Source organism: Lontra canadensis, unplaced genomic scaffold, assembly GCF_010015895.1.
Source record: "Lontra canadensis isolate GAN:19392208 unplaced genomic scaffold, GSC_riverotter_1.0 scaffold50, whole genome shotgun sequence".
NCBI classification, from domain to species: Eukaryota; Metazoa; Chordata; class Mammalia; order Carnivora; family Mustelidae; genus Lontra; species Lontra canadensis.
In genome coordinates, this window is record NW_022631044.1 from 11,018,174 (window position 1) to 11,082,639 (window position 64,466).

The 64,466-nt window shown below is 37.8% G+C and overlaps 1 protein-coding gene across 2 annotated transcripts; it reads right to left on the bottom strand.

The window, feature by feature from the left end:
* Window positions 1-340: 340 nt before the first annotated feature.
* PAPOLG (poly(A) polymerase gamma) lies at window positions 341-29,675 on the bottom strand. 2 transcript variants are annotated; one of them, XM_032873865.1, is made up of 23 exons: window positions 29,432-29,675; window positions 26,444-26,605; window positions 24,534-24,600; window positions 20,825-20,906; window positions 20,481-20,590; window positions 19,388-19,441; window positions 17,506-17,617; window positions 15,269-15,358; window positions 12,906-13,044; window positions 12,000-12,072; window positions 11,121-11,241; window positions 10,737-10,821; window positions 10,298-10,351; window positions 8,238-8,357; window positions 7,690-7,799; window positions 5,649-5,770; window positions 5,235-5,410; window positions 4,776-4,864; window positions 4,481-4,695; window positions 3,891-3,956; window positions 3,656-3,712; window positions 1,688-1,782; window positions 341-1,520 (listed from the first exon to the last, which is right to left on the bottom strand). In XM_032873865.1, exons 1-23 carry the CDS (start codon window positions 29,446-29,448, stop codon window positions 1,289-1,291), a joined length of 2,448 nt encoding a protein of 815 aa, XP_032729756.1. In that variant the 5' UTR covers window positions 29,449-29,675; the 3' UTR covers window positions 341-1,288. The 2 variants fall into 2 exon arrangements, with proteins under 2 accessions (XP_032729756.1, XP_032729757.1); XM_032873866.1 differs by lacking the exon at window positions 341-1,520 and having other exon boundaries at window positions 1,601-1,782.
* Window positions 29,676-64,466: the final 34,791 nt, after the last annotated feature.

Genomic DNA, 64,466 nt, shown 5'->3' on the forward strand with positions numbered 1-64,466 from the left:
CCATTTCAGCAACCTAGGGATCAGGAACAGGTAAGGGGGAAGGATACTGCTCTATCAGAATTCCAAGCATTTCAACTGAGTGGTAAGGGGCCTGCAAGAGATTACAGATTATTACTCCTTGGGCTAAGTGAGTCCCACAAGTCCTATAAAATATATAACCGAGTATTTTCCCTGCACTATTCAAATGTACCATTTTGTGTCTTTCCTACCAGAACCTATTAATTGCCGAGTGACAGCTGAAGAAGGTAATAAATACTAGCATTCCTGGCTGTGCAATCTATACATTTAAGAATAATTCAAGCATAATCCATATTTAAAAAATTAGACTAAAGAGAGACAGTAAAGGTTTTAAAGTTTTCTCTTTGAAAAGATGGTATCTTACAGTACATACAAAAATACTCTGAAAATACATACGACTTCATTTACAAAACACTGAATCAACATATTACAAGAATTACATGGTTATGGATTTTAATAAACTGAGCATGCGTTCATGAAACTTAAAAAATATTAAGAAATGCATTGAAAAAAGCAGTGTAAAAAAAGACAACTCATATAGTTAAATAAAAATTACAAAGGTCCTGAGCCAATTAATGGTTGGTAACAATGTCATTCAAAAATGCCTTTAGGTTTCAGTAAAATCCACTGCTTATTTCTGCATGCCTAGTCCATGAAGAAACTGTTTGAAGTTGTGGGGTAAGTAATGGTCAAGAATTACCATGCCAAGTTATTTTTACACCTTAAAAATACAAGTTTGCCATACTTCAAGGTATCTTATTGTTGGTGCTGGAATGAGTCGCTCCTCAGTAAAAAATACCAGTCAACTAACAAGAATGGCATGAGCTAGGATATGTAACAATTTTACCATTCATATACTGACTTTCAGTATCTTGGTTATATTCTGATTCTTTATAAAGATGCATTTCAAAGGCCTCCATGGGAGGCAAAATATAGAGAATTTATCGTGCCCAACTCTTATGTAATCACTGGACTAATCCTCCCTGGTAACTATGCAACACTTGGACAGAAAGGCACAAAAAAAAAATAGAAATTTAAATATTCCATGTGCCATTCTGGAAAAAAAATAATTTAAATCAACAGAATAGACAATAAGTACATCTACACAAATGAGAAAAGCAGAAAAGATACCTCACATTCATTTATCTCAGGTTTCACAAAGTGGCTTCAATGCTAAAGTAAATGTGTTAACATTTGGAAAATTACAAGACAATTTTTTTTGTTTTGTTTTCAACTTTTTCAGTACTATACAATGATTATAACATAAGACTTAAAAAAAAAAAAAAAAGAAAGAAAGAAAGAAAGAAAGAAAGAAAAAGTTCAGGACTTGTTTTCTCCGTGTCCAAAGAGCCAAGAACTGGTTCCCACAACAGAGAAACAAGCATCGAAAGTTAAGGCAGTAAAACCTCCAACGCAAAGCCGTAATATTGTAGATGATAATTTGATAGCAGGTGATCCTCACAGAAGTGCATGTAGCAATCAATGACAGAATGCTACGGCATCTGCAGGTCAAAGTGTGAGATTCAAAAACCACTTCAAGGTCGTTAGTCCGATGACTGAAACTTTCACCTTATTTTATGCATGACAGCCACATCTATTTTAAAGAGTGGCTGCATCTATGCCACTAAATGATTGCATATTCACTTAAGTAAGGAGGCACTGCTTTTACCGATTAAGGGTCAGTCGAATGGAATTTTTGATGACTCGGATGTTATTTGCTGGAACCGGAGATGATGAATCTGGTAGTTCTTTACTGGGTAGTCTCTATTAGAAAAGGACAGAAACAAAGGAAAAGCAAATATATATTATCAAGTTCCAACTAGTAAATCAGTCACAAAACTGAGTTTTCCTCCATATCCCTTAGGCTCTTAAACACTCGCGTATGTGTTGGATATTTTCTTCCAACATTCACAGACACTTCCTTGTTTTGGGGACTTTTTTTTAATAGAGTTGGAGGTGAAGAGCAGAGGTACAGAGAAAAGGTGCAAGTGGGAGGAGTGTATGTATAGGAAAAAGGACTTTGTTAAATTACTTGCCCCTTCTGGATTGAGAAATGCAAAAGAACATGATCCTCCTCAAAGAGCAGGGTCACTAAGCAGAAAACTTTTGGGGTGCTAAGTGAAAAATGGGGTATTATAGAGGAAAACTGGATATCCAGTTAGTTTCTGTAATACATTCATGGAGAAAAACACTGTAAACCCTACTTGTGAGATACTTAAGTTTTCAGGACTTTGTAGCCAGACCAGGTTTTTTCTGGGATGGTGAAATTCAGAGGCGTCTAGATGAGGGGGTCGAGGATACTAAAGATGATTACACAATGAAGGCCAATGCTGAGCAACTGAGACAGAGACCTTTAAATACAGAGTGTGTGATGGCAGCAATATGTGAGTTAATTTCCCTCCTATGTTACATTAACTAAATCTACATCCTACCCACATCCATTCAAAAAACATGAAAAATGTCTGACATACATAAAAGAGAAGAAGACAATGAAAACTTCAATATCACAACCAAGACTCAGACATTAACATTTTGCTACATTTGTTGGGTTTATATCCTTGCCCTTTATACTGGAAATATTTTAAAGCCAGACCCAGGCATGTCATTTCATGCTTTTGTACTTAATACCCACATCAAACTTTCTTCTTCCATTATATATAATTACACATCCATTTTTTTTGTAATCTACTCTTTATGTTAAAAGAAATTTTATGACTTCTACAACTATTAGGAAGTATGATACTTTGTTTGTTTTAAAATGGCCAATACATGGGGTGTCTGGGTGGCTCAGTGGGTTACAGCCTCTGCCTTCTGCTCAGGTCATGATCCCAGGGTTCTGCGTTCGAGCCCCGCGTTGGACTCTCTGCTCAGCAGGGAGCCTGCTTCCCTTCCTCTCTCTGCCTGCTTCTCTGTCTACTTGTAATCTCTGTCAAATAAATAAAATCTTTAAAAAATATATAAAATAAAATGACCAATACATCGTGAGGTACCTGGCAGGGTGAAAGTTGACTGTTGCCAAATACTTTACTCTTTAATGGGGTGAAAACAAGCCATTTTTTTTCACTGTAAACTCTCAGAGAAGGGCTGTTTCTGAATACACACACACACACGGCTGATTTTTGAGCACCTGCTTATTAACTTACCATGCTTAATAATAGCATGTTATTAGTTTCAGTGGTAATTCTTTGAAAAATAAATTTTTAAATTGAGATTTAGGGACTCTTTAGCTCATGTTTTAAAGATACTTACTATGAATACTGATACATTTGGCTCTTCCAAAATATTAATAAGTACCAAGCCTAAGTTTTAATAGTAAGCAGTGATGTACAACAAAAATATACTATCAAGTGTTGGTAAGCAATTACTATGCTGAGCACTAAACTTCTTTAAAAAAATAAACCAAGGCTACACATAATCCGAGTAAGTAATGAAGTCTTAAACTACCTCCTCTTTTCCTCCCTTCTGAGATACATATATTTAATGACCAGACACTGTTTGCTACTTCCACCCCAACTCCCAACTATACTGCTGATCTTTGAGGACAGGGACAAAATCTTATCATGTTGTTTCACTCAGTACAAGGATCATAAGCTTTTTGTACCTGTAGATAGATTACCTATGAATAAGACTTTGTTACCTTTTTGCGTGATGTATCAATTGTTGGAATAGGCATACATTCTCCTCCAATGGCATCCTAAAAACAGAATTATATTCAAATGTAAACTTTCTTTCCTTTGGATGCTTATTTCTACCCACAAAAAAACACAACCCAAACTTCACAGACCTATCTGATCCACTTTCAAATACAGTACTTTTCCTGATATATAGCTCTCTAAAAGTAATATTTTGAGGCACATTATTAATACATTTACCATTGCTTTTCTTTTTCTATCTTCAGGAGCACGTGATTCCTTAAACGTTGATTCAAGCCGAATAAACTAGAATATAAACGTTAAGATGAATTGCTATTATTACCTACAAAAACCATATAATTTATGTAAGCTGAGAAACTAGTGATAAGGCTTTCGTCAAAAATATTGCAAACAAGGGTTGGTGAGGGAAAAGAATTTAAATTAGACTAAATTCAGCTGCTACCATTAACTTCTGGAGTGATATTTTTGGTTAACTCAAAGCAGATGGTAACAAAGTAGTCTTACCACCACCTACTGGAGGCAGAAGACCTCAACATTTTAACACCTAATAAATATCATTAGTTACCAACAGTGGCCTCTGGGTAAGTCAAGGAGAAACTCAGACTAATCAGTCAAGTTTTCAGATCTATTACTAATTTCAATTTAGGACGAACAATCAGTATTATTCCTTTAGGGTTTGGGCAAATATTCTTTCTAAACAGTCCTAAGGAGCACTAAGCTATGGAGAATTGTGAATTTCTCTAGTGCTAGTTTAACTTCAAACAAACAATAAAAGAACTATAGAATTACCAGTAAGGTTGTAGCTTTACCTTTTCTATGTCTTTCAACCTCTTAGAAGACCCATCTATGGATGGGGAATGGGATCTCTTATGTGTAACATTCTTAGCTGACATTCCATTAAGATGTGGTTGTCCCTGGGCAGGGTTGTGGGGTGTCGGGATTCTAGGAATGACATTTCGTCCCACTACAGTAGGAATGGTGCACACAGCTGGGGGTGATACAGCTTTTACTGCAGAATCAACTTCTGAAAAGGAAAGAAAAATTCTAGTCATTAAATGTATATGTAGTAGTAAAATAATTACTAACACAAGTACAGATACCTACTTGCACCAATGACTGGGATAGATAGTCCTTGTGCTGGGGGGACACTCAGTGGCTTTTCCACAATGACAGCAGCAGGCTCAGCATTACTCCTATTAAAAGTTTTGAATTATCATTGAATAATCTTTGTTACTTATTGAAAACACTCAACATTCAGGATTATTTCTTCAAGTACTTGCACTTTAACATTTCATTGGAGGATGAGAAAAGGGGAAGAAAGGCAGAGGACCAAGTAAAAAGTGAGAAAAGAGAAAAACCTGTGCATTTCTGTGTACTGATCTAATCCTACATCTTCATAAGCTTACCCCATGTCCCAAGGATTACAACAAATTGCCAAGTATTTCTAGCCAGAAAATAACTAGCATTTGGTAAAATAAAATATATTAACAAGATATTTAGCTAAAGGTACAGAAAAGTTTACATTATCCCCAAACTGAAGACTGAAAATTCTGAAAGACAGACCTTTCTGTTTCTCCTGAAGGAGGAATGTCAGGCTTGGAAGGTTTGTTTGTAGACACTGGGGAATTAAAAGGTGTTCCATTATCAGTGTCCCTGGAACTATCCAAACAATTGCTATCTAGAGATGATCTTTTGGATTGTGGTCCACTTGAACTTCGACTAACATCAGAAAGACTTTGCTGGAAGAGGGGAAAGCAGAATTTCAAAAAGCAAATGAAAATACTTAGTGGTTTCAATTCAGAAGTACATAAAATGAATTATCTTTTGTGACTAATAAAGGAGGGATTTTAGTTCTTGATTGAATAGTACCTTTCTTTCCTTTTTTCTCAATAGGTTTGGGAGGCTGTTATATATCTGGTCCTAGGATCGTGCGTCTGAGTGGAGCCATACACTGGAAAGTTAAGATTACAAACTCACCTTTTTCTTCTTTTGAAGAATCTCTGCTGGAAGGTAGTGATGAAGCTGCTTTTTTTTAACATGAGTTGCTTCAATTTTCATTCCTTCCTTTAGCATGTTTATATTATTTGCCTGTCTGTACACTGTAACAATGTTAATATGTTAAATGGGCAAGTTCTTCCTGAACCGAGAGGTTTGTTTTCTTTCTCTAAAATGCATTTGGTATCTCACAAACACACATACCCACCCTGCTTATAGAACAACTATTTCTCAAACATTTTCACCATATGCCAATCCTATTTAAGTACCAATTAGGGGCGCCTGGGTGGCTCAGTTGGTTAAGCATCCAATCTTTCAGCTTGAGTCATGATCTGAGGGTCGTAAGATTGAGCTTGTGCTGGGTGTGGAGCCTGCTTAAGATTCTCTCTCCCTCCCTGCTCCCTGCTAGTGCACATGTGCATGTAAGCGCGCTCTCTCTCACTCTAAATAAATAAAGTCTTAGAAAAAAAAAAAGTACCAACTAGTTTTCTCATGTCCAACTTCTAAAATTTTCCAGTAATTCAATCTCATTAACAAAATAAACCCATGAATTTCTTCCAAATCCTGTTTTCTGTTTTTTTCCCAAAAGGCAACCTCTTTCTCATAATTACTCGCCGAAGTCTAAGCTAATCCTTACACTAAATATCCAAGATGCAATTTGAGCTCTTCTCCTCCATGAAGCTTCTTTTACTACCCTAATCAGGATGTCAGACTGTTAGGAACTACCTAGAAATACATCCTTATTATGCAAGCAGGGAAATGAGGCTCAATAGCCTTGAACAACTTACCGAGACTGAAACACACACTGACCTAGAGTGCCACTTCTAGTGCTTTTCAGATCTTGTAAGAAAGTCAGTTTTACTAACACACAAATTATGTATGTATGTATGTATAATGTATAATGTATGTTCAGCCATGAATATCAAATTAGATTATAAGCTTACTGAAGACACACATAAGAGGCTTCTTTTGCACAGTAACTACTGTGACATGTGGTAAATTATCTAATCTCTTGGGGGTCTCAGTTATCTTTAGTTTTCTAAAGAAGAACATTCTATAAATCTATAATAAACAGAGCTTCCCAACCTCCTGCTTTTGGAAAAGTGAGCCCAAATTAGAATGGAAAAATTTATGTTTGCATTCCAGATTGCGTATAAAAGCATCACCAGGAGTGCTTGTTCAACTTGAAGATTCTCTGGCTCCACTCCCAGAGTGGGGGACACAGTAGAGCTGATGTGATGTACAGGAATCTGCATTTTCATGATAAATGTGAAAGCTAGTTTAGAAGAATTTAGAAAACTCAGATGAGCCAAGCCAAAAATATTAATAGTATGAATGTACACTATTCCAGATTAAGACAACTCCAAATTTATAACAGATACATTAAGATATTCCAGAAAGGTGTCATTAGGGAGCTACACGTGAAAGACACTCTTTCAATGATTCTGAAACATAATCGGCAAGCTGTACAACTGTTAGTACATGTAATAAATATAAAAATCATCTTTATGATTGTGCTTCTATCTGTGCAGAATGAAAATAAAAATCACCTATATGGGTTTTTTTTGTTGTTGTTTGTTTTTAAATAGATAATACCATCATTTGGTACAAAACTCAAACAGTTCAGGGCACTGAGTGAAGTCTCCTCGCCCTATCCCCTAGACATACCTGGCCCCTTGACCTAAAGCAACCAGTTCTGCCAGCTTCTCTTTTAAAAACTATATATCCTTCCAGAGATAGTCTATGTATTTATAAACAAACATGCTCACACATATGTATTTTTTTTTTTCTTTTTACTTATTTATAGAAATGGTAGTGCACCATACAGACTGTTTGGCAACATTCCCCCCACTTAATATCTTAGAGATAGTTTCACCATGCCTTTACTTTTTTAAATAGCAGCACAGGTTTTCATAATAGGGATGTACCATATTCATTTAACCAATGAAAAACAGAGCTAGCCAGGTCCATGGCAGATACAGCCGAGGTTGAGAACCACAGCTCCATGATGACAAAGTCTTACCTGTATCAGTAAATGACTGTATATCATAGGTCAAGTCTATGTTGACACTTTCTGCATTTTCTACTCTCCGAAAAATTATTCCAAGGAACCACATTGATATGTAATTGTTGCTATAAAATAAAAATTTTAAATTTGCATTAATTTTTTTTACAGTTTTACAGATGTCATTTGGTAATTCAAACTTGGCACCATAAATACAAATTGTAATGGTTTGGCTAAATTCTTAAAACTGACCACAACAGCACCAATCAGTTATCCTGTGTTGTTATAAAGAGGATTAAATGGCTTTGTAAACTTTGTAAACTACATAAAATTCTACTTAAAAGATGCTCCAAATTTACGATGGAGTTTCTGCTGGGGTCTGTGGGCTACCAACACAGCATCTACTAGTTTTAATGCATGACCACTCATGCTCATATAATGTATCATCCTCCCCCATCAATGCTTGTTAAATGACAATCTCACAACTGATCTTAAACAATGCATATTTTGTTAAATAACATTATCTAAGAAATACAGTACTAAACAATAATTAATAATTAACTTACTCTTTATGATGTTCCTTATTTCCTGGGAATGACTGGGGATTTACATGGGCAAGAGTAATAAATTCATTTCGTTCCAAGTTTCCAACAAGCACACGAATTTTAGATTCCACTAATCCAACCCTGAAATAGAACAGTGAACAAAATTTTTCCTTTTAAAATTGGAAACTACATCTAAGTAACCTAAAAAGCATATTAGCTATGATGCTTTACATGTTCATTAAAAAATTTTAGTCCAATATATTATGGACTGTTTAAAATACCATATAAGTGAATTACAAGTTACTTGGTCAATTTCTGTGTTTCCCTCTTCCCCTTTTAAAAGAACTGCTCTATTCAGTGAATTCCCGATCTAAACTACCCTGCCTGTTAAGACCATAAAATAGTCATGATTGGAGCATGAACAAAAACTGTTGGTTAATCTGGCTCTAAATACTTTTTCACTTTCAAATCTTAGGTCTATATGCTAAAACTAAGATATGTTTAAATAACATGAGGGAAAAAAGCTCTAATAACTAGCACCTAATTCATGATACATGTGCTCATATTTTCATAAAATTGGTACTAGATATTACACTTATAAAAGTTTCAGTAAAATCAGATCAGATACTACTAAAACATAGAAAGTTTCATCAGGTTTTTGCAACTTTGTTTTCTAAGTGGACTACTGTCGGTTATATTAACTTACAATGATTTCATTAATTAGAAAGAATAACTACAAGGACATTTTTACAATATTCAAACACTTGAAAAAGCCTATACATTGTAACTGTGTGTGCTTCAACAGCACATATATGGGATGTTGGGTTACTGCTCAGTGTTATCTAAATGAGAGGTTGGCAAACTTTCTAACAAGGGGCAGATAGTAAATATTTTAGGCTTTGTGGGCCAATTTCTGTTGCAACTATTCAACTCTGCCATATAGCAGGAAAGAGGCCAGACAATATATAAATGAGTGAGCATGGCTCTATTTCAAGAAAACTTTATTTAAAATTTTTAAAGTTCATTTATTTTTTATTTAGTGATCTCTATACCTAACATGGGGCTCAAACTCACAACCCCCAAATCAAGTCACATGCTCATTCAACTGAGCCCACTCAGGCGCCCCCTCAATAAAACTTTATTTTAAAAACATGTGGCAAACTAGATTTGGCCCAGACCGTAGTTTCCCAATTTCCAATATAGACAAATGAAATATTCTTTTCTTTTTTTTTTTAAGATTTTATTTATTTATTGAGAGTGAGAGAGTGAGAGCGCTGTATTCAAGTGGGGGAGAAGCAGAGGGAGAGAGATAAGCAGACTTCACACTGAGCCTGGAGCCCAACCAGGGGCTTGATCCCATGACTCTGAGATCATGACCAGAGCCAAAACCAAGAATCAGAAGCTTAACCAACTAAGCCACCCAGGCACCCCTACAAATGAAATATTCCATTGTGGTGACAGGATTCTTTTCAGTGTCTAATTACCAATAAAATAAGCACTAAACTTTGGAATCAAAAATAAAACAGTATCATGTTTCCCTTCCCAGAGGTCACACCTGAGGAAAGCAAAACCATTTCTGGTGGCCTAAAAGCTTCTGCCTGATAAGAGTTAGGCATGTCAGTACACTGGAGGCAGAGGGAATGAATTTGGATTCACTAGAAATAATGCACTGCTGCTTGACCAAAAATGCTTCCCTTATCTGCTGACAGAAGCTTTCATGCCACTAATCTCCTAAATTAAAAGAATACAAAAAATGTATTTTCCTTCTAGTTTCGATGGGGAAACGTGATGGCAAGAATGGAAAAGTCAGTAAGAGGTAACAGATTCATTCGAAGTGCCTCACAATTTTGCTTAAATCTGACTGAGAAGTGGCAAAAGGCAAAGACTATACACATACCGTTATTTTATGTTACTTCTAAGTCTGAAACATTGATTTGACAGTATTTCTTAAACACTGATGCTGCACAGTCATGTAAACAATATGATTTAATAATTTTAAGGATAAATGTTTTGTAAACGGTAAAACATCATAAAAATGTTATCACTACAAAGTAAGTACACAACTTGAATATCAGTCTTACCACTCTAGATGGTTTTCTTCTGTTGATGCACTGGCAGTCAATACTATATAATGTCTATGAAGAATTTTTAGCCACAATTGGAGGGGAAAAAAAGCCAGAAACATAGTTAGGGTCTGCTCTTCCATCATTACTTGTTCTTTCATCCTCCCACTGAACAAAAGAACTAGTGCAGGCACACAGCTTATGAAAATTAGAACATGCTCTGATTTTCAAAAAATTAATTCTAGACCCTGCAATTAAAAACGATTCACTAAAACAAACACCACTAATACTGGGTTAGATACTACTAGAATACACAAACTCAACATTTATGATTTCTGCTAACCTATTCTCTACCTCACTTGAAATATATGTGACCAAGTCACCCACCACATATTAACTTTGTAAGTTTAACATTCTTCTTTAAACACACACACAAAAAATACAAAATTTCAAATACCTATACTTTTGAAAAAAATTTGGTGGCTCAAGTAGTTTGGACCAGTCTGATTTCCCTTGAAGGATTTCATCTGTGACTGCAAGACCTAAATTAAAAACAAGAGAGAGACTGATTTGGAAACGGGCTTCTGTATCACTCTATCCCAAAACCTCGAACTCTACCAAACTCTAAAGGGAAACATATATATATATATTTCTCAGAACACAAAAATCAATTTCAAACAGATTGGGCTGGCTCCATTTTGGACTTACTATATTTTGGAAAACGATTACTGGAAGAATAAATACATATTTGAAAGAATTTTTAGAAATAACAGGCATAACTGCAATTTAGAATAAAACTGTTGTAAATCAAAAACTTGTGGGAAAGGGCCAACAGGTTTACCTTGTTTAAATTCTTCTACCATTACTGTTCGAGTTGAGGTGGACACATTATACGTAGAATTCTGCTGTGGGTAGGCAGGGGTGATTATGGGCATGAGATGATACCTATCTGATGGATTTACCTGTGAAATTAGAAGCAGAATAATTGATCTATTCTCCTATTTCAGTTGTCCTCACTTCATTTCCCCAAAAGTCTGAAGAATATGAAATATAAATTTAATACTACATTTCCCCAATTCTAATAAGTACATTTTCCCTCCCCAACTACATTTATTTCTGAAGTCAGGTATGTCTGATATTCAAAGGCACCTCTGTAAAAGTGTATTTTTCCTCTGAAAAGCTGTTAAACTGATGGTGTATCTTATAAATAATGGTCTTTCAGAACCAAGAAAATACAGTATCATAGTTGCAAAAAGCATTATTAATCCAATGATTCTTAATCTTTCTGCACCCACTCAATGGGCAACTCACTATAAGTAACTCAGAGGAAAGAGCACTCACTCTAAAAGCAAATGAAAATGCAAGGTGAGAGTTATGCTAGCTTAGAACCATGAGTCTGCTTTAAACTGCAGGGCAAAGTAAATCTTTTATATACTTCAGCACTTTATTAGTTATAACTAATTACTTATAAGAGTTTTTAATGATGGATTATGACATTTTGGTTGATACACCCACTCATCTACTTTTATATGGGTGATTTTTAATGACATAACATTTGGATCAGAATTTGAGATATCACCTGCACCAAAAAACACAGCAGACAGAAAGAACTATAGCTATACAGAAGGAAGATGAGCAGAAATAAGAATTATTTTTAGATTGCAATTTAGAGAATCATCCTTTACCTAGAAAGGTTCAGTTTTAGTAATAAGTCACATACCCGAGGATCCCAAACAGGCAAATTTAAATTGCTTTCTTCTGGTTGCTTCAGCAGCACAGGATTTGGCCATTCCCTAACATAAATAAGGCAAATTAATTCACACAGGTCTCACTTCAGGAACTCTATGAAATGTTAAAATCATTAGAATCTCTCTTAACTTCCATAGAGCAAACACTGTGGATGGGTATTTGGTATTGAAAAAAACAAATGGGCAAGGGAAGCAAGTATACAAAGTGGTTATATTTTAAATGTGTCTTCTGAAAGGGCAAATACTGTTTAGCTCATTAAGCTGTAATTAATTTGAATCTGAATTTTCCAGGGGCACCTCGGTGCCTCAGTCAGTTAAGTGTCTGACTCTTGATTTTGGCTCAGGTCAGGTCATGATCTCAGGGTCATGAAATTGAGCCCATTAGGCTCTGCGCTGGGCATGGACACTGCTTAAGATTCCTTCTCTCCCGCTGCCCACTCCCCACTCTAAAATAAATAGATAAATTAAAAAAAAAAAATCTGAGTTTTCCCCTTCCTTCTATCTGCTCACATGGATTTAACTCTGATAACTTAATAGCAACAAGGACGAACTTTACTGAAAATACTAATAAATCCACATAGTAGCTATGATTATCACTTCCGTTTTACATATAAGACATTAATCTATATGTAGCTAGTCATCAGAGGCAAATAATTGCGACCACTCTCAAGCTAAAAGCCTACATTTACAGACCTCTCCCAACCCCAGGAGAAAGCGCCATGTGGTATCTTATCATTGTCTCAAATTTGATGTCTTTAAACTTTTAACTTAAAAGGAACGGAAGACAAGAGAAAAAGTCTATGCATCTCTCTTAAATTGCTGAACAAATTTATGTAAAGGCAGAAACTAGTAAATAAAGTATGCATATGAATACTTACCACTTGGAAAAAACTAAAAAGAACTTATGAACTAAAGTAGAAGCTGCTGCATTTGGGTATAATTGACAAGTTCTTGCAACTAGCATTGCCCAGGAGACACCACCAAGGAATCCCAGCATGTTGGAATAAATACCACGTCCTAGAAAATAAATATATTTGTTAATTATTGTTAGAATCTACCATCCATGACATTCAACTATAAGGAATGGGATAACTTAGTTCCTACGACTGTTCTTAGTTATCCTTTCCCCTCTGGAAATAACATTATACAATCAATAAGCAGACCTTTTATTAGTAAACTATAAGCTGCATCTTGTCCCCCTACTTCTCCAAAACAGACACCTCAGTTCCCTGCCTCAGTTCTGATTGCCGAACCAGGCTCTATTGATATAACACTGGAATTTCCCCCTTTTCAATAGCTATACTTGAGAAAGAAATGAAAGGAAGGAGGAAAGATATCTAGAGGGTTTACAAGTAGAAAGAATAAACTTTTCATTAGTAATCATATTCATGGGCATTTTAAAATCAAGCGTAAAGCTGGACTAACTTCAGTATTTTGCAGAATTTCAATCTCTCTCCATAAAGTACAATATACCATTGATATCAGTCATTTCTCTTAAATTGTTTCTTAGAGCAATCTATAAAAAAGTATTACCATATTTCATCAAACCTATTGGGTACTCAATTACATAATACAGCATTATTTTATGTCCCACTAATCAAGAAAGAAAGATAAAAAATGTCAATTTCAGATATGTTAAAGTATGTAAAATATGCATCTAAGAATTGACAAGACATGGTATTTAATCTAATCTGTAAGGAAAGAAAAATTGTGATATCCCTTTCTTGCAAATTACTTTATCCTGACTATGTAAGGTTAACTGAGCCCAAGGACAAATCCTACTTGCTTAAAGGTCTTTTTAGGTATGTACTTCCAATATGGTAGCCACAAATCACATGTAGCATTTTTTTGGTTAACAGCTTTACGGAGATATCATTCATATAGCATAGGTTTCATCAATGTAAAATGTTAAAAATTAATGGCTTTTAGTATATTCACAGAGTTGTGTAGCCACCACCATAATCAATTCTGGAACACTTTCATCACCCCAAAGAGAAACCGTTAACAGTCATTCCTCTCCTGTTTGCTCTCAATCCTCCCAGACTGAGGCAAGGAATATTCTTCTATCTTTATAGATTTGCCTATTCTGGACATTTCACATAAATGGGATTTAACTCAGTCCTTTTTATTGCCAAGTAATATTCCAACATTCCATATTATGGATATATCATCTTTTGTTTATCTATTCATCAGATTATAAACATAAGGTTGTCTCTTTTTGAATTATGAGAATGCTAAAAATATCTGTGCATAAATTTTTTTTTAAAGATTTGAGTGTGTGTGTGTGTGTGTGTGTGTGTGTGTATGTGAGTGGGGGTGGGGCACAGGCAGAGGGAAAGAAGCAGACTCCCCTGAGCATGGAGCCCAAAGCAGGGCTTGATTCTAAGACCTAGAGATCATGACCTGGGCCAAAATCCAGAGTCAGACGCTTAACAAAACTAAGCCACCCATAAGCCCTATGTGTGCACAAATTTTTGTGTGGTCATATGCTTTTACTTCTCTAAGATGCTGTTTAATTTTAAATTGTAAATTTAATTTTAAAATTCAGTTCCTTGGTTGCACATTTCAAGTGCTCAATAGCTACATGATTACTTTTGGATAGCATAGATATGAAGTATTTCCATCATCACAAAAAGTTTTATTAGAGAGTGTGGTTTTAGACTAGGTAAAACCTGGTGCCAGAAGTATAGCACTACTTAAATGTAGTTACAAATAATAGAAAATGTGCTATGCCAGCTCAGGATTGGGTCTTTTATGAACCATATCCTATGTGTATATATAAATTAGTTCCAGGCTTTACTAGAAAAATGTTGTAACATAAAAAAAAAAAGTTGAAACTATCACTGTAGGTTCTTCATTTAATAAATTTACGGCATACCTACTACAAACTACATGCTGCTGGTAATGGGAAGACAAAAATGAGTAAGATGGTCCTGCCCACAGAGGACTTGAAGAATAGTGAAGGTTTCACTCTTCCAGTTCTAACTCCTTCTGACTGCCTGGCTAAAACTGGAGATGAAAAGTCAGGAGGTTTTAGTTTTCAACCAAAGAACAGGAGGGTAGAGCCACCCCTCAGAGCACCATAACCACTGTACGTGAAAAACAGGATTCTCCAAAATCTACTGGACCTCAATTCCCAACAGTATAAAAAGACTCAGGAGTTTCCATATGTGCTTCTATCATTAGCAACTGAAAACTGTAATTTTATAATGCAAACTTAAAAAAGATGTGGGATACTTACGTTTTGCCCATAATTTGACTGCTCTTAGGGTGAGTCTAAAAGTTTCTTTATTTGGCACTAAATGCAAAATTTCATCAGTAACTCTACATCCTGAAAAAGATAAAGCATTCATTTATCATTACACAACAAAATCTAGTTAATTCAGACACACTTCTAATTTCCAGATTCTCAAATGCTAAAACTACCAAAGATAATAAAATGTGGGCTTATTTTCTCTATGTATTTGAAATTTAGCACATATATGAGAAATTACTTTACTTTCAAAGAATTAAAAGTACATGGCTAATGTAATTCAATATTAAAATAAGAGATGGATCTGAGTAAGTTTAGCTTTTTTCACCGTCTTTACTGCTAATCAAATGTCCCCAACTTATAAAACAAAACAGTAAAGCCATAACAATTGCTTTAACATACACCTTATTTCACAAACACTGTGATTTACTGTTGTACTCTGCAAGTACAATAAAAATGCAGTGATAAAAGATGCTATAAGCCAGTGTTTTGTTCTCAGAGAGAAGTCTTGGACCCTTGGGAATGCTAGGTTAACCTATTTTTTTTTTTTTAAGTTTGTCAAACCTTTTGTATAATAACAATAAAGCTTTGCCTCTTTACTGTGTTAACATTTGCACTAGTGGTACAAAAGCAGTGGTAGCTAAACTTACTGGTACCAAAGCTTTAGCAACAAACTGTACTAGTAAATAATTATTTTCACCACCACACATTTTAAGTTAGAAAACAGGAAAGGAACCCATCCAATGTTTGAGCAAGTTAAAGAAAGCTGAACTACCTGTTTTTTTTCAAGGAACACCAGTTTTACTTAGAAGAATCCTAAAAAATGAACAAAGTGAGCCCCTCACTTCAAGGAAAACAAATGACAAAACTTGTTACCAATAATAAAATTTGAGCTTTCAAGTAAAAATTAGAATTTTGGACAACTAGTATCTGCTACTGTGAGACTGACAGCTTTCCAATATTTAAAGACTTTTCTGATGAGACTGGGTGATATTAATGAATGTGATTTTCCTGGATATTTTATAATGAAATGTGTGTTAATATTTTGAAGATCCAAATAACCTTGTGAACCAGTAATTTCCTAATGACCAAGGCATGACAGTACAAAATCATGTATGGGTAAAAGATTTATTCAAAGAACAAGAGACCAACAGATTTTAATGTAAGAGTATAAAAAGTTAATTGATGTGGTTTTAGAGTCGATATTCAAATTAACCTTTAAAAAAACACTTTTACTCACCAATAAAAAGGAACAAACTTCTGATATATGCTACAAACATGGACAGACCTCACAAACACTATGTTAAGTGAAAGAAGCCAGACACAAAATACCACATATTGCATGATCCCATTTACATGAAATGTCCAGAAAAGGCAAATCTACAGACACAAAGTAGAACAGTGGTTGCCCAGGACTTGGGGTTGGAAAGGAGAATGACTGTAAATGTGTAAGAGGGATCTTTTGAAGATAACAAAAATGTTCTAAAATTGCATTATAGCGTACAACTCTGGGAATATGGTAAATACTACAGAATTGTACTAAAAAGAACAAATTTTATGACATGTAATTATACCTCAATAAAGCTGTTGAAAAGAAAAAGGATACTGTCACTGGTCAAATTTTGCTGTATTATCAAAGAATATCCACAATTTTCTGAAAAGGCTATTAAAATTCTCCTCTCTTTTCCAATTATGTATCTTTAAGAGGTCAGATTCTACCTGTGCTTCAATCAAAACATTACAAGAAATTAATTGACTGAAAAGACAGATATGGGAATCTAGCTATCTTCCATTAAGTCAAAAAGTTTTGCAAATATGCCAAAAAAAAAAAGCCAGTCTCACACAAAAACATACTTATATTCACTTAGAATGGGTTATTTTGAAATAAATGCTTTAAAATTTTGTTTTTATTTCTAATATGGTATATATTGACAGATATAACCCACATAAATGGAAGATCTTTGGGGTTTCTCAATAAACTTTTTAGAGCGCAAAGGCATCCTGAGACCATCTAGTCTGCGCACCATCACTATAAACATAAACATTTCAAATAAATGTATGTCTTTTAAAATGCCTAAATGTGCTCAGATTATCTATATCAAGAAAATCACATCATTTTTAACTGAGTTAATCCAATCCCTTAAAACGTCCATTAATAGTTCTGCAAAAAAGATCTGTCTAATTGTTTTCAAGCAGATATCTGAGATTTCTTTTTAGAAGCTTACCATTTAGGCTGCGAATACACCTTATATCAAGGCTTCTCAGTCGAGAGTCGTCTCTTAGATCTAAATTATCTGATATGGTTTGAATTGCCAGTCTTGCAAAGACTAGATCAATCTTTGGAAAGATGCAAAAAAAGAGAAAAATATTACTTTTTCTCCTTCTAGTCCATTCTCCCCCCACCCACCCAACCTCAAAAGTATAAAGTTCTAATTATTAGTTTGGGAAGTTCTACCAAAACTTCAAAAAGATTATGTAGGCAATCTCACATGGGAAAATCACTGCAAAGTTGTGTGAGGGTAATTAAAGTCACAAATTAAGGGAAAGCATTTTAATTTTAGCATATATGCCAAGCATTAAAAAGAACATCAAAATCTTATGAATGAATTTCTAGATAAAGATGGCAGATCCAACACACATTTACATTCACTCCCTCTTGAAACCCCACTAAAACACCCAGTAAAATTTCTTTTTTTTTTTTAAATTTAATTTTGTTTTCTAAAGGCATAACCCACTAGGATGAAGGGAATAAAAGGAGATAACAGCAAAAACTATGGAAGAAGATGGATAAGTGGTAACAGACTTAGCAGATTTAAGAAAGCAGAGATAAAAAAATATTGTATCCAGGAAAGGATAGGTAGCTATAAATACATACATAAATAGAAAGGAACATTTAGAAAAATAAAAAAGTTATTCTTAGAAATTAAAAATATGACAGCAGAAATGGAAAATAGGAAGCTTGGAAGATGAGAAAACCCCCCAAAGCAGAAATATAGAGATATGGCTGTCCAATATACAGAAAAAAAGAGAGAAAACAAAGGCAGGAAATCCAATAGAATTCAATACAATTTCCATGACTGAAAGGACAGGAATTTCCAAAGTGGAAGAGGACTACTGAGTGCCTAGCATATTTGGTTGAAAAGACACATACCAAAGTACGTTACCATGAATTTTACAACTATGAAGCCCAGGAATAAAAAGATCATATTAAGTGTCCAAAGAGACAAGAGAGGTCACAAAGGATGAGAAATCAATATGGCATCACACTTTTCCACACAGCATGAAAGGTAGAAGACAATGAAGCAAGGCTTTCAAAATTCTGAGATACCTAGAACTCTATACTCAGCCAAACTATTATTTTGGTGTAAGAACAAAATGAAGACATTTTACTTAAACACACAGGATCTCAAAAATATGTGCTCTTTCACAGGAAGCTAGTGGATGAATGACACTAAAACGACAGTCAAAAAAGAAGAGAACTCTAGACAAAGGCAAAAAGAAATCCCAGGATGATAGTAAAGAAAGATCCAGGATGCCAGCTGTTTCTCCTTCATGGAGAACAACCGGTGTGGAATCCAACATGTGAGAAGACTCATATATTTTTTTAAGATGATAATGATGGAACACCTGAGAAATCTAAATCTATTTAGAGGAGATTCAGACAGCTAGCAGAGACTGACTTTTAATTAGTGTTAAGTATAAAAACCAAGCAAACAAAAGGCAAAACAATTAATTAACTCTCAAGAAACAAAATGCCACAAAGAATGATAATCTAGTACACTTTGTGCTCAGTTTCAAACATTATTTATAAGATAATAATGTAAACACTGAATATTGATCCAATCAAAATTATAACACAATTATTTTAGATTATAGGAACGAGAAGGGTGTCTATAAAAATCATGGGGTAGGGATGGAAGCTGGTTCATTTTCCATAGTGAGAAGTCAATAGATACAGGAGAAAAAAAGGTAAGTAACTATTTAAAAACAATTTGATTCTTTAAAATATGTGTCTTTGTTGGTCTGATTTAAAAAAACAAAACAAAACTGAAAAAAGCCTTATGTATTAATTCAGTTGCAAAGTCAGAAAAAATATTAAACACTTACTTCAATTCCATCAAATTCAAATTTTATAACAGGTACAAAGGCATCTTCTACAGCCTACAAAAGAGGACAACAATTAAAACACATAAAGAATCCTCTAAAGGTGTAATCCTTTCTCTATCCTTCCTAGCTGCCAATGATGTGAATACCTTTGCTAAAAAGTGAAAATGTTCTTGGTATCACATTCCAAGTAAGTAATTGCTTTTACTCTGTGACTGTGTTATTTCAGATACAGAAAATGTCATGACAGTAATTATCTAATTTATTTATCCTCCTAAAGATACTCATCAGAAACTGGCAGACAGAACTGCTATCATTTGGGTACTCACTATTTGCTGAGATTAAATTGAAAACCGATTATTTACAAAAAACACTAGTGTTGGAAATTAAAATATAATCAGAGCTCATGATTAATCTATTAAAAAATACAAGGTAATTTAGAATCAGTAGAAATGTCCGCTTTCTGAGCTTCCTTAATCCCCCAACCTAACAAATTCTTAACCTCCTTCTCCATTCCCAAATGCCCAAATAATACAGATCCTTTCAACTTACCCTAGCACTTTAGACTGCGTTAAAGCTATGTTTGTTTAGTTCCCCTAATCCCTCCCTCCCATAAACTATGTCTTGTTCACTACTGTATCTGTGGGACTAAGGATAGTATCTGACAAATCACTGGCGTTGAAATTTCATTTACTAAATGAATGGCTAGATATGCACACAGAGTGACTAACTGAATCTTACACATACTAACAGCTATCATTTGATATGCATCAACCACTTATCAAATATTAGTCAATATTAATGTCAATTATCTCACCGATCCTCAGAAAAACCTTTAAAAAAGTTTTCTCTACATCTCCATCTTACAGCTTTGAGGAAACTAGGCTCAAAGAACACAGGTAACTTAAAATCTAAGAGCTAATATGTCATAGATTCTAGATTCAAACCCAGGTCTGTATTAACTATAAAGTCCATGTTCTTAACCATCTGTTATTTTAAAAAGATATAGCAACTTCTTAAGAAGTATTTCAACAATCATAAGCCCAAGTTTTTGTTAACAACGAGTTCAAAATATTAAATACCAGAGGATACTTACTCTTAAGTTTCTAATGCCATCTTGATGTTTCAGTTTTTCAAAAAAAGACTGAAAAAAATCAGATCTCTCCACATGTCTTGGAGCTACACAAAGTGCATCAATGTCAGCTCCTGCAAATCAAAGTATTTCTAATTAAGACTATATTAAGTATGCACTATATTTTTGTTAAAACATGTAAAAACATTATGTTCAGAAGAAAATATGTAAGATGAATACAGGAAAATGTTAACAATGATTAGCTCTGAGTAGTGAGATAATGGGTTTTTCTTCTGTACTTCTAATTACGAATAACAAGTAAGAGTTTGTTACTGAAAGTTTTTATCAGAACACAGAAAAGCAGTTACCTTTGGTGTGTACTCCAAGCCTATAGGAGCCAAACGTGAAAATTTTACCACCAACAGTAGCCACAACAGAAGGTGGGAGATTCTAAAATTAAATTAAATTAAATTAAACAAATGGCATTTGATTGTTGAAATTATTTAGCATAAAAATTGCCTAAATACTACCAATATATAATATATTTGTCAACTTTGGGAAATTGAGATTTCTGAAAGTACTTCAGAGCTCTTTGGGCTGCAGCTTGAAGTAATGAGAGTATTCCCAGAGGGAAGACAAAACAAATTCATACCTACTATACATGCACACATCTCTCATAAGAAAACCATTTTTTATCACTTGATCCTACTTGTCCCCTTCCAATTGCCTGTCTTTGACTCCATCCTTCTAAAGTCACCAAGGAACTCTTAACTACCAAACTAATGCACTTTCAGTTCTCTATAGTATCATACACTTATCTGATTCCACTTCCCCATTAGTTTCTGGGAAAAATATGCTTAATTTCTTGATTGAATTTATGCAACCTTTCTGCAAGAAAGTGGTCATCTTGAAAAGACCTCCTTATACGAGGTAATTTAACATCTTTAGTGAAATTTTTTGGACTGTACCAGAACTATAAGGCTTCTCTTCACCTTTCTCTGGAGCCAATTCTAACTTCCCATCAGGTACTTTCTACTCATACATCCTGATCCACTTCAATATCCTGCTTAAAACAAAATATTCTTCCTATGATAAAACAGGTATCCCTTCTGATTTCTTTCTGTTCCTCATTTTCCTTAATACCTGTACCTATAGTCATTATTCTTCTTGGCTTACCAATTCTTAGCTTATATCCCTACATGTCACCTCCTTTTCATTCAACTACTGTGCCTTAATTCTAGGCTTTAATAGAATCTTAAGCTACCTTCTTGACCTCATTTTCTCCTATTCCATTTTTCAGAAAATTCACTTGATGTTCTTACTCTATTATATAACTCTTCTGCTCAAACATTGCTAATGCATTCTTCTCTGACTACTGAGGTAAGGATCCTTGGATCCTGAGAATCTCCACAATGTACTCTTACGGGATCTTTGTTGCCTTGTCTCCTGATACTCCCTTTTGAATGTCCAACTGCCGACATGTTACATAATCCAGTATCCTTTCCACTGCACTTGCCATTCTCCCCACCTCAAATGCTTGCCCATCTTCTCTGGGTATCTCAACACCATCTGTTTTTTCAAAGTTCAAGTTCCACCTTTTTCATGAAGCCTTCTCTGATGATCCACCCCTTCTGTAAGAAGCTCTTTTCCTTCTGTGCTCCTTCACTATTATCTTTAAATTTTTTATACTACATTTATTACTGACCTTTTCCCCCTGAATACATGTTCCATCCTCTCAACTATATTTAAACTCCTTGAAAATAAGAACTGTATCTACTATCTCTCTTATTTTTTTATAATGCCCAGTGTAAGCTTCAAAGAATAATATCCCTTAATTAACTTAATAAAACTATCTATGTAACAGGATATTGTATTTGTTACTTCCTCTGTTGAATGGATATTAATGTTTACGACTACCACACATGATTTCAGAACTAGAAGAAGTCAGTAAATTTATTAATATGAATCAAAAGGATAGAGAAGATAGGACCTTTTGGTTTACCTTCCTACTTTCTATCTTAGTTTACTTTCCTACTTTGAAAAGCAAGATTCTTGCACAAGTAATGAGAAAGTGGTACACCAATCAAAGTAAAATGTTTTTACCACAAACCAGTATTTAACTAAAATGATCTGTTTGAGTTCTAGATGGCTTATAGCTTAAATATCCCAATTGTACGTGGAACAGTCAAATGATCTTTGCTCTAACTCAAACCCTTCTGGTATTTTCTGAACTAAAATATGCACAAATCAAAGGAATAGCTGATACAGAAAATGAAAAAAAAATCACTTTATCCCCAGTGGAAGATATAAAAAACAATTTAAAAAAATTTTTAATGAGATATTTTATTCACTTTGCTTAAAAAGAAAATCCAAATTATGGCGAAGTCTTAAATTTTTATGCCTAGAAACTAAATGTAAACCAGCAATTGCTTTCTGCAGATTAAAGTATTAATATTAGTAAAATGGGAGAAAAAGCAATTTAAAAAAACAAAAAACAAACCAAAAAACCACCTTTTGACCTGGAAACAGAGTATTACCAGATTTTTCTGTTAAGTGTGAAGAAACCCTGAATAAAATTAGTTAGGTACATCTCTCAACAAATTAATATAGTCTCTTTTGTGAAAGATAATACTTCATTTATTTCAAATGCATTCTAGAATAGGGATGGAAGCAAAGACCGTGCTACAACCACAATAGTTGACATAAAGACCACACAAAGTCATAAAGCTTATGATTTTAAAATAATTCTAGCAATTTGAGTATTTGGTTTCCACACCCATAATATTTATGGGCTGATCAGAGAGGGACAACAGATTTCTTTAACATTTACTTAATGCCTGAGCTCTGTCCTGAGATTATGTAGGTGACCAAGACAGGTTTTTTTCTTATGGAGCTGATTACCTAGTAGCAGAAAAACAAACATGAATTTTTTTTTGTTTCTCATGACTAGCATTTCACCTGCTCAGAATTCAACTTATCTGAAAATCTCAACTACTGATAACCCTGCTGAGAGTTCACAAATGAGTCAGAGAGCTGTTTGGCAGCAAAAGTAAACAACAGAAAGACCATTTATTTAAACCTGATGACTGCAGACTTAGCAGAGTCCCTCATGACCTTATTCTGTTGAAAAGAACCAATTTTAAACATGTGCCATAGGCACAGAAAGAAATACTAAAATTTGCAAAAGAAAGAATTCTAACAGGTGTTTATCTAATTTCTAAATCCAGGCAGATTAAGGAGAAGAGTTTACAGAGAGACACGTTGACTGCTGTGATATATTAACTTTCAGCTAACTGTTAAGGGAAAAAGATGGGAAAACTATAAAAATTATAAAAAGCAAACAAAACTTAAAATACAACAGTTTGGGTCACTCAGTGAAGGGGCAAATGGTATCACCCAGTTGCATACACCCCACTTTGATTAAGTACAGCCACTAAAATAATATTCAGTGATGATTCCCAAACATATGAAAATTCAATTACATCCAAAATACTCTAAGAAAGCAAGAAATATGTAACCTGTTTTAGAAGAAAAATAAGCTACTGGAGGGAAAAAAGTCACATAATTATAAATTAGGATTTGCAAACTCCTGTATCTCAGGGGTTAGGCAGGTATGCAAATGGAGGGTACACATAAGAAACCCAGAAACTGACTGATAAATGACAGGTGCTATGTCAGAGAGAGCAGGATGGTGGGGCCACAAGGGACTGGAGGGCAGAAGCCCAATTCCATTCAAGCCTATTCCTGCCTTGCACAAGGCAGGCCCAATGTTGCCAGATCTGGTATTTCACAAGATGTCTGAAATCTGGCTTTTAAAGTAAAATCCCTTGATATTTAAATTTTGGTACACCACATATAATTCAAGCAGGAAATCTATGTAGGATTGTAGCTAGACACTGGGGTAAATTCTCATTTATTTATCTCATTATCATTATTCAGAGACTCAACTGTCTAGACCAATTCATTACCAAGTATACCAAAAAGTCTATTTCAGATTATTTTCAACTCCTGCATCTTATTACTAGAACTAATGATCAGGACATAATGAAACTGAATCCAACGAGTTTAGAGTCTTACCTTACTCTCACTGACATCAGAAATCCATTCTTTTACTAAATTGTTCAATTTACCAAGAACAACAAGCCTATAATAAAAAATAACATGCTTTAGATCAAAACTAAGAAAACCCAAAAAGAGTATTTAAAAAAGTAATTAAACTGTAGGCAGAATCTTTATGTTGGCGCCAGAGTAAAAGCACATTATATATAGGCTAATGCTGTCACATCTGTCAATACATGGCACATCTCTTTGATGCTGTTAGGTCCCCAAGAGTTCCAAAGAAATGACGATTGTGATAGTATGTGGGTCTCTGAGCTACCCTGAAAATTCAAGAAGTTTAATAAAAAATCAAAATTACCTTCAATAAGTCTGCAGAGGCCAACTGAATTGTCAACTTTCTTGCCCTTACTATGGAATAAAATAAACTCAATGTGGTGATAGAGGTTAGCATTCTCCCATCTACAGTCAGAGATCTTTGGATAATTAAAACAGATAAATTAAATATTGGCTAATTTTTTAAAAAAGATCTTGTTTATTTAAGAGAGAGAAAGAGCAAGAATATAGAGGGAGGGGTAGAAGGAGAGGGAGAAGCAGACTCCCTGCTGAGCAGGGAGCCTGATGTAGGACTGGATCCCAGGACCCTGGGATCATGACCTGAGCCAAAGGCAGATGCTTAATGGACTGAGCCACCCAGGCTTCAAATATTGACTAATTTTTAAGAAATAATATTACTTGGGTGCCTGGGTGGCTCAGTGGTCCTGGGATCGAGCCTTGCATTGGGCCTCTCTGCTCAGCAGGGAGCCTGTTTCCACCCCCCCTTCTCTCTGCCTACTTGTGATCTATCAAATGAATAAATAAAATCTTAAAAAAAAAGAAAAAAAATATTACTTAAAAACAGCAGTTTGATATTAAACCAAACTTTCAACCAATAGTATATCTAAATCCACATTAAAAAAAAGAAGAGAGAAGAAAAGTAGAGTTTAGACATCTCAAGGATAACATATGAAAAATGGAATTCCTGAGATGTCCAAACTTGCTTCTCCCTCAGCCTTCTCCGGGTAATGAACTCTATCCTTTGAGGTGCTAAGACCCAAAACCTTGGCATCATCCTTAACCTCTGTCTCTCGCATATATTCCAGTCATTAAACAACCTTACCTTACCTTTAAAATATATCCAGAATTCTACTTCTTATCACCTCCACTAATATCCCCCTTAGTTTAACCCTCCATCCTTTCCTCCCTGGGTTCTTATCATAGCCTCCTAACCAGTCTCCTGACTTGTGCCCTTGATCCCTGTTCAGGCTCTTCTCAATATAGCAGCCAGAGTGACTGCATTAAAACATGAGTAAATCAGGTTAATCTTCTGCTCAAAAACCTAATGGCTTCTGATTTCACTCAGACTAAAAGCCAAAACTTTTACAGTGACTTACAAGGTCCTAAGTGACCTAGCTCTCCCTCCAAGCAACTTCCCAACCTCAAGTTCTTTGAGCCCACATTCACCCGTTTACTTACTTTGCTCTGGATACCCAGGTTACCTTACTATCTAATTCCTTACATATAGCAGGTACACTCCCGCCTCTAATCTTCTGCTAGAGTGCTCTTCCCTCAGATATCTATATAGTTCCCTCTCTCACTTTGAAATTTTCCCCTAAATGTCAATAAGGCCTTCCAGATAACCTCTACTTCCAGCTTCATTTTTCTCAGCAGCATATGTCATTTGTAACATTCTGTTTATTTTATTTATCTGGCTTATTGTCAGTCTTTTCCCCTAACCTCCACCTAAAATATAAGCTCTAAGTGGGCCAAAATTTCTCTTCATTTTGTCATTTTTTGCATCCCTAGGCAGGGGCATGGGAGTTACTTTACATTTGCAGAATTAATGATTAAATAACGTACTATAAAATATTTTGCATTTTTAAATGACATACCTGTGGTTCAATTCTTCCTCATCTTCAAACACTCCAAATGGTTTCATAGCATCAATTAATTTCTGTGTGTAAATATGATCAATTTCTTTAGGACATGCCAAACTAATTGGAGAAGTGATTCCATAATGCTTTTGTTGACGCTGGCTGTCCAGCATGGTGTTTCTGTTCAAGAAAAATGAAACAGCAGAAAAAAATTTAAAGTATCAGATCATACTGATATAGTTAATCTCTCAATACACTCATTAATTTAGCTACCTTAAAAGTTTACTTAGTATTAACAGTTGCAGCAGGCGCTTTTTTTTTTTAAGGGGAAAAAAGGGTATTTTGTGTTTATTTTGATGAAGGGCTATTCATACTCCTCCAGCTTTCATGGTTAGGATGTCTTTTCAAGCCAAAAGCAGCATGTGTTGGCATCAGGACAACTGTGCCAGCACCACTTAGCTCAAATGCAAAAAGCCTGAATGGGAGCTGGGCCAGGGCCACCTCCACTACACCCTGTGGACTTAAGTCAAGTACCATCTATATTCAATCTTTGAAAAGCAGGCAGCCACTTGAAAGAAAGCTCTGAGTAAGAACAATGTTCTTTCCCCCTCAGGAAAGAAACAAAAACATCCCATTAGAAGGTCCTTGTGAAATATCCTGGCTTTTAAAAAAAGAAATCACGACTCTATTTGTCCTTGAGAAACTTATATTAACATCCTTTGCTCAAATCAGAATTTATAGTCCTAACATTTTGTGACTCTAGTTAATTGTCCTCTTCATTTAGATTGGTACTCAGACCATTTTCACACTAAATAACTACGAAATTCTTTACACTTTTATTGGCACAATACAAGCCAACCTCCAAAAGATTCTAGCTATCAGGAAATCATAGTCTTGAATAAAGTACAATCGATTTCAGTAATTTCAAAATAAATTTTGGGACCAACATGGGTTGGTAAAACTTTATTTTTCTAAGAAAGTAAAGTAAAAATAAACATACGCAATAACCAACTAAACCTACAATCTATCTTCACCATTCGATGTTGAGGACCATTAACAACAGTAAGAATGTAATCTCAAAATATAAAAGAAGTCTTTTAAATGAATAAATTAGCTCTGTAAACAGTAACACACAAAAATACAGTAGTGATTGTTTTTTAATTTTTAACTGGTCAAAAATCTTATTGCTACAAAGTTCTTAGGCATGCTCTTTAGCTAAAGATTTCATTAGGTAAGGAGGGAGAATCAAATGGAAGATAAAATAACCTATATATCCTCTGAAAGGATTCAAAGAAACAAAAGGGAAACACCAATACCAGGGACTTCAATTTCTTTCTGGTATTAATCTTCCTGTGGAACAAACAAAATTTCAATTAGTTATTTCAAGTAACTTTTTAAAGATTTAGCTTTTTGCCTCTAAGAGAGCTATTTTAGTATTGTCTGTGTGTGTTTAAATATGTATGGTAAATGGATGGGACAGACTGATTATAAGTGCCATTTTACAGGTAAGCACCCAAGATCCAAGAGATAGGAAGAGCCAAAATCTGAACTCCAAAACCCAAGATCTTTCTACCACTCCATTCTCCCTTCAACAAATACGTCTGTTCTGCTACTATGATCTTGGGTCCCCCTTTCTTATCTATGTGATGAAAAAATTGGCTATCAAGCTTCCTACCCTACCAGTACTAGATAGCACATAAATTCCAAATCTATGGTTCTGAACCTCCCATATCTGGAGGGGAATAGGAGGGAAAGTCAACCAAAAGAATCCCACATTCCCTTCAACTCATCAATTTCACTTATAAGTAAACACCCTAGAGAAATTCTAGTACAAGTGTACAAGGAAACATTTACAAGATTGTTCACTGCCACACTGTAACAGTAAACACTCAGAAACAACCTCAAACAGTCACTAACAGAAAAGGGACTAAGCTAAGGTATATCCCTACAATGGAATACAATACAGTCGTTAAGATGAATTAATGAGAGTTGAAAATATTAACACGGACAAAGTTCAAAGATATTATGTTGCACTACAGAAGTTGCAAAATGACAAGTATGATACCAGCTATAAAAAGCTTAAAAACAAGTAAAACAATGCCATTATTATGGACACTTACATATGTTGTAATAGCATTTTAAAAAAAGCAGTAATAAACATCAAGTTCAAGACTGTGTGGAACTCTGGGAAGAGAGGTAAATGGAATAGGAGGAGGTAAAAGAATCCTTAAGACGCATCTGTAATGCTTGATTTCTTTTAAATAAAGATATGTATGTACACACACCCCACACACATAAAGAATTCTATGCTTTGGGAGAGATGAATGGTGACTATACAAATGATGCTTATGTTATTCTCTGCATTTTTCTGTTTAAATTAAATTATTTCCTAATAAACCAAAATATTAGGAGCTACAACAAAATCCTGCCAAACACGGAAACCGTTTCTGACTTATCAAAGTGTGAGCAGGAGGTATAGACCGGTAGATATACGGTGGGTCGGTGGGGGAAGCTTGGGAGGGCGAAAAGATCCTAGCTTTTTATTAAAAAGAAACGCATGAGCTGGGATAGGTCATTCACTCCTGAAGACCAGGAGACAGCCGGTCGGGAGGGAGGAGGGGGAGGTAGGGGGATGGTATTTGCGCCAATGCAGACAGGAGCAGAGACGGGCTCAGACAGTGCTGGGGGCAGGAGAGTGACCGAGAATTTCTCCCCACGGACACCCGCGTCTCTCCGGCCGCTCCCCTGTCTGGGGGCGTCATCCGAGGTGGGACAGGAGAAGGCAGATGGGGACTCCAGGAGTCCCCGAGTCTGTGCAGAGGTGGCCAGGTGAGCTGCCGGGTGTAGGGGAGGTGCCCTTGCCGACCGGCCAGAAGCGGGGAAGGAGACCACTCGGGCGAGCTCCGGGCAGGGCGCGAGGGGAGGGAACGGACACCGGGTCCCGGGCCGACCACCCCAACCCACCCATCTCCGCTTCGCCCCCAACCGCCGTCCCCCACCACTTACGCAGACATCTCTTTCATCGCTTCCTGCGTCTCCCACACCGGCGAGTATCTTTCTCTCTGGAGTCAAGTTCTTGCTCTTCCCTTCTCCTCTTGTCGCCTTTCCCCCGGTCGCTTGTAGCTCGCTTGCTCGCTCACTTTCTCACTTACTACGGCCGAGGCATCCAACCGAGTAGTGAAAACACCACAAAACCGGCTCTATTTATGACAATACAGCGCGGCCGACGCCAATATGGCGCCGCTTCCCAGCCTGCCCCTCGCCCGCTGCGGCCCCGCCCCTGGAGGTCTGGACCCGCCCTCGACCCCGCCCCCTCCTCCTTTGGGTCCCGGGAGGCTTCGGTGGCCCCGCCTACAGGAGGGCGCGAGCTCTGGCTGCAAACGCCGGTCAAGAGGGAGCGTTTCGTCCCCTCCTTTGTCCGTGAGACTGTCAATCCAAGCAAACCGCTTGGAATGTGATTAGGAACATATTTTCCTTGTTTCACTAATGAAAGACTATGTTTTTAAAAAGATCACAACCTTGCCTAGCAAATACTAGTTTAACTCTTCCGTTATCTTTCACCTTTAATTAGTCATAATCATACGTAATCAATCAACTCGTGGAGATTTTGTCGTGATAGGGTCACACCAAGGAACGTGTGACTTTACAATCATCCCAGGGAAAACCAAGCTTGTAAATGGGAGGCTAATCTGTTCACTTCATCTCTACCTCCCCCTGATTTATGACATTCAGGCAGTTGAGGTGGGGGTTGAAAGGACAATCGCTAGCAGTTTGCGATAGGAGGATTAATCCAATAAATAATTTAATATACTAAATCATTACAAAGAAAAGGATGTCAAGAAGCTGCTTTTTCTCGGAATGTGACTCAGAGCCATAGAGGCGAATGAAAATTATTCATTCATTCATTCAAAAATATTTATTGAAAACCAAGCGTTATTAGGCACCAGTGGTTTAATGGTGCCTAAAACCAGATGTAATCTTTAACCTTATGAAGTTTGGAATTTAGTGAGGAAACAATCAGATATAAATGATATTCTTCTGTTGTAGAACTAAAAATACCTACTGTGTGTCAGGCACTAGAGATACTTAATTCCTGCCCTTCACAGTTCACAGTCTAGTGGAGGAGGACAAACATACACAGAGATCATTGAAATACAGTTGGGGCCAAGAGATTTGGGGAAGCTTAAAGAGGGCCACCTATTGGAAGCTGAATCTGAAGACTTGATTAGACTCAGGCATCACACAAAGAGTCACTTTACGAACCTCTGGTAATCTCATCATTGGTGATAGTAAGATTGACCACAGGGTTTATGTGCTGATAGTCATCTTGGAACTACATAGTAATCCGTGGGGTGATAACTTTGACACTAGGTGAAGATCCAGATGTCCATCCACCATTCACCTAATGGTTTCATCATCGTTGATAATATTGCCTTAATTATTTCCTTAGGGGTTGCAAATTGTGAGTTTCCAATTCTGTCTACATTTATAGGGGGCATTTTTCTGGAAAGAAGAGCTTTTCCTCATCGACTAGGACTATAAGGTTATTCTGCAATATGATTCCTAATGCAAAGGAAAAATAGTCCTTTCCCTTCCAGAGTTAAGAACTTGGTATAATGGCCACCTCCAAAGAAGTTCTTATTTGTTTGCTTGCTTATTTTATTCCTTTGTTGTTGTTGTTGTTTAATGGCCACCTTCAAAGAAGTTCTTATTTATTTGCTTGCTTATTTTATTCCTTTTTCTAATATGTTGGCATGTTTCAATCAATTACAGTCATGGTTCTTTTGATGCTAAAATTGGCCCAACTTTGCTTTTTGGGTTCCTCTGTCAAGCTGGTTCCTTGGCTAGTATTTAAAAAATATTTTGTTTAAATCAGAATGATAGGTTGGAAAGTGGTATTTCTTTGTGGTTTCACATATCCCTGATCAGTAGTATATCACTAGCCATTTATATTTCTTACTCAGGGAATTCAAATGTTTTGTCCATTTCCCTTGTAGCATAACTGTCTTTACACCAATAATCCAGACTCACCCCTACAAATGAAATATTCTCGTGACTTATTGCTGGTCTCTTTCAGCTGCAACCTCCCTTTGCTTGAGTTTTTCCTTCTGATCATCTCTTGCTCTAGAATGAGCTTAAAATAGCTTATTCAGAAAAGAGGTGCATTTTCCTAGTTCTGGCATATTTGAAAACATGTCCTTCAAAGCTTGGTAGATGGTGCTTTATTGTTACCTGGTGAGTCTTAAACACTTGTAAAATTCTTATTTTTGAAGTTTAAAAATTCTGTTCAGATAGGCCTTTGTATGATCGTCTTTTCCCTAAAATGTGTCTCGAACATAATAAACATCAAAATTTTTTGAGTACTTTTTAAAAGATCAGATTAAGTCCTTTTTTTTTTTAACTTTAAAAATTGCTTCTGTTCCATCCATCTGCTCTTTTGTTTGTTTGTTCAGGTAAACAGAATTGCAACTTGGGAGAATGTTAACATGTTCATGCAAGTAATTCAGGGGAAAAATCTTTAAAAATTATTATTTTAGTTTTTTAAACATCTATTGGGCTGCCTGTAGAACAAGTAGGCCTATCTGTCTTCCTCACCAGCTCATCCTCAGAACTTAAGTGTTTAATAAAGATTTGTTGAGGGAATTGATTTCCAGTATTATTTTCCCTTATGTCTTTATTCATCTCATCATCTCTTCATCTTTTTGTCCCAATTGGTAGACAATCTCCACTTTGCCTTCTGCCTCTAAGTTAATATTCTGACGTGTCTGAATGTTATGTAAGTATTCTGTTGGAACGCTTTCATCTCTGAACCACCTTTATTAACTCAAAGCATTTCCTTTATCTGGCAGATGGTTGTAGCAGAGTATTGTTCACACTGGTCATCAGCAGGTTATGACTAATACCTATTAAAATATGACTTAAAGAGCATGGTACTTCATGTATTGTGCCGGAAAGAACTAGGGTTTACCATTCTACCAGCAGGAGCAGCTGTGCCCACACTCAGCTTCCCAGGAGGGCTTTTACCCCTTGCAAAAGGGGCTACAACTTCTTAAGTGCTCCTGAGATCCCCAGATGTTGGGCAGCTAGCCCCTAAGCTCAGTTACCCTGGCTCTGAATTCTGACGAGGCTGCTTTCTCACAAGTTTACTCTAAGAAGATACCATCTTGGGGGACATCTTCTTCCATCAGAACACACATAGCTCCTAGCCATAGCATCCCTCTCTCTGGGATGGTTGGAAAACTCTAGACTATGCTATCTTCTCTTTCTGACTCTTGGCTTGTAATTTCCCCCATTAAGGCCAGTTCCTTAACTTAAGCTGAATGACCATGTGGAATTCACCCTAAGCCCTGTCATGTGGTAGGTAGTGACCACGCAGAGACTTCTACCCACGTTGAACAACAAAAATAAAGTAGGTGGTTGAATTTGCTATCAATGAATTCATGTCGAGTCCTGCTCAGTTGATTTTGAACAAATAGGAGTTGGAAGTTGTCAGAAATTGACATGGGTCATGTTACAAAGTGCCTTTTTGATTCCACTCCCCACCCTGACCTCCAATTCCAGAGATGGAGCCTTCAGGAGGTAATTAGATCACAAGAGTAGAGCCTTCATGATGAGATTAGTGCGGTTAAAACTGGACAGCAGAGTGCTTGCTTCTGTCTTTGGTCCCTGCAATACAAGGTTACAGTGAGAAGACAGCCATCTGTAGAACCAGGAAGAGGGCTCTTATCAGACACTGAATCTGCCACTACCTTAATCTTGTACTTCCCAGCTTCCAGAATTGTGAGATACAAATATCTGTGTTTTTTTTTAAAGATTTTATTTATTTATTTGACAGACAGAGATCACAAGTAGACGGAGAGTCAGGCAGAGAGAGAGAGGGAAGCAAGCAGGCTTCTTGCTGAGCAGAGAGCCCGATGCGGGACTCGATCCCAGGACCCTGAGATCATGACCTGAGCTGAAGGCAGCGGCTTAACCCACTGAGCCACCTAGGCGCCCCCAAATATCTGTGTTTTAAGCCTCCCAGTGTATGGTCTTGTTACAGCAGACCAAACTGATTAAGACAGATCCCAACTAAATTTTTAATAGTAGGACATCAGATCCTGATAAAGAGGAAAGAAGCTGGCAGTAATGATATCTCAAAAATGTAGAAACATTTTGTTATAGAATTGTGCGGGGTGGGGGGCAGAGAAGAATGGGGGAGGTAGTCCTAGTGAAGCTTCATCTCTACCGCTGTGTGCAGGTTCTTTGGGAAAAGGACCTTACTCTTTAAGGTCTTGTGCTTGGATAGCTAATTGATGCCCTGTTGGGGCCTCAGCCCATCACTGAGGGTGTCTCAGAGGGATGGGCACCCAAGCATTGCCCTTTCTAACAGACCTCTCAAACTGCTTTGCTTTCAGCCTTCTGTCACAGAGTGACCTCTACTACTGCATTGTAGGGATGTCAGAGGGCATCTTCTAGCAACTGCGTACAACCATAATTTGTTGTCTGCTTGTAGAAGAAAGATTGCTTTCTGTGGTTCCACTTTATTTTGCTACTAGTGTAAGTCCTCAGTGTTTTTAATGTGAAATATCTATTGCCAGTGCAGATATTTTGTTTGTACAATTTTTAAAGGAGATTTTATTCATTTATTTGACAGAGGGAGAGAGACCACAAACAGGGAGAGCAACAGGCAGAGGGTGAGGGAGAAGCAGGCTCCCCACAGAGCAGGGAGCCCGATGCAGGGCTCAATCCCAGGACTCCGGGATCATGACCTGAGCGGAAGGCAGACGCTTAGCCAACTGAGCCACCCTGGCACCTCTTGTTTGTACAATTTATTTTTTTTAATATGAATTTGATCCAAAGACAAGACAAGGCAGGTGCATATTCATTTCTCTGTATCTAGAATAATATGTAAAGTCCTGGATATGCTTTAAGCAATTCAAGAGTCCATAGATTATATGAGTTTGCTCTGAAGAGCAATTCCAATTCCAAGTATCTGGATTTTCATGGTTTATGTTTGTGGGGTGAGGCCCCCTGTGTCTCCAAGTTTTTTCTTGCATTATAAAACCTGTTAGCTTCATTGGAAGAGCCTAAACTCTATGGGCTTAGGAGCGGCAAACCAAGCAAGGTAGCAATCAACAGCTTTCCTGGGTTGCGGCTTAACTGCCTGAAGTTAGGGACCTCAGCATCCCCTCCCAGCTGTTTCTCCCCTACATGTTCGGAAAGGCAGGAAAAGTCTTTACGCCAATTTAAAAACTTCTTCCCAGAGCTCGGGGGATTAACATATAAACTCAGTGGACAGAGCAGGTAGGTTTCCTGCTTCTCTCCAAATTGAAGGCAGGATTAATTACAGTCCTCACCTGTTCCTGAACCGGGCCGGTAATGGATCCTGGCTGTGCGCTCCCTGAAGCAGCTCTTATCCACAGTTCTCTGCCGATTCCCCGGCTTTGATCAGCCCATTCCCTCTCAGCAGGCTAACACGGTAGCCACAGGACACAAGTGCTTAGTTTACAATCATGTTAATTTTGCTTTTTGTTTGTCTTTAGCAGTTGGAGATTAATGAGTAACAAAGGTGTTTAAATTTTCAACCAGCCTTCTTTTAATCACTTGGCCGCATTGTTGCTGGCAGTTTTATTACTTTGATTTCCTGAATCGATCAGGTGTATAGTTTCCTTGTCCAGTGTCAGGTACAATGCAGGAAAAGACAGTCCTATCAGGAATTGCTGCTGCTCTGGATTCTATGAAAGTCTCTGGTGACAATTCTTTAGGCTCTTTGTCATGATTTATCATAGCATTTTGTTGCTGAATGCATTCCTCGCATTTTAAATAAATTAGGAATGCTTCCAAAGTATTTTATTTTATTTTACAAAGGATGCTGCTATGCTCATTCTTTGTAGCTACGGAATCAAATTAGCCTTTATCTGATGGGACGGTGAAAATTAATTCAGATTTTGGAGTAAATTTTTTTTTTTTTAATTTATTTGACAGATCACAAGTAGGCAGAGAGGCAGGCAGAGAGAAAGAGGAGGAGGCAGGCTCCTTGCTGAGCAGAGAGCCCGATGCGGGGCTCGATCCCAGGACCCTGAGATCATGACCTGAGCCGAAAGCAGAGGCTTTAACCACTGAGCCACCCAGGCGCCCCTGGAGTAAATTCTTTAGATGAGGTAGTTGCTACGCCAAGCTCCTAATTCTTCTTTTTTTTTTTTTTAAGATTTTATTTATTTATTCAGCAGAGAGAGAGAGAGAGAGAGAGATCACAAGTAGGCAGAGAGGCAGGCAGAGAGAGAGGGGAAAGCAGGCTCCCCCTGAGCAGAGAGCCCAACTCGGGGATCGATCCCAGGACCCTGAGATCATGACCCAAGCTGAAGGCAGAGGCTTAACGCACTGAGCTACCCAGGTGCCCCCCAATTCTGTCTTCTGAACTGAGGAACACAGACTCCATTCCACTGCAGCTTTTCTTCAATGTGTGCTTCTGGCATGTACACAAACATTCTGGACCTTGATGATTCTCTCTCAAAGAGGCTTCATATCAAAGAAATCTCCCTCAGGTCTAATACATTGCAATGCAGTTTCGTATACATAGCATTACTGAGTATGCCTTATTCCTGGCAGTAAGGGACATGATAGCTTTGCTTTAACATAGTGATGATATTTCTTGCTTGCCTTTTTAAAAAAGATTTTATTTTTATTTAAATTAATTAAGGTATAGTGTATTATTAATTTCAGAGGTAGAGTTCAGTGATCTGTCAGTCTTATATAACACCCACTGCTCATCATATCCCATGACCTCCTTAACGTCCATCACCCAGTTACCCAGACCCCACTCTCCTCCCCTCCAGCAACCCTCAGCTTATTTCCTGTGATTAAGGGAGATGGTTTGTCTCCCTCTCTGATCTCATCACGTTTTATTTTTCCCTCCCTTCCCCAGTGATCCTCTGTTTTGTTTCTTAATTTCCACACATGAGTGAAAGTGTATGATGATTGTCTTTTTCTGGTTGACTTATTTTGCTTAGCATAATACCCTCTAGTTCCATCCACGTTGTTGCAAATGGCAGGATTTCAATTTTTCAATGGCTGAATAGTATTCCATTGCCACATCTTCTTTATCCATTCATCTGTCGATAGACATCTGGGCTCTTTCCGTAGTTTGGCTATTGTGGACATTGCTGCTATAAATTGAATCACTACATTTGTATTTTTGGGGTAAATATCCAGTGTGTAATTGCTGAGTCATAGGGTGGCTCTATTTTCAACTTTTTGAGGAACCTCCATACTGTTTTCCAGAGTGACTGCACCAGCTTGCATTCCACCAACAATGTAAGAGATGCATCCTTGTCAGCATCTGGCATTTCCTGTTATTTCTCTGCATCCTTGCCAACATCTGTCATTTCCTGATTTGTTAATTTTAGCCATTTTGACTGGGTGAGGTGGTATCTCATTGTGGTTCTGAGTTTATTTCCCTGATACTGAGTGATGTTGAGCATTTTCTCATGTATCTCTTCGCCATTTGCATGTCTTCTTTGGAGAAATGTCTGTTCATGGTTTCTACCCATTTCTTGATTTGATTATTTGTTCTTTGGATGTTGAGTTTGATAAGTTCTTTATAGATTTTGAATACTAGCCCTTTATCTGATAAGACATTTGCAAATATCTTCTCCCATTATGTCAGCTGTCTTTTGGTTTTGATGACTATTTCCACTGCTGTGCAAAAGCTTTTTATCTTGAAGTTTCCAAAGTTAATTTTTGCCTTTGTTTCCCTTGCCTTTAGAGATGTGTCTAGCAAGAAGTTCCAGCCTATGTTCTCCTCTAGGATTTTGATGGATTCCTGTCTCACACTGAGGTCTTTCATACATTTTGAGTCCATTTTTGTGTGTGGTGTGAAGAAATGGTCTGGTTTCATTCTTCTGCATATGACTGTCCAATTTCCCCAGCACCATTTGTTGAAGAGACTGTCTTTTTTCCATTGGATATTCTTTCCTGCTTTGTCAAAGATTAGTTGACCATAAAGTTTGAGGGTCCATTCCTGGGTTCTCTTTTCTGTTCCACTGATCTATGTGTCTGTTTTTGGGTCAGTACCATACTGTCTTGATGATTACAGCTTTGTAATAGAATTTGAAATCTGAAATTGTTGTGCCTCCACCTTTGGTTTTCTTTTTTCAACATTCCTCTGGCTATTTGAGGTCTTTTCTGGTTCTATACAAATTTTAGGATTATTTGTTCCAGCTCTGAAAAAAAGTTGATGGTATTTTGATAGCAATTGCTTTGAATGTATAGATTGCTCTAGGCAGCATAGACGTTTTAATAATATTTGTTCTTCCAATCCATGAACATGGAAAGTTTTGCCATTTCTTTATGTCTTCTTCAATTTCTTTTTTTTTTTTAGATTTTATTTATTTATTTGACAGACAGAGATCATAAGTAGGCAGAGAAGCAGGCAGAGAGAGAGAGAGAAGAGGAAGCATGCTCCCCACCGAGCAGAGAGCCTGATGTGGGACTCATTTCCAGGACCCCGGGATCATGACCTGAGCCAAAGGAAGAGGCTTTAACCCACTGAGCCACCCAGGCACCCTTCAATTTCTTTCATAAGTGTTTTATAGTTTTCTGAGTTTACATCGTTTATCTCTTTGGTTAGGTTTATTCCTCGGCATCTTCTGGGTTTTGGTGCAATTGTAAATAGGATCGATTCGTTAATTTCTTTCTTCTGTCTCGTTGTTAGTGTATAGAAATGCAACTGATTTCTATGCATTGATTTATATCCTACCACTTTGCTGAATTCCTGTATGAATTCTAGCAATTTTGGGGTAGAGTCTTTTGGATTTTCCACACAGAGTATCATGTCTTCTGCAAAGAATGAGTGTTTGACTTCTTTGCCTATTTGGGTGCCTTTTATTTCTTTTTGTTGTCTGACTGCTGAGGCTAGGACTTCTAGTACTATGTTGAACAACAGTGGCGAGAGTAGACATCCTTGTCATGTTCCTGAGCTTAGGGAAAGAGCTCTCAGACTTTCCCATTGAGGATGATATTTGCTGTGGGCTTTTCATATATGGCTTTTATAATATTGAGGTATGCTCCCTCTACCCTTACACTGCGGAGAATTTTAACCAAGAAAGGTGCTGTATTTTGTCACATGCTTTCCTGTATTTATTGAGAGGATCATATGGGTCTTATCCTTTCTTTCATTAATGTGGGGTATCACATTGATTGATTTGCAGATATTGAACCACCCTTGCAGCCCAGGAATAAACCTACCTGGTTGTGGTGAAATCCTTTTAATGTACAGTTGGATCCTATTGACTAGTATCTTGGTGAGAATATTTTCATCCATGTTCCTTAGGAATATTGTTCTGTAATTCTCCTTTTTGGTGGAATCTTTGCCAGGTTTTGGGATCAAGGTAATGCTGGCCTCATAGAATGAGTTTGGAAGTTTTCCCATTTCTACTTTTTGAAACAGCTTCAGAAGAATAGATATTAATTCTTCTTTAAATGTTTGGCAGAATTCACCTGGGAAGCTGTCTGGCCCTGGACTCTTGTTTGTTGGGAGATTTTTTTTTTTTAAGATTTTATTTATTTATTTCACAGAGAGAGCACAAATAGGCAGAGAGGCAGGCAGAGAGAGAGGAAGGGAATCAGGCTCCCCGCTGAGCAGAGAGACCTATGTGGGCCTCGATCCCAGTACCCTGGGATCATGACCTGGGCTGAAGGCAGAGGCTTTAACCCACTGAGCCACCCAGGTGCCCCTGTTGGGAGATTTTTGATTACTGCTTCAATTTTCTTGCTGGGTATGGATCTGTTCAGGTTTTCTATTGCTTCCTATTTCAGTTTTGGTAGTTTAGACATTTCTAGGAATGCATCCATCTTCCAGATTGCCTTATTTGTTGGCATATAGTTGCACATAATATGTTCTTATAATTGTATTTCTTTGGTGTTGGTTATGATCTCCCCTCTATCATTCATGATTTTATTAATTTGGGTCCTTTCTCTTTTCTTTTTGATAAATCTGGTCAGGGGCTTATCAGTCTTATTCTTTCAAAAAGTCCGTTCCTAGTTTCCTTGATCTGTTCCCCTCATTGTTTTTTTGATTTCTATATCATTGATTTCTGCTTCAATCTTTATTAATTCTCTTCTTCTACTTGTGTTCTTTCTCCAGCTCCTTTAGGTGTAGGGTTAGGCTGTGTATTTGAGAACTTTCTTGTTTTTTGAGAAAGGCTTGTATTGCTTGTTATATGCTTCCCTTTTAGGACTGCTTTTGCTGCATCCCAAAGGTTTTGAACAGTTGTGTTTTCATTTTCATTTGTTTCCATGATTTTTAAAAAATCTCCTTTCATTTCCTGATTGACCCATTTATTCTTTAGTAGCATTTTTTTTTAACCTCCATGCATTTGTATTCTTGCCAAATTTTCTCCTGTGGCTCAGTTCAAGTTTTAAAGCATTGTAGTATGAAGATATGCAGGGAATAATTCCAGTCTTTTGGTATTAGTCGAGACCTGATTTGTGACCCAGTATGTGATCTATTCTGGAGAATGTTCCATATGCACTCAAGATAAATGTGTATCCTGCTGCTTTAGAATGGAATGCTCTGAATATATCTGTAAAGTCCATCTGGTCCAGTGTGTCATTCAAAGCCTTTGTTTCCTTGTTGATCTTCTACTTTGATAATCTGTCCATTGCTATGACTGGGGTGTTAAAGTCCCCTATATCATTGTATTATTATTAATGTGTTTCTTTAATTTTGTTATTAATTGGTTTATATAATTAGCTGCTTCCATGTTAGGGGCATAAATATTTACAATTGTTAGATCTTCTTTTTGGATAGACACTTTAAGTACGAAGTAGTATCCCTATTCATCTCTTATAACAGTCTTTGGTTTAAAATTGAATTTTTCTAATGTAAGGATGGCTACCCCAGCTTTCTTCTGGTGTCCATTAGCATGATAAATGGTTCTCCACTCCCTCACTTTGATTCTGGAGGTGTCTTTAGGTCTAAAATGAATCTTTTGTAGACAGCATATCAATGGGTCTTGCTTTTTTTTTTTTTAATCCAATCTGATACCCTGTGTCTTTTGATTGGAGGAATTAGCCCATTTACTTTCAGGATAACTATTGAAAGATATGAATTTAGTACCATTATGTTACCTGTAAAGTCACTGCTTTTGTATGTTGTCTCTGTTCCTTTATGGTTTATGTTACTTTTGGTCCCTCTCTTCACTTAAAGGATCCCCTTTAATATTTCTTGCAAGCCTGGTTTAGTGATCACAGATTCTTTTAGTTTCTGTTTGTTCTGTAAATTCTTAATCTCTCTTATTCTGGTATTCTTGGCTGCATATTTTTCTCGTTTAACACCCTGAATATATCATGCCAGGCCTTTCTGCTCTGCCAGGCCTCTGTGAATAGGTCTGCTGCCAGCCTTATGTTTCCATCTCTGTAGGTTAAGGACTTCTTATCCTGAGTTGTTTTCAGGATTTTCTTGTTGATGCTGAAATTTGAAAGCTTTGCTATTATATATCTAGTTGTTGACTTATTTTTATTGATATTTGAGAGGGATTCTCTGTGCCTCCTGGACTCGAATGTCTGTTTCCTTCCCCAGATTAGGGAAGTTCCCAGTTATAATCTGTACAAATATACCATCTCCCCTCTTTTCTCTTTATCTGGGACCCCAGTTATTCTAATATTGTTTCACTTTATGGTATTTGTGATCTCTCGAATCCTCCCCTTGTGATCCAGTAGTTGTTTATCTCTCTTTTCTTCAGTGTCTTTATTCTCCATAATTTTATATGGAGATATAGAGTCTATATCACTGATTTTCTCTTCTGCCTCATTTATCTTAGCAGTTAAGCCTCCAGTATTGATTGCATCTTCAGTAATACCCTTTTGCATTTCAACCTGATTAGATTTTAGTTCTTTTATTTCTCCAGAAAGGGATTCTCTAGTGTCTTCTCTGCTTTTTTCAAGCCCAGCTATTATCTTTATAATAATTATTCTGAACTCGAGTTCTGACATCTTACTTATATCCATATTGATTAGGTCACTGGCAGTTAGTACTGTCTTTTGTTCTCTTTTTTGAGGTGCATTTTTCCATCTTGTCATTCTGTCCAGAGAAGAACAGATGAACGAGAAAACAAAATACTAAAATGGCAACAATGACCGCAGAGAAATATACCTCAGACAAATCAGAAGAGACCTGAAGCCAAATAAAATAAAATAAAATAAAAAGAATATAATCAGACAGGTGAAGAGAACAGAGCAATACACTGGAGCCTGGGTGTATTTCGGTCTGTTTGTAAGAAGAAACTACACTTCAGAATTGTAAAGAAAGAAAAACATATAAATACAAAAATAAAATTAGATACATTGAAAGGACAGAATGTACCTGTAAAAACGAAAATTAAAAAATATTTTAAAAAAGAGTTGATAAAATAAGAAATTTGTTGAGAAGGAAAGAGAAAAAGATTAAAATGAAAGCCTAAAGAATCATTAGAAAAAAACCCCATGAATTCTATATACTCTTTTCTCCTAGCGCTAGAGTTTTGCAGTTCTCATTGATCAGTAAACTTGGTCTTGGCTGGATGTTCTTACTGATCTTCTGCGGGAGGGGCTTGTTGCATTGATTCTCAAGTGTATCTGCCCCAGGTGGAATTGCACCGCCCTTGCCAGGGGCCAGGCTAAGTAATCTGCTGAGTTTGCTTTCTGTTGCTTTTGTTCCCTGAAGCTGCTTCTGCACAGCTTTAAAGGACTAGAATGAAAATGGTGGCCTCCCAGTCTCTCGCCCTGGAGGAGCTGAGAACTTGGGACTCCACTCCTCAATGCCCCCTCAGGGAAAAGCAGTCCATCACTTCTCTCTCCTGGTCTCTGGCTGCGCTCCGTGCTCACCCAACCTGTGACTGAGCGTTTCTATCTCAAGCGCTCGACCCGGCTTTGGTCTCCAAACCTTGCAGACTTCTGTGGTATGCATTTGTGCCATTCCTTGTGGGGAGGAAAGGGGGTTCTGGAGGCAGCTCTGCTGCTTGTTGGGCACTTGCTCAAAGATAGGTTGCCTGACTGTGCTTTGATTTGCAGTTTATGAGAACACCAAGCTGAGAGCCCTCTCCTGGGCTGTTTGTAGCTGGTTTCCCATGCCTCGGAACTCTGCCACACCCAGGCACCCCACGCCTGCCCCATTCTTTCTGTGACTCTGAGGATCCTGAGACCACACTGTCCCAGTGAGGGTTCCATCCGGCTTCACCCTGAGTGCCTTTCAGACAGGGACATCCTTTACTGGAGCAGACTTCTTGTTTTTTTGTTTGTTTGTTTTTGTTTTTGTTTTTAATTCATTTGATGGACAGAGATCAGAAGTAGGCTGAGAGGCAGGCAGAGAGAGAGGAGGAAGCAGGCTCCCTGCTGAGCAGAGAGCCCGATGGTTGATGGATGTGGGACCCTGGGATCCCAGGACCCTGGGATCATGACCTGAGCCGAAGGTGGAGGCTTTAACCCACTGAGCCACCCAGGTGCCCCCCCAGAAGACTTCTAAAAGTTCTGATCTTGTACTCTGCTTCTGTATCACTTTCCAGTAGCTGGCTTACAGAGGCTCCCTCCCCTCCCCCATGGTTTATCTTCCCATATATTGCCTTGGATTCACTTCTCCACATCTCCTGCCTTGCAGAAAGTGGTCACATTTCTATTTGTAGAACTGCAGCAACTCTTCTCTTAGATCTCTGTTGAGCACACAGGTGTTCAGCATAATTTAATAGCTATCTAGCTGAATTCCTAGGACCAGACAAAACTGAGGACTTATACTCCTCCACCATCTCGGACTCTCTCCTGAAAAAGATTTCTTAAATAGGACACAAAAAGTGCACTAACCATGAAAGAAAAGATTGATAAGATGGACCAAATTCATACTAATAACATCTGTTCACTAAAGATACCATTAAGAAGATGAAAAGGCAAGCCAAAGGATTTATATCCAGAATATATAGAGAACTGTTTCAGAGACACCTGGCTGGCTCAGTCAATAGAACATATGACTCTTGATCTCAGGCCATGAGTTTGAGCCCCAAGCTGGGTGTAGACTTCACCTAAAAAAGTTAAAAAAAAAATCATTCAGATCAGTAAGACAAAATACAGACCAGCTACTTTAAAAAGGGATAAATGTTTGGACAGGTTTCACAAAATGACTACTAATACATGAAAAAGTACTGAAACTCACTAGCAATCAATAAAATTCAAATGAAAACAATAAAATGCACTGTACATTTCTACCAGAATGACTAACATTACAAACACTGACAATATCAACTACTTGCAAGGGTGTGGGGCTAGTGGGAACTCTCATACATTGAAGGGCTGGGGATGTAAGTTGGATGACTATGCCAGAAAACTCTTCCACAGCATATCCAATTGAATATACATGCACCCTGAGATCCAGCAATGTTATTCCTAAATATATGCCCTGCAGGAATGTGTTCAAAAACAAACCAAAAGATATGTACAGAAATAGTATTCATCTTAGCCACTAACTGGATACATCTGAAAAGTAGAATGGATGAACTGTGGCATATTTGTACAATTGAACACTATTGACAAAAGTGAATGAATGGTAACTAGAGTCAACCACCTGGATGAATTTCCATACGAACATAATTTTGAGCAAAATACAAAAGAAAACAGGCAGTATGATTTTTATTTACATACTGTTCAAAAATAGGCAAAACTAATCCTTTAACATTTTTTACTTTTTATTGAATTATAACTTAGAGAAAATTCATGAATCTTAAATGTACAGGATAAATTTTACATGGTGATAACTATCACCTAGATCGAGATATAGAATGCTTTCAATACCCCAGCAGGCATATCCTTCACCCAGATAACAACTTCCACCATTCACCACTATTCTGAACTATTTGTACCAAGAACTAGTTTTTCATGTATTACTACTACCTTAAACTGATTGTTGATTACATAGGTGTGGTCACTTTTTATTATTCATCAATCTGTATACTTAGAATTTATGTCTTCGCTGTATGTATGCTATACTTGTTAAGAATTTTTAAAAATTTAATGATTCTGTGACCTGTGGTCCCTCAAACCCTGAATAGTGACTAGGATTTTATTTAGACATGTTCTAAGCACTAGTTTCTTCTATTTCTGCTTCTATAGGCATATTTCATGATTTTATGACTATTATCATTTTATGAATCTGCCTATTTAAACTAAAGACTCACGTTAACATCGAAAAGGGGACCATTTAGAAACTGCTGTACAGTGCTATAAAAATCATTGCTTCTCTCTGAGGAGAGATGAATGTATGAACTGTTTTTTCTTTCTCAGCTTTCCTGGTCTTTTCTCCCAAAGAACAACCTGGAGACACTCTGAAGAGGTGGGGGAAGGGGCTTAATGTTGAGCAAACGAAAGTGTCTTCTACAGGCCCAGTTCCTTTAGATTAAGGTATGGCCCCAAGTTTGGTCTTCAGTATGAAAGTCTGACAATAATACCCCAAGGCAGAATCCCTTATCACATCTGGTGGTATTGTTTGTGTTGAGCTCATTAGCTTCTTGCTGGGACTACCTGTAATTCTTGTCTGCTGCTTTCTGAGAAGATTTACAGAAGGAGTGGATACCAAAGATTATTAAAATTGGAGGTTTATGTAGGAACAGACTTTCTGTTGTTTTTATCTCTTCTCCCCTCCCTCCTCATGTTGCACAACTTTCTCATTAATATCAAGCTGTTGTTATGGCTAATATTAAAGGATATTATTTTTATATGAGTTAGTTCCAATTTTATCTCCATTTCATAAAATCAGCACAAAATGAATTGATGGCTTTAAAAAAAATAATTGCTTGTAGAAACAATTAGTTTGGGATATTGTGTCTCCACTATTAGGTAGAATTTTATTTTTTGAAAAATTAGAAGCAGTTAATTGCACTCAAATTATGACCCTCCTGAGGAAAGTACTTTGCAGACTAGAATTATTAGTCCCACTTCATAAATGAAAAAGCAAACACTGAAGAAATTAAGTGCTATGTGTAGAATTAGAGCCAGGAATGAGGCTTAGGATTTCTGGATCTTTTTCTGGCACCAAACCATCTGACCACAGGCAACTCCTAGAAGTTAGCTGAGGATGTGGAAATTTGTCAAGATAAACTTAATAAATGAATATGCAGTAGTAAAAGAGAATCTCCAATCTCTGCAATCCTCCTTTACTTTCAATTTATGAAATGCTATTTAATATATACTGTCACTAAGCTATGAAGCCTTACATTTCAGTCTCACCCCTGTCGCTTAAACTAGAAATCTGGGAGTCTTTCTTGTCTCCTGCCTTTCTCCTGTCCAATTAAGCTTTACGTTCCATCACTTACTTTTTTTTCCCTTTTGAAATAATTTCAGGTTTGCAAGAATAGGGCAAAGATAGTTTTTCCTTGAACCATTTGAGTGCAAATTACTGAGATAGTGTTCTAATGCCCACAACACCCCTGGAGATGCATTCGAGTTGCGTGTGTCCATAGTTAATTCCTTTTTTTTTTCCTGAGTAGACTTCCGCAGTGCCATAATTTGTTTGCCTGTTGAAAGACACAATAGGTTTTGGCTATGGTAAATAAAGCTGCTATAACATTTAGGTACAGGTTTTTGTGTGAACATTAGTTTTCCTTCCTCTGGGGTAAAAATCCAGGAGGGAAGTTGCTGGGTTGAATGGTCGTTGCGTGTTTAATTTTATAAGAAACTGCCAAACTGTCTTCTAGAGTGGCTGTCATCATTTTATATTCCCACCGGCAATGTGTGAGTGATCCAGTTTCTCTGCATGCCTGCCAACATTTGGTGCTGTCACTATATTGTATTTTGGTTATTCTGAGAGGTGTGTAGTGACATTCCATTGTGGTTTCAGTTTGGATTCCTTTAATGGCTGATGATGTTGACCCTCTCTTCATGTACTTATTTGCCTTCTGAATATTCTCTTTGATGAAATGTTTGTTCATGTCTTATGCCCCGTTCTGATCTATGCAGTCCTCTTTCACATTATATTTATGAAATCACATTTAATATATACTTTAAGATATGAAACCTTAAATTCTCAGCCTCAGATGGTAACCCCTATTCACCTAAGCTAAGGAATCATTCTAGACTCCTGCCTCTCTCATGTGTCGCTCCTGCCTCATATTCTCTCTTTTTTTTAAAATATTTAAAAAATTTATTTGAAAGAGTGAGCACCAGCAGTGGGAGGGACAGAGGGAAAAGCAGGCTTCCCACGGAGTAAGAAGCTCAACGCAGGACTCGATCCTAGGACCCCAGAATCATGACCTGAGCTGAGGGCAGATGCTTAAGCAACTGAGCCACCAGGTGCCCCCTGTCTCACGTGTCAGTTGGATTGTTTGTATTTTTACTGTTGAGTTTTGAGTATGCTTTAGACATTCCAGATTCAAGGCTTGGAAACATTTTCCTCCAGTCTGTAGTTTGTTTCTTCATCCTCTTAAGAGAGTCTTAAAAAAAAATTTTTTTTATTTGATGAGGTGCAGTTTATCAATTTTTCCTTTTTATAGATCACACTTTTGGTATCAAGTCTAAGAACTCTTTCCCTAGCCTGAGATCCCAAAAACTTCCATTTTTTTTTCTAAAAGTTTTATGTTTTTATATTTCACATTTAAGTCCAGGGTCCATTTTGTGTTAAATTTGGTAGAAGATGTGAGGTTTAGGTAAGTTAATTTTTTTTTTTTTTTTTTGCGTTGGATATCCAATTGCTCCAGCATTATTTGTCGAAAAGGCTATCCCTCCCCCACTGAACTGCTGTTATACTTTAACAAAATCAATTGGTCATACTTGTGTGGGTCTATTTTTGGGTTCTCAATTCTGTTTCATTGATTTATGTGAATATCCTTCCACCAGCATCTCATTCTCTAGATTGCCATCTAAATAGTAAAAGTTAATATTGGATACAGTGATTCCTCTATGTTGATACTTATTTTTCAAGATTGTTTGAACTGTTCGAGGGCCTATATATTTCCATATAAATTTTAGAATAAGCTTGTCTATTTCTCTATTTCTACAAAAAGCTTTGCTAGGATTCTTACAAAAATTGCGTGGGTAAATTTAGGGAGTGTTTACCGTGCTTGCTGTATTAAGTTTCCAGTGCATGAACATGGTATGTCTCCCCTTCTATTTAGGTTTTTTCTTTCATCATCATTTTGTAATTTTCAGCATACAGATCCTGTACATGTTTTGTAAATTTATAGCTTTTTTTTTTTTAAAGATTTTATTTAGTAATTTATTTGACAGAGAGAGAGACACACAGTGAGAGAGGGAACGCATGCAGGGGGAAAGGGAGAAGAAGGCTTCCTGCTGAGCAGGGGAGCCTGATGCGGGGCTTGATCCCAGGACCCTGGGATCAGGACCTGAGCCGAAGGCAGATGCTTAACAACTGAGCCACCCAGGTGCCCCTGTAAATTTATATCTTAGTATTTCGTTTTCTTTGGAGTGATTATAAATAGTGTTATGTTTTAAGTTTCAGTTTCCACATGGTTGTTGTTAGCATATAGAAATGCAATCAGTCTTCATGTGTTGATCTTGTATCCTGTGATCTTGCTGTACTTAGTTCTGGGAGGTTTTGTGTGTGTGTGTGTGTGTGTTGTTTTTGTTTGTATTTTGTAGATTCTTTGGGCTTTTCTACCTAGACAGTCATGTCATCTGCAGATTGGGACAGTTTTGGTTGTTTGTGGTGTTTAAACAATTTATTCCCTTTTTTCTGAGTTGTCAATCTTATAAAAGTACAGTATTTCTTTATCACCCTTTTAGTAGTTGCAGAATCTGTAGCAATATTCCCTGTTCCAGTCTTAATATTGGTAATTCATTTTTTTCTTCCCTTTTCCTTGTTAGTCTTGCTAAAGATTTATCAACTTTATTGATTCTTTCAAAGTTCCAACTTTTTTTTTCATTAATTTTCTCCATTCTTTTTCTGTTTCAAATTTGTTGACCTATGCTCTTATTTTCTTGCTTCTGCATGCTTTTGGGTTTTTCTTTCTTCTTCTCTTTCTAGTTTCTTGATGTAGGAACTTAGATTATTGACTTGATAAGAAGTCTTTTCTTTTTTCCTACACAACATTTAGTGTTATGAAATATCCTGATTTCAGCACTGCTTTAGCTAAATTACACAAATTTGGATTTGTTATATTTCATTTTCATTCAATTATGTGTTTTTGGCTTGAGATTTTCTATTTTACCCATGCATTACTTAGAAGTGTGTTAATTTCTAAATGTTTGGAGATTTTCTTGGTATCGATTTCTAGTTTGACTTCATATGGTCAGAGAACATGCTCTGTATGATTTTAACTCCCAAGTTTGTTGAGATTTTTTTATGGCCAGGGATCTATTTTATCTTGGCGAATATTCTATAGGTATTTGACAAAAACGTGTACTCTTCTGTTGTTGGATGTTGTACATTAGAATCAGCTGGTTGATTTTGTTGTTGAGTCCTTCTATATCCTTGCTGATTTTCTGCATAAATAGTTCTATCAGTTGTTGAGAATGGAGTGTTGCGTTCCCCAACTATAATTGTGTGTTTGTCTATCTCTCCTTTCAGCTCTATCAGTGTCTGCTTCGTATGTTTTGTGGCTTATGTATATACTATGAGCCTCATTTGCTTGGTGAAATCACATTTAAGATTGTAACATCCTCCTGATGGACTAATACTTATCCTTTTACCTTTTATCATTATGTAATGTCCCTTTTTGTCTCCAGTAACTTTCTTTGCTCTAATGTCTACTTTATTTGATATTAATAGAGCCACTCAAATTTTCTTGTGTAAATAGGCTCCACAGCCAGTGGGGAGCCCAGTGCAGGGCTTGAACTCACAACCCTGAGACCCACTGAGCCACCCAGGTGCCCCAGATTTTTTTGATTAATGTTTGCATGATACAACTTTTTCCATCCTTTTACTTTCAACTCATCTATGTCACTGTATTTGAAATGAGTTTCTTTCAGCTAAATTGGTATGCTTAAACCATTTACATTTAAGGTAACTATTGATATGTTTGACTTTTTATAAATTTTCTGCTTGTTTTCTCTATTTCTCATTCCTGTGTTTCTCTTTCTCTCTCTCTTTTTAAAGATTTTATTTGGGCACCTGGATGGCTCAGTGGGTTAAACCTCTGCCTTTGGCTCAGGTCATGATCTCAGGGTCTTGGGATTGAGCCCTGCATCAGGCTCTCTGCTCAGCGGGAAGCCTGCTTCCCCCTCTCTTTGCCTGCCTCTCTGCCTACTTGTGATCTCTCTCTCACATAAACATAAAATCTCACATAAAATCTTTTTTATTATTTATTTGAAAGAGAGAGCATGAACAGGGTTGGGGGGGCAGAGGGAGAAGTGGACTCCCTGCTGTGCAGAGTCTGATGTGGGGCTCCATTCCAGACTCCGGGATCAGGACCTGAGCGGAAGGCAGACGCTTAAATGACTGCCCCATCCAGGTGTCCCTCCTCCATTTCTCTTTTATTTGAATACTTTTAAGGGTTTCTTCTTGGTTTATTTATAGTGTTTTCAGGCATATGGCTTTGTAGTTTTCTTAATGGTTGCTCTAGGTATTCTAATATACGTTCATAACTTATCAAAGTCTACAGGTATTGATATTATTAATCCTTTCTTTCTTCACATCCAATAGGGGCTGACACTGTAAACATGAATTCTCTTTCTACACCTGGATTGGAGATTTGAACACTTGTGATGATGCCATTTTACTGGAGCAATCCCACAATCGAAAAATTTGAGCAGTCTTAAAGAGGATGTTTTCTTTCTTTTTTTTTTTTTTAAGATTTTATTTATTTATTTGACAGATAGAGATCACAAGTAGACAGAGAGGCAGGCAGAAAGAGAGGAGGAAGCAGGCTCTCCGCCAAGCAGAGAGCCCAATATGGGGCTCCATCCCAGGGTCCTGGGATCATGACCTGAGCCGAAGGCAGAAGTTTTAACCCACTGAGCAACCCAGGCACCCCAAGAGGATGTTTTCTGAATATTTTCAGAATATTCAGAATGTTGAAAAAGACTCAACATTCCTATCCTTCCTTATATTTTTTGCTTCTCATGTTTTAGCATTCACTCACTGTTTCACACAGTGACATGGAAAAAGAATTTCTTGAACCCTGGAGCAAGGGAAGAATGGAACTGGCTTTTGCAGTAACCAAATAGTGGTTGAATATCCACCTGTGTTTCAGTTGTCATTGTGCGTGTGCCAGTTTCAGTATCTTACCTGGAAGAGTGATATGAGGATCTCTGCAGCCGGTATTATGGAAGAAAGGTTGTAGCTGAACTCATAAGGCGCATCAGTTTGGTTATTTCTTCATCAGGTCCCAGCAAATGCAGCACTTTTTCTGGAAGCAGCCATCAATCTGCTGCTAAGCTCTGCTTTGTTGCTGTTGTTTTCTGTGGAGGGCATCTAGGCTTTCTTTTGTACAAATGCTTTAAAAACGGGTAGCAGCTACTATTCCATCTTACCTGAGCATCTTTTATACTAAGTCAAAGAGAGTATCTAAATCTCTTATGTGTTCAGTAGCTTGTTTTTAGCTGAAAAATGAGGAGGCGGCCCGCCATTGTTTAACCCTCCGCTAGTAATCCTGTTATATTATGCTTTGCTGTAATTACCTTATTGAATATATAGCTAAAGGATGGGAATAAAACATTGAATGTTTGTGATTCCTTAATCATTCTTTATCTTGTTTGTTCCATGCAGTGACAATTGCACGACACATAAAAGAGTTTCCATTCTATTAGTGTTTCATCAATCAGATCCACTGTTCTATTAGTTTTCAGCAGATCTATAATCATCTCAACCACCAAGGAAAGGAGGAGAGTTGATAGAGTCATTTTAAAAAAAATATTTTGTATATTTATTTGACAGGGAGAGACACAGCAAGAGAGGGAACACAAGCAGGGGGAATGGGAGAAGAAGAAGCAGGCCTCCCGCTGAGCAGTCCCAGGACCCCGGGATCATGACCTGAGCTGGAGGCAGATGCTTAACGACTGAGCCAACCAGACACCCCAATTTAGTCATTATTATTCCACAGATCTGTCAAACTTAAAGATGCCATGTTTTTCCAAATGTCTACATAAACAGCACCAAAGGCACACATTCAGTAAAAGCACTACCCTTTTTGTTCTCAGCCAATTAAATTCTGGAAAAGATTTTCCAGTACGTTGTGCTTTTGAAGAAATTTTATACCTAGGATGTACAGGTTGGGAAACCTCAAAAGATTTTTTAACTTCACCTAGGGAGAATGGTGGAAGTCTATTCAGTGAAACCACAATATTTTTGGCTACTTCATTTTTCTCTAGAAGTTTTGCTTTTTATTTTACACACACATATATATATTCTTGTTTTAAAAATTTTTATTTAAGTTCTAATTAGTTAATAAGAGTGTAATGTTTTCAGTAATAGAATTCAGTGATTCCTCACTTATATAGAACACCCAGTGCTCATCACAAGCGCCCTTCTTAATCCCCATCACCCATTTAGCCCATTCCTTGCCCACCTCCCTCCATCAACCCTCACTGTGTTCTATCATTAAGACTCTCCTGTGGTTTGTTTCCTCTCTATCTCTCCTTTTTCCCCTTCCTATATGTTCATCTCTTTTGTTTATTAAATGCCACCCATGAGTGAAATCATACGCTATTTTGTATATGGTATTTTCTGACTGACTTATTTCACTTAGCATAAAACACTCTATTTCCATCCATGTTGTTGGAAATGGCAAGATTTTATTCTTTTTGATGCATAATATTTCCATCTTCTTTATCCATTCATTGGTCAATGGACATTTGGGCTCTTTCCATAATTTGGCTATTGATGATAGTACTGCTATAAACATTGGGGTGCATGTACCCTTTCAAATCAGTATTTGTGTATCCTTTGGATAAATACCTAGCAGTCCAATTGTTGGGCCATAGGGTAGCTCTATTTTGTAACTTTTTGAGGAAACTTCATACTGTTTTTCAAAGTGGCTGCACCAGTTTGCATTCCCACCAATAGTGCAAAAGGATTCACCTGTCTTCACATCCTTGCCAACACTTGTTGTTTCTTGTGTTGTTAATTTTAGCCATTCTGACAGGTATGAGGTGGTATCTCATTGTGGTTTTGATTTGCATTTCCCTGATGATGCGTGATGTTGAGCATCTTTTCATTGCCTCTGTTAGCCATCTGTATGTCTTATTTGGAAAAATGTCTATTTGTGCCTTCTGCCCACTTTGAAACTGGATTATTTGGGTTTTTTTTGTTGTTGTTTTGTTTTTAAAATTTTATTTATTTATTTGACAGAGATCACAAGTAGGCAGAGAGGCAGGCCGGGGGGTGGGGAGCAGGCTCCCTGCCGAGCAGAGAGCCTGACACAGGGCTCGATCCCAGGACCCTGAGATCATGACCCGAGCCGAAGGCAGAGGCTTAACCCACTGAGCCATCCAGGCACCCCTGAAACTGGATTATTTGTTTTGTGGGTGTTGAGTTTTGTAAGTTCTTCATAGATTTTTGGATACTAGCCCTTTATCAGATATGTCAATTGCAAATATCTTCTCCCATTCTGAAAGTGGCCTTTTAATTTTGTTAATTTTTCCCTCACTGTACAAAAGCTTTTTGTCTTGATGAAGTCCCAATTGTGCAGTTTTGCTTTTGTTTCTCTTGCCTCAGGGGACACATCTAGTAAGAAGTTGCTGCGGCAGACGTCAAAGAGGTTGTTGTCTGTGCTCTCCTCTAGGATTTTGAAGGTCTCCTGTCTCACATTTAGGTCTTTCATCCATTTTGAATTTGTGTGTGTGTGTGTGTGTGTGTGTGTGTGTGTGTGTGTGGTGTAAGAAAGTGGTCCAGTTTCATTCTTCTGCATGGAGCTGTCCAGTTTTCCCAACCCCATTTGTTGGAGAGACTGTCTTTTTTCCACTGGATATTCTTTCCCACTTTGTTGAAGATTACTTGACCATAGAGTTGTGGGTCCATTTCTGGGTTTTCTCTTTAGTTCCATTGATCTATGTGTCTGTTTTTGTGCACTACCATACTGTCTTGATCACTACAGCTTTGTAATATAACTTGGAGTCCAGAATTGTGATGCCTCTGGCTTTGCTTGTCCTTTTGAAGGTTGTTTTGGCTATTTGGGATATTTTGTGGGTCCATACAAATTTTAGGCCTGCTCATTCTAGCTCTGTGAAAAATGCTGGTGGTATTTGGATTCCCACCAACAGTGTAAGAAGGTTCCCCTTTCTCCACATCCCCTCCAACACACATTGTTTCCTGTCTTGCTAATTTTGGCCATTCTAACTGGTGTAAGGTGGTATCTCAATGTGGTTTTAATTTGAATCTCCCTGATGGCTAGTGATGATGAACATTTTTTCATGTGTCTGATAGCCATTTGTATGTCTTCATTGGAGAAGTGTCTGTTCATATCTTCTGCCCATTTTTTAATATGATTGTCTGTTTTATGTGTGTTGAGTTTGAGGAGTTCTTTATAGATCCTGGATATCAACCTTTTGTCTGTACTGTCATTTGCAAATATCTTCTCCCATTCCGTAGGTTGCCTCTTTGTTTTGTTGACTATTTCCTTTGCTGTGCAGAAGATTTTGATCTTGAGGAAGTCCCAAAAGTTCATCTTCGCTTTTATTTCCTTTGCCTTTGGAGACATATCTTTAAAGAAGTTGCTGTGGCTGATATCAAAGAGGTTACTGCCCAAGTTCTCCTCTAGGATTCTGATGGATTCCTGTCTCACGTTGAGGTCTTTTATCCATTTTGAGTTTATCTTTGTGTATGGTGTAAGAGAATGGTCAAGTTTCATTCTTCTACATATAGCTAGCTGTCCAGTTTTCCCAGCACCATTTATTGAAGAGACTTTTTTCCACTGTATATTTTTTTCCTGTTTTGTCGAAAATTATTTAACCATAGAGTTGAGGGTCCATATCTGGGCTCTCTACTCTGTTCCACTGGTCTATATTTTTATGCCAGTACCATGCTGTCTTGGTGATCACAGCATTGTATTAAATGTGTAGATTTTTTTCGGTAGCATAGACATTTTAGCAATGTTTGTTCTTTCAATCTACAAGCAGAGGATTTTTTCCATGTCTTTGTGTCATCTTCAGTTTCTTTCATCAGTGCTTTATAGTTTTCAGAGCACAGATCTCTTACCTCTTTGGTTAGGTTTATCTCTAGGTATCTTATTGTTTTGTTGCAACTGCCAATGGGCTCAATTCCTTGATTTCTCCTTCTGCTGCTTCATTATTGGTGTATAGAAATGCAACAGATTTCTGTATGTTGATTTTGTATCCTGTGACTTTGCAGAACTCGTGTATCAGTTCTAGAATTTTGTGGTGGAATCTTTGTGTTTCCTGTGTAGAGTATCATGTCATCTGCAAAGAGTGAAATCTTGACTCTTCCTTGCTGATTTGGATGTCTTTTATTTCTTTTGGTTGTCTGATTGCTGAGGCTAGGACTTCTGGTCCTATGTTACATAGTAATGGTGAGAATGGACATCCCAGTCTTGTTCCTGAGTATAAAGGAAAAGCTCTCAGTTTTTATCTGTTGAGGATGATATTAGCTGTGGGTTTTTCATATATGGCCTTTCTGATATTGAGGTATGTTCCCTCTAACTCTACTTTGTTGAGGGTTTTTATCAAGAATGGATGTTAAACTTTGTCAAATGTTATTTCTGCATCTATGGAGAGGATCATATGGTTCTTATATTTTGGGAATGTATAAATATGTATATCACATTGGTTGATTTGCAAATATTGAAGTTTCCATATTTTCTTCCTGTATTCCAGTGAATGATCTTGTACACACCCCGGGGTGTGCACACCTCACCTAGGGGACTACTGACCCATAATAAAGTTCAAGCTCCTTAACCTGATGTAACAAAGCCCTTGAGATCTGGTCACTGTTGAATCTGTCACCTCTCCCTGTTGACCTTATCCTCCAGCAACACTGAATTACTTGTAGTTCCCTGCCCCTATGCCTTTGCCCTATGCCTAGCATGACATTTTCTTTCTTTGCTTGGCTAAATCCGTTTATCATTTTGTCTCATTGCAGACATTGCACTCTCAAGAAAGTTCCCTGGCACTCCTTTGTTCCTCCTTTGAGGCTGTGTTAGGCATCCCTCCTCTTGGTTCCCAAATTCCTAGCTTGTAGTTCTATTCTTACCCTTATTAATTGTATTTTTATTGTCTGGGGGGAACCTGAACTGATTTAGCTTATGTTTTTTGCAACCTTGGAGGATTGGGGCTGAAATCGAAATTAAGTTGAGTTACAGAAAAGTAGAAAAAGTTATATTTTCTGTACACTTGAGAGGTTTCCAGGCTGAGGTTTGAACCTACCATCCTTACTGACCCTGACCCTTGGTGCAAGGAATCATACTTTATGCAGGGGTGAGGTTCAAAGATGAATAAGGTGAAGATATATATACATATATCACTAGGTATAGTGCCAAAAAACAGATGGCACTGTCAAAGGAAGATATCTGAGGAGAGTTTAATAAGGGAAGTCTTTCATTCACTGTATTTACTCTCGCAAACATTTGACACCAGGTGTGTGAATTTTCCCCACACTGACCAATTCTCTGACACCAGCTGGGTGTCCTTAACTCAATTTAAGTCTGACATTAACCAGAATTAACACAGACCTCACAGTTTAAGGGATCAGTCCCCCAAGAGTGCCCCCTCTTTAGATGCCATTCACAAGTAATAGGTCCCCAGGTTACCCACAACTTCTCTCCAACTTGGCTGCAAATGAGGTTCCCACAACCCCCTCTTAAGGCTCAATAATTTGCTAGAGCAGCTCAAAGAACCCAGGAAAACAGTTTACTTACTATTGCTGATTAACCAGAAAGACTATTTCAAAGGAAGCAAATGAACAGCCAGATTAAGAAATTGAGTGCAGGATCTTCTGTTCCCAGGGAGTTGTCCTTTGCTACCCTCTTGGGCCATGGATATGTTCACCAACCCAGAAGCTCTCTGAATCCCACACTTTGGGGATTTTTATGGAGGCTTCATCACATAGCCATGATTGATTATCGACTCCACGTTCAGCCCCTCTCCCCTCTCCTGAGAATGGAGGAGACAAGGTCTGTAAGGTCCAAGCTTCTAATCATGGCTGGGTCTTTCTGGTGATAAGACCCATCCAGAAAGCCCATCCAAAGTTGCCTCTCTCAAGTAAAAGACATTCCTACCACCCCCGAAATTCCAGGAGCTATAGGAGCTCTGTGTTAGACGCTCTTATCCTTCTGGAAATTACAAAGGTCTTAGGAGCTCTGGGTCAGGAACCTAGGCCAAAACTGAGTATTACAACAAAAGATTTTCCAAGCACTCCCACTTACAAGGGTTTTAGGAGCCATATATCAGGAACAAGGGACAGAGACGAACATATACATTCCTTACTATTTCACAGGAACCACTTTCCAGGGTGTTGACTGTGTGCAGGTAAGCCTCGAGGGACTGTCCAGTACAAGACCTTGTACCGGCAGGTTCTGTTTCAACTCCCAGGCCATGGGAGGGAGTAGTTACAGGTACCCAGAGACAGAAAAAGCTGTATGGACAAGGTTACCTGGCAGGAACAGTGGCCTCTGAAGTGACCTTGCTGGGAAATAAACACTCTGACTTTGCTCTCCTGCTCTTCCATCTTCTCCCCAGAACTCCCACGTTTAGTTGAACCCAATTGGAAGCCAGAGGGTGATGCAGTCCTGGGCACAGAGCATGGTGAGGAGGGGGGAGAGCGGACCAGGAGGGCAAACAAGAAAAACTGGCACAGCAGATAACCCAAAGCCCCTTTGAAAATCCCGAGAACCGCCCCCAACTCCTCCTCCACTTAGTCTTGAGGTTTCACATATGAAACCTTTAAAGAAGTGACTCGGGATAGCGTGATGGCAAATGCTAACATTTTTCTTTTATTCCTTTTCCTCTGAGAGGACTGCTGTCCCTCAGCCATTCAACTGTGGCTGTTTGGGTGAAATGGTGGGGAATTCTATAATGTAGAAAATTAGCAAAACGTCAGACATCACAAATGCCAGTGCTTCAGGAGACCAGACAGGTGATGGAAATCAGACCAAATCGAACACAGATGGGTGCAGCTGCAGGCAGGCAGTGGGCGATCTCTGGTTCCCTCGCCTTATGATCCCTTCTTTCATCAGCCTTTAGTTAACAGTGATGAACAACCAGTGTTGGCTCATCATTTCTGGATGCAGAATGGGATTGGTAGAAAGCAGCCTCTCCTAAACCCTTCAGAAAGACCAATCCCCCTAATAAGTGTGGGCAGGAGGCTGGAAGCACTTTTGGAGGCCTACTATGTGCTAACAGTGTTCTAAGTGCTTCACCTGAATGAATTGCTTTCATCCCTTCCAGGTCCCTACAAGATAGGAGTCATTATGATCACTCCTTTACAGGTGGGGAAACTGAAGAACAGAGATGTTAAGGAGGGACCAGGTGACCTGCTATATCTCTTCAGCAGTACGTTCTGGGAAGAACTATCTAGCCTGAAAGAGCAAAGGGGCTTATTTATTAATTTCTGAATCTGGTTTGAATTTAACTTAGTGTAAAAAATGATTTGAGGTACCTAGGGGCACCTGGGTGGCGCAGTCATTAAGCATCTGCCTTTGACTCAGATTATGATCCCAGAGTCCTGGGATTGAGTCCCTCATCAAACTCCCTGCTCGCTGGGGAAGTCTGCTTCTCCCTCTCTCTCTCTCTGCCCCCTACTGTTCATGCTCTTTCTTGTGCGCTCTCTCTCAAATAAATAATCTTTTAAAAAATGATTTGAGGTATCGAGAATATTTCAACTTTGACATATATTATAAATTATATCATTAAGAAAATAGTTAATCTGGAAAATAATATTTGCCTTTGAAGTACTGGATATTCGGCAACATTCATGGCTGCATTAGCGTGGGGCAGGAAGTCATAGCTGCCCTCTCTTAACTTGTTTGGACACTTCCCTGGGCCTCTTGGGTCCTGTGGGTTTTCAAGTGCTACATGTGTGGGCTGCACTTCAGGCACATTCTTTTGGAACAGCTGAATTCTGGGAGAAGGTAGGCTTCGTGGGAGGTTCTCCATCCTTGGCTACCTTAACCCATTACCTGCAGCTCCCTTGTATCAGACAACCTATGAACGTTTGACATCAACACTGAGTATTTAATCACTTCCAAGATACGTCAACATAAGACAAACCATTATTTGTAAACTTGTAGTACCATGCTTAATAAAAGTGGTGACAAAGGACATCTTCCCTTGTTCCTGATCTTAGAGGGCAAGCAGTCATTCTTTTACCATAAAGAGTAATGTTACCCATAGATTTTTTAACAGATGCTCTTCACATATAAAGTTGGGGAAATTTCCCTCTATTATTATTTTTAGCATAAATGGTTATCAAGTGTTGTCAAATGAATTTTTCTACATCAATCAATCTGATTGTGTAATTTTTATTGTTTAGCTTGTGGATATGGCAGATTACATTGATTTAAAACCATTGAACCAGCTTTGCATACCTGCAATAACCACTTGGTTATGGTGTATAATTTTTTTATACATTGCTAGGTTGGATTCGTTAATATTTTGTTGAGGGTTTCTACATGTACATTCATGAAAGATATTGGCTCCATTTTCTTTTTTGCATTATTTTTATCTGGTTCTGGTACCAGGGTAACACAAACTCCATAAAATGAATTAACAAATGTTTTAGTTTTTGGAAGAGTTTGTCTAGAGTCAATATTAACTCTTTAATTGTTTGGTAGAATTCTCCAGTGAAACCATCTGGGCCTGAAGATTTCTTTTTTGGGAATTTTAAAATCATAAATTCAATTTCCTTAATAGTTATAGGGTTATTTAAACAATCTAGTTTATATGGGTGAGTTGTGATAATTTGTGTATTTCAGGGAATTTGTTCATTTCCTCTAAGTTGTCATATTTAGGTGTGTAAGGTTTTGTGGGGTTTTTTTCTCTTTTTAAAAAGTATTCCCTTATAATCCTTTTGATGTCTACAGGGTTTGTAGTGATAGCCCATTTCATTCCTTTTATTCTTTTAATTAACAACTTTGGTAAGGTATAACTGATACACAAAAAAACAGTGCAAATTTAACATATGCAATTTGATGAGTTTGGACACATGCATATACCCATGAAACCATTACCATAATCAAGGTAATAAACATATCCATCACCTCCAAAGTTTCTTTGTGTTTTTCCTCTTTTGTGGTATGAACAGTATGATTTCTACCCATTTCACAGTTTTTAAAGTACACAATATAGTATTAAGTTTAGGCTCTATATTATACAGCAGGTCTGTAGAACTTACTCATCTTGCGTAACTTAAAGTTTATATCCTCGAACATCAAGTCCCAATTTCCCCCTCCTCCCAGCCCCTGGCAATCACCTTTTGACTATTTGCTTCTTAAAATTTGACTATTTTATTTATTATTTATTTTTTTATTTTTTAAGTAGTCTCCATGCCCAGCATGGAGCCCAATGTAGGGCTTGAACTCATGACCCTGAGATCAACTAAGCCACCCAGGCACCCCTAAGTTCGACTATTTTAGAGGCTTTGTATAAGTAGAATAATTCAGTGTCAGACATTCTGTGCCGGGCTTATTTCACTGAACATAATATTCTGCAGGTTCATCCGTGTTGTTCCACATGGCAGGATTTCCTTCCTTTTCTATGATTGAATTATATTCCACCATATGTACACCACATTTTCTTTATCTATTCATCTATTAATGGATATATGGGTTGTAGCCATATCTTGGCTATTGTGAATAATGCTGCAATGAACATGGGGGTGCAGAGAGTTCTTCAAGATCCTGATATCAAGAAATATATTTGTCCAAAAGAATTAAAATAAGAAAAATTGAAATATTTGGTCAGTTTACAGATTCTTTGCTCTGCCCCTCCGTTCTGTTGTTTATTGCGAGTTTTTAGCTTTTCAAAGAATCAACTTTTGGGTTTATTGACCCTTCCAATCATTTCTTTCTTTTTTTTTTTTAAAGATTTTATTGATTTATTTGACAGAGAGAGAGGGAGTACAAGCAGGGGGAGAGGCAGGGAGACAGAAATGGGCTCCCTCTGGGCAGAGAGCCCAACCTAGGGCTCTATCCCAGGACCTGGGATCATGACCTGAGCCAAAAGCAGACGCTTAACCGACTGAGTCACCATAGTAAGACTGTCCCAAGTCTTAATTCTTTCCAATTTTTGAGACTTGTTTTATACCCTAGTTCAGCAGTTCTCAAAGTGTAGTCTGCGGATCCCTGGAGACTCCCAAGACCCTTTTAGGAAATCTATGAAGTCAAAACTATTTTCATAACAATACTGTGATGTTATTTGTTTTCTCAGCATGTTGCTATTTGCCCTGGTGGTAGGTATAAGTGCTGATGCCCCCCAGGAATATAGGCAGTGGATTCCTGTACCAGTCATTGTATTCTTGTATTCAGTCTTGCAGGGAAAAAAATGTACTTGAAAGTGTTCTTGATGAAGCAGTAAAAAATTATAGTTTTAATAAGTCTTGAACCTTGAGAACATATCTTTTTATTATTTATTTTTAAAAAAGATTTTATTTATTTATTTGACAGAGAGAGAGAGATCACAAGTAGGCAGAGAGGCAGGCAGAGAGAGGGTGAGGATGCGGGCTCCCTACTGAGCAGAGAGCCCAATGCAGAGCTCCAGATCATGACCTGAGCCGAAGGTGGAGGCTTAACCCACTGAGCCACCCAGGTGCCCCTCTTTTTATTATTCTGTTTGACAAAATGGAAAGTACACATAGAGTATTTTTGCTGCATTCCAAAGTGTAATAGCTGTCCTATAAAAAAAGCATTTGTGTGATTGAGTCGAGAGCAGAATCAGCTTTTTTATTCCCCCATGGGATATTTTCCCCCAAGGCACCCCCCCCCCACCCCAGAGAAAAACTGACAAACAACCTTGGCTATTCAGTGTTGGGTATTTGGCAAACACTTTCTTGAAAATGGTTGTAGGAAGCCTGCTTTTTTGAGGAAAACAACTGATAGTAATTGTCAGTGGTAACATTTTTTTTTTTAAAGATTTTTATTTATTTATTTGACAGAGATCACAAGTAGGCAGAGAGGCAGGCAGAGAGAGAGGAGGAAGCAGGCCTCCCGCTGAGCAGAGAGCCCAACGCGGGGCTCGATCCCACGGTCCTGGGATCATGACCTGAGCCGAATGCAGAGGCCTCAACCCACTGAGCCACCCAGGCACCCTGTCAGTGGTAACATTTGAACTTTAAAGAGAAAATTAAAATTTAGGAAATCTTGTATCTGCTACTGTAAGCTTGACAGATTCCTAATATATAGATACAAAAAAACACATTTTCTAATGAGATTGTGGTGATATTAAGTGTCATTTAAAATATATATATATATAGTAGGGGTGCCTGGGTGGCTCAGTCGGTTGAGCATCTGACTTTGATTTCAGCTCAGGTCATGATCTCAGGGTCATGAGATTGAGCCCTGCATGGGGCTCTGTGCTCAGTAGGGATTCTGCCCGAGATTATCCCTCTCCTTCTCCTTTTGACCCTGTGTGCTCCCCATTGCTCCCCTTGCACTCTGTCTTGCTCTCTCTCTCTCTCCCTCTCTAAAATAAATAAATCTTTTTCTTACAATTTTATTTATTTATTTGACACACAGAGAGAAAGCACAAGCAAGGGGAGTGGCAGAGGGAAAGGGAGAAGCAGACTTTGCTGAGCACTGAATAAGTAGGAATAATTCTTTTTTTTTTTTTAAGATTTTATTTGTTTATTTGACAGAGAGATCACAAGTAGGCAGAGAGGCAGGCAGAGAGAGAGGGGGAAGCAGGCTCCCCCCCAAGCAGAGAGCCCGATGCGGGGCTCGATCCCAGGACCCTGAGATCATGACCCGAGCCGAAGGCAGAGGCTTAACCCACTGAGCCACCCAGGTGCCCCAGGAATAATTCTTAATAAATCTTAGGTACAGTATAGGGAATTGAATGGTGACCCCTCAAAAAATATGTCCACATCCTTACCCGAGAACCTGCGAACATTATCTTATTAAAAAAAAAAAAATAAAGTCTTTGCAGATGTAATTAAGTTAGAGATCTCCAAATGAGGTCAGACTGGATACTTGTCCCCACTCCATCACAAGTATCCTTACAGAGACAGGCAGAGGGAGATTTGAGACAGACACAGAGGAGAAGGCCATGGAAAGACAGAGGCAGGCACTGGGCTGACATGACCACAGGCCAAGAAACTCTTGGAGTCACCAGGAGCTGGCAAACACAAAGAAGACTTCTCCCCTCGAGCCTTCAGAGGGAGTGTGGCCCTGCCGATAACTTGATTTCTCACTTCTGTCTCCAGAACTGTGAGAGAATAAATTTCCGTTGCTTCTGCCACCGCATCTATGGTGCTTTGTCTCAGTAGCCACAGGAAATGAACACGGAAGGGCAGGCTAGAGTGATTCTAGGGCTATAATCGGCAAAGGAGCCAGAACACAGTGTTGTGTGGTCATATCTTGGGCTTGGACAAGTTCACAGTCGTTTTTTAGTGTTGGCCCGTGATGGTCATAGAGCAGTCCTGTGTGCTGTGGATGTTCTGAGACATTGTTTAAGCTCAGCAGGAGCCCGGCGAGGCCAGCTGTGAGTGCCAGGCCAGTCACCAGTAATGCCGAGGCCTGTCGGGGCTCCATGGGCTGCTTTTCTCTTTCTCATGTGAGAGGATGGACTGTTGCTTTTACCACCAGCTGACAAAACCTATCACAACAGACGGGATGCCGAAGCTGCTGTGAGAATCCAGCTGTGTTCTATTAAGCCAGATGTTCAAGAGATTTACCAAAATGTAACACAGTGCCATTCTCACTAATTACAAAAAATGATTTTTCATAGAAATGTGACTTATGTTGACATACAATGGGATTATTACCGTTATTTTAAGTAAATAAATAAAGCCTCCCTAAACAAAAGCGCTTTGAAATTCTCAGGAATTTTTAAGAGTATAAAGGGGTCCTCAAAGAAAAAAAATACTAATTCAAAGGAGTACCTGCACCCCAATATCTACAGTCATATACACAATATATACAGTCATATATACAATAGCCACATTATAGAAACAGCCCAAGCATCCATCTACTGATGAATGGATAAAGATGTGTCATACATACACAGTGGACTATTACTCGGTCATAAAAAGAATGAAATCTTGCCATTTGCAATGATGTGGATGGAGCCAGAGAGCATAATGCTAAGCAGAGTAAGTCAGTCAGAGAAAGACAAATGCTGTATGATTTCACTCATATGTGGAATTTAAGAAACAAAGCAAATGAACGAAGGGGAAGAGAGAGAGAACCACGAAACAGACTCTTAACTATAGAGAGCAAACTGTTGGTTACTAGAGGGGAGGTGAGTGGGGGGATGGGTGAAATAGGTGGTGGGGATTAAGGAGGGCCCTAGTGTTGAGCACCGGGTGTCATATGCAAGTGTGAATCACTATATCATTCTCCGGAAACTCAAATACAGTTAACTAACTGCATGTCAAATGAAAACTTAAAAAATATAAAATAGATTATCAAAAAATAGAATTAAATTTGAGCGTACAGACATTTTTAGTCTTTATACCTTCTTTTTAAAAAATGTTATTTAAATTCCAGTGGAGCATCTTTTTACGTGTCTGTTAGCCATCTGTATGCCTTGTTAATGTCTTCTGCCCACTTTGAAACTGGATTATTTGTTTTGTGGGTGTTGAGTTTTGTAAGTTCTTCATAGATTTTGGATACTAGCCCTTTATCAGATATGTCATTTGCAAATATCTTCTCCCATTCTCAAGGTGGCCTTTTAATTTTGTTAATTTTTTCCTTCATTGTGCAAAAGCTTTTTGTCTTGATGAAGTTCCAATTGCGCAGTTTTGCTTTTGTTTCTCTTGCCTCAGGGGACACATCTAGTAAGAAGTTGCTGCGGCAGACGTCAAAGAGGTTGTTGTCTGTGCTCTCCTCTAGGATTTTGAAGGTCTCCTGTCTCACATTTAGGTCTTTCATCCATTTTGAATTTGTGTGTGTGTGTGTGTGTGTGTGTGTGTGTGTGTGTGTGTGTGGTGTAAGAAAGTGGTCCAGTTTCATTCTTCTGCATGGAGCTGTCCAGTTTTCCCAAC

Excerpts from the sequence above, each read along its gene's own strand:
- PAPOLG (XM_032873865.1), bottom strand. Across the intron at positions 19,442-20,480 it reads ATGGCATTAGAAACTTAAGA|GCTGTAGAAGATGCCTTTGT; the intron begins GTAAGTATCCTC and ends CCTCTTTTGTAG. Across the intron at positions 7,800-8,237 it reads AATAAGGAACATCATAAAGA|CAACAATTACATATCAATGT; the intron begins GTAAGTTAATTA and ends TTTATTTTATAG.